Source organism: Prosopis cineraria, unplaced genomic scaffold, assembly GCF_029017545.1.
Source record: "Prosopis cineraria cultivar Desert tree isolate PC_DT_omini unplaced genomic scaffold, ASM2901754v1 PC5, whole genome shotgun sequence".
In the NCBI taxonomy this organism is placed as follows: Eukaryota; Viridiplantae; Streptophyta; class Magnoliopsida; order Fabales; family Fabaceae; genus Prosopis; species Prosopis cineraria.
In genome coordinates this window covers 5,114,068-5,186,156 of record NW_026555336.1, presented here as the reverse complement: position 1 = coordinate 5,186,156, position 72,089 = coordinate 5,114,068, and the positions used below count along the sequence as shown (strand labels likewise).

General features: G+C 30.4%; 2 protein-coding genes and 1 long non-coding RNA gene across 3 annotated transcripts; 2 read left to right on the top strand and 1 right to left on the bottom strand.

Moving 5' to 3' along the window:
- Positions 1–29,092: 29,092 nt before the first annotated feature.
- On the top strand, positions 29,093–35,090 carry LOC129311951 (AT-hook motif nuclear-localized protein 13-like). The gene is made up of 5 exons (XM_054954466.1): positions 29,093–29,825; positions 29,914–29,966; positions 31,534–31,665; positions 34,142–34,300; positions 34,480–35,090. Exons 1-5 carry the CDS (start codon positions 29,321–29,323, stop codon positions 34,750–34,752), a joined length of 1,122 nt encoding a protein of 373 aa, XP_054810441.1. The 5' UTR covers positions 29,093–29,320; the 3' UTR covers positions 34,753–35,090.
- A 10,447-nt stretch (positions 35,091–45,537) lies between these two features.
- LOC129310969 (AT-hook motif nuclear-localized protein 23-like) lies at positions 45,538–47,063 on the bottom strand. The gene has a single exon (XM_054952875.1). It carries the CDS (start codon positions 46,654–46,656, stop codon positions 45,781–45,783), a length of 876 nt encoding a protein of 291 aa, XP_054808850.1. The 5' UTR covers positions 46,657–47,063; the 3' UTR covers positions 45,538–45,780.
- An 18,932-nt stretch (positions 47,064–65,995) lies between these two features.
- On the top strand, positions 65,996–66,738 carry LOC129310615 (uncharacterized). The gene is made up of 2 exons (XR_008593149.1): positions 65,996–66,342; positions 66,507–66,738. It is a non-coding gene; the product is annotated as an uncharacterized LOC129310615 (long non-coding RNA).
- The last annotated feature ends 5,351 nt before the right edge of the window (positions 66,739–72,089 follow it).

Sequence of the window (72,089 nt, the reverse complement as noted above, 5' to 3'; positions counted from 1 at the left end):
AATATTGAAAAGAAAGGGGTGAGATAACCACAGTCTCAGTAACAGAGAAATCTACACTGATTATTACAAAGCAAGCCATAATCAAATAAGCGAATAATAAATTCAACATAGTATATAATTTAGCCATTTAAAATGCATGAATGCATGACCTAGGCCGGTATGGCCTTTTATGACCAACAGAATGCCCTCTGGCACTCTTTAACTCACAGGTAAACCTTATACCTACTTGTACCTCCACAGGCATAAAACATAATCTAAGGCATGATCTAATCCACCGAACCGCCTATGCCCTTTCGACATGAATCCTGAGTAGTCAAAGCTAACTTCCTCCCAGAGCCAGCCCGACTTACTCTCCATGTGAGGGCTACCTTAGCCTAGGCACTCAACCTCACACTTCATATGTTAAATTCCCTCCCCCACTGAGAGGTGTCGAACACTCAATACACTAACCACTTTAGTGCACTGAGCCCATAATACATAAGGCAACACTGAGTACTGGCAGTGTGTCATAAAATATTAAAAGTACACACCTTCTCATTGGTGAACTCCTACCGAGATCATGCCTTTTATTCGTGTCTACCTTTCCCGAGTATTGACCACTTCAACACTCTAAGGTAGTATAACATTTATAAATCTCCCTTAAACGGTTCCTTAGCTTATCTAAGGTACCTTACTTAGTTACACTTCCTTAAGTGCAACTTCTATTCCTTATAATTAAAATACATGTAAACAAATCTCGTTTCATAAAAATATTGTTGTTAAACAATTAGAAAACATATTTGCACTATAATCAAATTAGTACCCCATAACCCCTTATAAAGCACATTTAATCTTTTAAAACATGTAATGCATGATAGCTAGTAATATTTATTCAAAAATAGCTAAAACAGAGTAATAAGAAATATAAATTTCCCCTGTTACCTCAACCCTTTGGTACCAAAAGGATTCCTTTTGTATAAAATAGAACTTGGCTTGTTCCTTAACTTCCGAACAAATTCCACCAACAATCCCTACAACATATAAGTGATTCACATCACTTATCATGTCAAATAGCATTAATGAAGACTATAACTCATACCACACAACTTGGGTCTATGAGCCATAATCTATCCCAATGGTCTATATATTAAACCAACCATTCACATAGTATCACTTAACTACCAAAACCATTTATTAGTCATCACTAGGCTAATTTCCAATTTATATAATTTTTAATCAATTAAAAACCTTCACTTAGTGTCACCAACTTTCACCATTAGCCCTTATAATGAAAACCAAACCTTAATTTAAATCTTATTGGGCTCAAATAGTAAAATTATAACTAAATCAATAAGCTTAAACCATTGAAGAGCAAAAACCCAATTTCTCAGGGTTTAATTTATTCCCAAAACACCTCTTTTCATCCAATTATCCACTCAAAATATTAGATCACTATATAGAAACTCAAAACATGCTCCCTAGGATGCAAAGAAACAAAAGCTTATAAGAATAAAGTCTTTGGGATCAAAATCCAAAAATTTCCTCTTCCAAAAATTGAAGAAAATCAAGAGAAAGGGAAAAGGATTGAAGTAGAGAGTTTACCTATCGTGTAGCTGAGCTCGCAACAGTCGCAAAGACTCCTAGATCCAAGCTTAACTCCCTCTCTTTCTCCTCTCTTCTTCCTCTCTCTCTCTCTCTCTCTTCTGTTTGTGTGTTTCTTTCCTTGTTCATTTTCTGCATTTTCTGCAATCATTTTGGTCTTTAAATTGCTGATCTAAAAGTTTGGGAAAAATTACAAGAAATGGCCCAACATTTTTTATTATTGCACAAAAGCTCAGGTCAACTTTGGTAATTTTTTCCATAGTTTAAAATCAAATAAAACTAAACTTTTGCTTAGTAAAATTTAAACTCTGGGCCTCTATCAAATTATTCTAAATTTTAATTTAATTATAGATATTTTATTTTATTTTTAAAATAAATTCGAGTCTTAAAATTTTTAGAATGTTACACATGTGACAACAAAGGGCAACATGCTGCAGTGCATGTGACATGAGCCGTGGCACGTAACACTATTTTGACTTAATTTGATTAAATTGCACATGTTCTTTGATGTACCTTTAAATATTGCTTTTGCTATGTAGGGTTTTATAATTTGAGTAATTTATGAAATGTTTGAAAACGTCTTATATGGGATCCCAAACTTTTAAAATAAATGGTTTGAAGTGATTGGTAGTTAGAATAGGATTGTATGGTAATATTAGTGAAGGCATTACACAAGGTGATTTAGGTTACTATGAAAAGCTCATTTAATGAACTATTCAATGGCACTGGTTTTAATTCCAAATTCTTTCGTACCAAGAAGTTGGACATCAAAACATAAATTAAGGGTGCCGCCAAAATCTCACAATATCACCTAGACTGAACTCAATAGACCTAGGACAACCTGTACAACATGCTACAACATAACAAATACATTTCCAATCTCATTTTCACTTCTCAACCCCATATTCATAAAAAAAAACAAAGGGAAGATAAATCATCATTTAGTCACTAAAATAATCATTTACAATCATTCTAATAACCAAAAAATACCTGCACTGATATTTTGGCCTTAATCAAACATAACAACTTATACAACTTGACTTAGGGCACAAAATACCAACAACTATCCATAAATGCATGAAATGATACAAGTACTCAAAACAATTATTCTAGTTGGTATTATCATATTCATTACACATAAAGTAAAAGATCTTCAAGGCTATACAGTAGGGAATCCATATTCATATGTGTTAGGTGCTTTTCCCTTGCTCTAACTAAAGCTAGCACCTATAAAATGTTAAATAAGGGATAAGTATAACTACTTAATAACCAAGGTAATCTAAAATAAGCTCATGCAAACTCAATTAATCATAGTCATACAAAGTGGAAAAATACAAATCTATTCAACATTATCATCAATCATTACAATGCAATGTATAATAATCCATATCTCTAAACCTCTATCACTGCTGACTAAATCAATGGGCTACACAATAATTAAGAGTTAAACATATATGATTGGGATAGTTTAAGCTCTCCAATTATGAGGGGTGACTCGGTCAAGGCTCTGTACTCATTCTCGAATCTTAAATTCCCTCATCTCAAACACAAGGGCGTTACAAGACCTTATTACTAATTTCTCTAGTTCAAGTTTAAGGGTAAATCCTATTAACACCTTTACCAGGTAGGGTATAAGGATAAAGTAATAATCTAAACATTGAGACCTCGCGGTGTTGGTGTGATCTACATGGACACAATTGACTACTATAATACATGAACTCTCACCATCATTATGATCATGCCAATATAATAAACTAATTCACACATAGGATATTCAACATCATTATCATGCTCATACTCACCAATTGTTGCAAAAGTCTAACAAGTTTCATTTATTACAAAATAACCAACTATCTTACTAAATCTCACTTATATATAAAGCCACACTTGCATAATTCAAACTCTTTAGTGTTTCACAAGATTAACCTATAATAAACATTAATCACCATCACCATTAATCATCAAAATCAACATTCTAACTTCTAACTTTTAATTTTATACTTTAACAACCATACTCCCTAACCGCAACCTCAATCTCACAACTTATAAGTTTATTAACTCCCATTAATTTCATTTAGCTCCCTTTAACTCTATTAATCAGTAATATAACTCCTAACAATTCCAAAATCATCCTTTAAAAGCCTAAAGTTCATTCAAAATGGATGACCCAATTCACAACTTTATAAAAACTTCTAAACTAATTGTAGAATACTTAAGCAACTCCTATTAATTCCATTTGGACTAATAGGTTTGAACCCATAACCTAGGTTTGAAAATCATTATCACACAACCCTAAATCCTACTTCCAAGATGTGTAGAGAGAAGGGAGAAGAGTATTGAAGGCATACCTAAATGAAATCAAGCTCTGATCACCTCCCAAGTGTTCCAGAGTTAATGCCCAAAGTTCTTCCTTTATGCCATCACTCTCATTTTGCATCTCTAATCATTTACTTTCTCTACTCATTTTGCAACTTGTACACATGAGTTTCTAATTTAAAATTTTGTCTATCTACCATGGCGAATGGCATGAAATGGCTAGGTTCGAATTTGTCTCCACATTTTAGGCCTAGGTGGGCTAAGTCTTATAGACTTGATCTAAAGACTATAAATGAAACCAACAGGCTGCTTTGCCATCCCTAACCATCCTTACATAAATTAGTAATCAAATTTTATTTAATTAACCTTGATTAGTTCACTTAATCTAAGGATTAAAAATCCAAGATGTTATAGTATGAGCATTATTGTTTTCCAAAATTAGATTTGATATCATATATGACTTATATATTGATGTGATGGAGGTTAGGGAAAGAGATGATAGATGGAGGTATTTTTTTAAATTGTGAAAGATATATATTTTTATCTTTTCAACTTTTTTATATATTTTAAATATAATTTTTATTCATGTACTTTTAAAGTCATATCAAATGTACTGATGATAATTGATATTGCTTGCATAAGGGATGTATAATTAAACCAAACATGCTAATAGATTCTCCTCTTTTTTACCCTTTAATTTTCTCCCTAGCCAAGTATAGGGTTTGCAACATCTTGATTTTTAAATTTGAGGATTTAAATTAGAATTATTGTTAATTGAGGTTTTAGTTGAGGAATAAATGTTTATTGAGGTTTATTAAGGTTGATCAATCATTCTAGGCATTTACTTATGATTAAATTAAGCCTAAGATCATATATGAAGTTATTTAAGGTCTTAAATAGGTATTAGACCAAATTAGGCCTAACAGAATTGGGCTTAAGTGATGTGTCTATTTTTATGCAAAACCAGAATTAATGAATTTAGTTCGAGACTCAAACATAGAAGTGGGAAGAGGGAGTGTTGGTGCAAAAAAACCAATGCTGTGCTAGGGTTTCAACATCTCCATCATTAAAGCTTGATTTTGGGGCTCTAAAAAGTCAAAGTAACCCTCCTAACTTCTTTTCTACTCTCATTTCTTCAATTTAAGCTAGATATTATCATGGCTTTGGCTAGGGTTTTCATTTTTGGGGGTGGCTAGCCATTAGGTTCAAATTTAAAGGCTTGTTTGAGGTTAAATAAGTATTTTTTTAAGTAGTTTTAATTATGTTTTTGGCCATAAGATGTGTAGATCTGAAACCTTAATTTTGTTGGGTGATTTTTTAGTATGATTTAAGGTGTAGATGCCAAGTAAGTGATAAATTAGTGTAATCATAATGATTATAGGTATGTTTAAGAGTTTATATGGGTGTAAGAGTTTTGAGTTAATGAGATTAATTAACTTAACCCTAGGATTAGGTGTGATTAGTTTTTAAGCACTTATATGAACAATAATTAGCATTGTATTGTATGTAGATTATGGTGTTAAAACCATTGGAAGTGACAGATCACTTATTCAGGGAAACTTACTTGTAATGAGTAAAGGTAACATTTACTAATATGTTGTGTTATATGCTTTACGATTGATTATTTGTGTTTTGTTTAAAAGTAATGTTATTTAGAAAATATTATGTTTGGAATTGCATATTGGTTTTTTTTTGGAAATTTGTTATTGCAAAGTAGGATTATATTGTATACAATTATGTTAATACATAAATTATTGTTCATAAACATGATTTAATTTGTTTGAATTTATTCTTGTTTGGAAATATTGTTCACATGGCTTGTCGAGTTTGAAAATGTTGTTTGAGATTTCTTGTTTTGACTATTTTTGGGTGCCATGTAGTATGAGCAGGTTGTAGTTTGGACTAGTTTACCTTAACCAGATGAGCTAGATGCCAAGCATGGACTTGGGTGTTAGAATAAGGAAGAGATAAGGTGATAGTCATGCATTTTTGTTCGAGTTGTTCGGATATAAATTGTTTGCAAATATGTTTTGTTTGCCTACTTAGTAATGTCATGATTAGTTGCATTGCATGCATCATGGTATATTAGTTTTGGTTACTGGGACCTTTGTATCTCATTACCCATGGCTAACATTTTTACAAGGAAGAGTTTAGATGGAGAAGCACCTGAGGCATAGTGTGGTGTGTGGGATTTACTATTTTAGTGTAACATCCTCAATTTTAAATCAAGATTAATTAAGTTTAAATAGACCAAATAAATGTATTAGTGAAGTGTGTGGCTAGAGGGGCTTAACTTGGTGTAATTGTTGTGAATTTAGCCCTAGAAGTGGGTCCAGATTGATGGCGGGCTACTCGGGCAAGGAAAGAGGAATAAAAAGCAAAGAACTGCTCTTTGTGCCATATGCTGCGATACGTGTTTGGTCCGCTGCAAGGCATAAAGGCAGATTTGAATCCAACAGGCTCCTTTGTGCCATGTGTTGCGGCAGAGGGCAACGTGCGCCACGGCACACGGTCAAAATTCTGATATATCAGCTTCATATTTGTACGAGAGAAAGAGAGAAGAGGAAGAGAGAGACAAAGTAAATGAAAGAGCAGAGAGAGAGAGCAGTGCTAGGGTTTAGAAGAATTGAGTATTGAGAGTATTTTGAAGCTCCTAAACATCAAAAGTAAGCCTTCCTACTTAGATTTTCCTCTCTTCTTCCATTTTCTTGATGGTAGAGGTTAAGGTTTGATTGTTAATAGTAATTTTCAGTCTATTAAAGCTATAGGTCTGAATTTATTAACTTAAATAGAGTTAATGGGAGTAGATTAAACTAAGTAAACTTGGTATTAATGGTTTTATGATGATTGGTGGTTGGAGAACATTAAATGTCTGAAATTCTCATAAATTTAGTAGTTCGGAACAATAATTTCATTAACGACCATTTAAAAGTTCAATGTTATTAATGAGAGTTAAAGGAAGCTAAGAAGCCTTATGGGTACCTTTATATAAGTCAAAAATAAATTTTGGGCATTAAAAAATGATGAAGTGTTAGTGAAAAATAGCTCAAAAATAGATATTGATATTTTGCATGGTAAATACTTGTAGAGTAATTACCATTGACACCATTCAAACTTCTTGAAAGCCTTAGGAGCAAGTAATTGAGGGGTGAAACATTTGACCTCTCAAAGGTTTGAGATAATCGAGGGAATTCTATTTTATGTTTTTATGTGTTTATTAGTTTATGGATTTATGATTTATCATTGAAATGTGTAAATTAAAAAGAAATGCAAGTGTGGCTTGGTTTGCTAGAAAATCTACTAGATCAAATTTGTGAATTTTATATCTTGTGATGTAAAATTTCTTGTAGAATAATATCGGTGGATTTTCATATTATCTTTATTAGAAGTTCAATAATTTTGCAAATTGGGAAGTAACATGAATCTTTATTTATGAGAAGTTCAATGATGTTTAAAATAGTGGAGTTTAATGATTTTGAAAGTGTGAAGTCCAATGATTGTGAAGTTGGAGTTTGATAACTCATTTAGTTTGAAGTTCCATAAAAGTGTGTTTAAGAAGTCCAATGAATTGTGTAATGATGGAGTTCAACCAAAATTGATAATGTAAAGCGCTATAAATTGTATATGTGTGAATTATGGCATGAATGTGCACTGCATGATCTTGAGAGGTGGGAGTTCACCTAGGAAGAGGAGTAGATGATAAAATTCATGTGGTAAAGCCCCATCAGTGTGATAGTTTATCTGGATTGATCATATTCATATTGTCCTACTTATTCAATGAGGGACTGTCCCACTGGTTCAATGAGGGACTCGAACCTAGTTAGCTATCCACCAATTCAATGAGGAGGCTAGTTTAGGGTGTATGACACCCCATAGTATGAGAAATGGGAGAAACTGTGTTCTATAAGTGAGTAGGTACACCTTAGCCAGATAATCCCCTCATAAGTGTTTGAACTAGAAAAGACACGAAATATAGACTATCCCATTAAGTTATAGCCCATGGTTTTATGTTAGAGAAATAAGGAGAATATAAGGGAGGTGTGATCATGCATATAGTGAGTAAAGGCACCTGTTGTCTATATTGTGTCCCTAATAATGATATCATAAGTCAAGTCTTAATTTCTTCCAATGTAATTATGAATGAATTATATGACCAACTCTCTTTATATGAAAAGTGCTAAAAAGCATTGTTTCTCAAGTAAATGCTATTATATGAGTGGAATTATGAATCCCTATTTTCAAATGTTTTACATGGGTTAAAGCATTGACATTAACTACTACTTGCATTTAAACTAATTGATATACATTAGTATGGGTTAGTCGGGCCTTGGTTACTGAGTAGTTGTACTCACCCCATTATCTTCAATATTATAGGGACTAGTTCAAGAGGTGTGGACAAAGGAAAACACCCAGAGACTTAGGATCGCAATCCTTTTGTAATAGGCCTCCTTATTTTGAGTAAATTTATATGTATGACAATTTCAATTGTCAATTAGGAATTATCATTTGTTCTTTACTTGCATTATGCAAATTGTAAATTGTAAGTATATTTTAGGCCCTAGAGAGTGAGTTGATAAATATACATTATTGTGATAGGGCCAAAATACGAATGCAAGTAAGAGTAGACCATATTATGAGATGACTTGGGAGAACTTAATGAAAATTGTGGTAAATTCTCCCTTTTTATGTTTTTGAATTCAAGGGGTTGAGTAGTAAAAATCTGAGCTGGAAGTATTTTTTATGATATGGTGCATTGCATGAGTCAGTCTTAATGATTTATATGTGGCCAAAATAGTATCATTGGCTATTGATCCTTAGTATTTGATTAGGCACTTGATTTTGTAAAAATTATTGTAAAAGTGAAAGTTTTGAAAAGGGGGTCCAATTTTTGTTAAAAATAATTCAAGTCCAAGACCAATGCCATTAATTAGAACTCGAAAAGAACTTTCTATAGATACCTAGTTCACGTCATTTAAACGTCAAACGGAGATTTGGTGCGCGTCAGAAGTTGACCTAAAAGCTGTCAAATTAACAGCAGAATTCACTGTCAAAATTCATGCGATTGCACCGTAGCACATGGTGCCACAAACCGCAACGCATGTGATAGAGGCGAACACATAGCGGTACATGTTCAACGAGCCACGGCGCACGCCTCAAAATTTTTCAATAATTATCTTATTTCAAATTTTTAAATAAATGCACTAACTTATGTAATGGTCCTATGCTTCCGCATATTTATGAGCTTTGATTTGTCTAATTGCAAGGCTAAAAAATGAATTTAGTTTTCCCAAACTTGGGATTTGGTTTTAGTTATGGGATTAGGAGGAGGAGGATATTACATTTAGCTCATAGGCCTTTTTATGATTTTTCAGTGTATATCTTGCCAATCGTAGGGCTTATTTTGTGTAATCAAGCTTTGTGACTTCGTAATTTTGATTAAACTTTTTCAAGTTAGATATGAGAATGGTTGACTCTCATGGTCTTATTTTTATGATGATTTAAGTATGACTAAAGTATGAGATTGTTTTATGGTCAAGTCGTGTTACCTATCAGCTTATAAATGTGTTGGGTGATTGTAACACAATTGGTGATTTTAAGTGTATGTGATTAAAGTGATAATTGGTTTAAGTCATGTTGTACATATGTAATATGATTAAGTGGTCCACACAATGCTTTTGGCTTTGGTGTTGGTTTGTGAAGTTAAAGTGTTTAAAAAGTTGATTTATGACCTTAATTGCATTTTTGTAGATAAAATTCTTATGTGAAGGTATTTATATATCAAACCAAAACCATTAGCTAGATAGTATGATAAGTTTTGTATGGACATTTGAATCTCTCAAGTTAGCTTTGTATAGAGGAAGTTTTGAATGTTTGAAGTTAGAAAATTTTATTAAATTTTGCATATGCTAAAACTGTGTTTTGCACCACAGTGCATGCCCCTTCAAAGGAGCATTTACCTTGTGTTACTTGTAACATCCTAATTTTTAAATTAGGGAATTAATCAAGGAAAATATGTATAATTGAGGATTTATTTGTAGAATTATATTTTATTGAGATTTATTAAGGTTAATGAATTATTTAGGTACTTAATTATGGTGTAAAATTAAGCCTAAGAACATATAAGATGGTTATTAGGGAGTCTAAAATATGTCTTAGGCTAAGTTGGGCCTAACTAAAGTTGGAAAATGGGCAAGCCAGCCCTTAAGAGCTCAGGCCTTAAAGCTTGTTTTTCAAAATTCCTCTAAATCCTAAAGCCTAGTAGCCCTTATATAAAGAGCTTAAGGCCGAGCTCATAAGCATGATTGCAAAAAAATATTATAATTTAATTAGAATATTTCAAAATTAATCAAAAAATAAATCATGGTAATTACTATAGTTCGCAAAAAAAAATACTTTAGTTAAACTTGGTAAGAATTAAAGCATCCATCTAAAATAATTAAATATTAAAGTATCGGCCATCTAGCACCCACGACAAGATAATAGCTGTGAGTAGATAATAGATCGTGAAAAGAGTGAGGGAGAGCAGATGTGATAGACATGAGGGGCAACAGGGCAAGCAGATGCAGGAGGAAGAGCTAAGTGATTTTGAGTGAGGCAAGGATCAAAGATGAGGTAGGGATGACTGACGGCTAACGAGAGAGTAGAGATGTCAATAAAGCAGAGATAAGTGACGACCGATAAGAGAGCATATGAGTGACTATGAAATCTTCAATCTTCAAGTTGAGAGAGTGAGAGTTTCAATCAAATAAAAAAGGCAGAGAGAGTAATAGTCAATAAATTAGAAATTAGAGAAGTGTAAGCCTTAGGTTTTTCCTCTACGCATCATCTTTGCAAAGATTAAAAAACAAAAGATAATAGGGCTTGGAGGGTCATTCGGGCCTGAGCCCATTTTTCAAGACTTATTAGGGCTGGGCCCAAAAGCCTAATTACCTTAAAAACTTCTCATTTTTTAAGCCCGAACCCATATTTAAACAGAGCCCATAGGCCCAGCCCTTATTTCCAACTCTAAGCCCAATAAAATTGGGCAAAATGAGAATTGCCCATTATGTTATTGACCATGTGCGGAAGAGAACAAAACAAGGGTTCTTTGCTCATGGACATTAATAGAGATGTGAATATGTTTTAAGTGAGTTTGACCGCACACTAACATGTTTTACATTATCATGATCATGCACAAATAAACACTTTTAAATCAAATCAAGATCTAAAAATTAGATCAGAAAACGTGAGAGGAAAAGAGGGAGGCAAAGAACAGTAAGCTTGCTCTATTAGGGCACGATTTTTTAACAGTTTGGATTCATTTTTAGCTTTAGAAGTCTCTAAAGGTATGTTCCTAGTTCCCTCCTCTTCCTTCCTACCTTGTTTTCTTGTTGGATTTTGGGAGTTTCTCACTTAAGGTTTCCTATAGGAGTGGAAATCCAAATTTCTTAGGAAGAAATTTGGTTGTTAAGGTTAATAGAAGTATAAAAAATGCTCTAAAACATTACATTAGGGTTGAAATTCCAATTTGATGATTATAGGAAAAATCCTAAATTGTTATGTTTAAGATTTTTTTCAATCCAAATTTTAAAGATGATTTTTTAATGATTAGAAGTTTATTTGGGTTTAAAAAATTTTAGGAAGTTATTTGGATGATGATTTGGGACTTAGGTCAAGCCCTTGATTTTTAGGATTTATTAGATGCAAAACTAAGTTTCTAAGAATTTAATTATGATAATTAGAGAATTAATGGGTGTATTAGAAGTGGATTAACAATAGGAATGACTTAGATTAAGGGTTTTAGTATATGAAAAGATATTAGGTTAATGAGATTAATTAACCTAACCCAAGATTAGATTAGTGTCTAATCACAAATATTAAGTATGTTTAGTACATGTATTGGTCATAGGAAATTACTTGTCTGGGAAAATTTGATTGCTTAGAGCAAAGGTAATCTTTACTAATTTGTCATGGTGTATGCCGTATGATTGACTATCCATGTTTTGTTGAAATAAATTATTGTTTGAAAAATATTGTATTGGAAAACTATGTATTTGTTGTTTGGAAAATTCAATTGCCATTTAAGATATTAATTTGTGTGTGTGTGAGAGAGAGAGAGAGAAGAATATATGTGAAAGCATGATTTATTGTTTGAAATTATCTTTATTTAGAAAAATCTTGTTTACATGACTTGTTCGTGCATGTAAGGATGTGTGGGAGTCCTAGAGTTCGAACTTGATCCATTTACCATGTAGTATACCCTTATTTAGATGCAAAAAGTGCCTTACTAGGGTTTGGATTGGTTTACCATTAATCAAGTAAATAATACCAAGTATGGACTACGATCCAAGTGAAAGGAGGAGATAAGGTGGACGATCATGCATCACTTATTTTTATTGATCTTGATCTTGTTTAGTTAAATGTTGTTTGAAAATATATTTTGTTTATCGACTTAGCAATTGCATGATTAGTTGCATTACTTACATTATAGTATTTTAGTATTGGCACTAAGACCTTCCTATCTCATTTCTCGTTGTTAACAATTTTTCAAGGAAGGTTCCAACTAGAGAACCACCAGAGGCATAATTAGTGTAAGGTCACCAACTTTGTGTTAGGCTTCATTTTTTTTGAGTATATTTATATTTTGCCAACCTAAGACATCTAGTTGAGAATTGTGCATGTAAACTCATAACAATTTTGGTAAATTGTCCAGCATAGCCATGAGATAAACTTTTGAACACTTATGGTCTCTTTGGGTTTAATTTGAAGTAGTTAATATTATGCTTTAGAAATGAGATGATGTCATTTTATTACTTCCTTCTTATTAATTGTGTAAGATAACTATAATCCAACTATAGATTTATTTGTGTATAGTAGAAGTGAGAATATTTATGTGTTGTTTGGGATGGATATGAAGTGGTCAAGTATTTCATCCCAAATATTAATGGCTTGTGAATTACGGTATTAGAAAACTTTGTTAAAACCCTAAATGGGATATTGTAGGTGAACTCTTAAACCATTCTATTTGTACAATTGTGAGTAAAGACACAATGTTTTAGATTAAAATGTCCCTAAGAACTTTTATTTTGTATTAGTTGAAACTTGTTATAATGTTTGGATTTTAATGCCTTGTTTTCAATGGAATCTCATTTGGTATACCTTATTTCATTTAGTAAATTCCTAAATTATCATGACGAGCTTATATATATATATATATATATATATAATTCTTTATTACCATGTAGACTCATTTCTATTATGGTAGTTATTTTAGTAATGATTGTAATCATTCCCTCCGTTCAAAACTATAAGGTATTTTTAATCAAATCTTACCTCCAATAAAATAGTTATCTACTTTCAAACTAACTCTATCTTTCCATATTTACTTCTATTAAATATCTTACAATAAATATAAAGTCATTATCAATAAGGATACTTTTGAAAAAAAGGCAATGATTATAACTCAAAAAACTAAAAATGCTTTATATTTTTAAACATCCAACTCCTCAAAAAATACCTTATATTTTTGAATGAAGGGAGTAATTAAGAAAAATATTTTATACTATGATAAACTTTTATAAAGTTGACTAAATTCTTAATTATCATGGCTTTGGGATTGGCTTAAAAATAATTTTTTTATTAAGTTCTACCCCTTCTAATTAATTGAAAAACAAAATTTATCCTACAACAAATATAATTAGATATTTTACTATTTGCTTTGTGTAAATTAAAAATTATAAAGAATTAGCTTCTTTTCACATCCTACAAAATAAAATTACTTATCTTATTCTCTTTCTGAATTTCTTGGCCCATGCATTGAAAAATGGAACATGTAATATAATGAATCATGCACTATAATTTAGTGATAATAGTATTTATAAATGGGTTAATGAGCAAATAGGACTCTGAACTCTTGCTCGAAAATCGTCTTAGACCTTGAACTCTTAAAATATACAAAATAAACCCTAAACTTTTAAATTAATAATAAAATAAACCCTAACTACTAATTTTTTTTAACATTGTTACTATCCACATGGGTACTGTAATAGTCAAGGTTAAATTCATAGGAAAATAAACCTTAAACAATACCTGCGTGGATAGTAATAGTGTTAAAAAGTTAACAGTCAGGATTTATTTTGCTATAAATTTAAAAGTTTAAGGTTTATTTTGTATATTTTAAGAGTTTAGAGTTCAGGGCAATTTTTGGAAAAGAGTTCAAAATCTTATTTGCTCATTAATCCTTTATAAATCACAATTATAGCCAAAATTAAAATTAATTATGAAATAATAATTTAAAATTAAGTAAATAGAAAAATTTATATTATGATGCTATTTATTAATCATAAATGTGCTTATGAAAAAGAAAAAAAATGACTAATTAATAGATGTTTAAAAGGAGTGTAATGAAAAATAAATCCATCAATCACAAACAATTAATGTTGAAGTACATAATTGCAATAATAATTTTTATATGTTGTAATCTACTTTTATATATTAATAATAAATTTGTTATTTCATGCATTTTTTTAAGGGTAAGTATAAGGAGTAAGTCTCGTCAACAACAAAATTTATCTATGTTAAGGTATATAAGGCAAAAAATAAATCTCTCTCAACTAAATTGCTACATACTACTTAAATTAAAATTCAACCAATATAATAAAATGTTCTATTCTATTTTGTTGTTTAACTTTGTATTTTCTTCTCCAATTTATTATCTTATACATACATAGATAAAATTCAATCAACAAATATTATGTAACATACCAATCATTTTACTATAAATCTCATATCTACTATTATTTTTATAAAGGGTCCCACATTTATTTTTCCATTGCGAGCCCTACATGATTTTTCACTACACAATTTTTTTCAAAAAAAATAATTGTCAATGTTCATCCACCTATAGAGTGAACAGTAACAATCATATACTTACATAGGTATAGATTCTTTCTATCATGGTATATTCTTTTCTACCATGATAATTGAAATATGTCCCTTACTTAATTACATTTTGGGTTAAGTGTCAAAAATATCCTTGAAGTACACATAAAGGGTCACAAAATTTTTTTTTGCTCTATCACCCTACCATTAACTCGTTTGACAGTTCTATTTCTAGGGCCCACAATTTACTAAACAGGCATGCTTACATAGAGGGGGAGGGGGGAGGGGGAGAGATGGTTCATCCATTATGCAACGTAAAGGAAGGGAGAGAGAGTAAAGAACACCTTTGACGCTCAATGCCATCACAACATGGTACTCCTCCTTTATCCTCTCTTCTTCAATGGTGTTCAGTCTAACAGCCTTTGCTCTATTATTGATTAGTTAGGTGGTGGTTCACGATGTCACTGCCTCCCTCTCCCTCTCTCCTCTCTTTCTCACCTTTATTCCTTCTCTCTCGGATTCAACTCTGCTCTTTTTCCCTCTTCACCACACCTGACCTATACCCTATTCCTTTCTCCTCCAGTTCGTTCACATTGCTTTGACCATACCCCAACACAAACATGTTCCACACATGAGCAGTTAGTACCTCGAAGGATGTGAATGATGACTTATTGAGGCATTGCTCTTGAGATGATCGAGGCATTGAAGATGATGGAGGTTGGTTTCAGGTTGCTTGAAACCTAAGTCTTGAACACATAGAGATCCTAGACAGGTATATACACTAAGGTATAGGAACATAGTTTGGAGGCAGAGGAAGTAAAGTGAATGGAGTGGAAAGGAAAGCTTAAGTAGAAGAATGTGGGGAGGAGAGAGAAGGGAGACCATAGAGAGAGGAAATGAAGGAGAGAGATCGAAGAGAAGATGAAGAGAGGGAATGGAGGAAAGAGAGGGAAGAGAAGACAGACAGAAAGGGAATGGATGAGAGATTAGGAATAGGATAAAGAAATGAAAGTGGGACCTAGACATAAAATATTTTATTATAAAAATATTAAAAAGTGAAAGTTGTGCATACATGGCTTGCCAAATGTGCAAAATTGTGGGCCCCACAAAGCCACAAACGATCAACATATATTGACTAAATGGTAAGGTAACAAAGCAAAAAAAAATTGAGGGTGAGGGATATAAATAATCTATAGTTGGGTTTAGGACATTTGTTACCCTTCCTGTGTACTTTAAGGACATCTTTTACCCTTAACCCTTACATTTAACACTTAAAACCAAGGTAGTCTTTGGATTAACTCAAATTAGATTACCAAATGTGTAATTTGTAGAAATAAAATTTCAAGTTTTTTGTAGTTTAAAATAAAATCAAAATCACTTATTAAACTTTTAATCAAAGTAAAATAATGTTTTGAAAGCATGTGATATTTTAGAGAAGTGAAATGATTTGAAAATAGTTAAAACATTTTAAAGAAGGAAAAACAAAGCAGTGCACTGTGGCATGTGCATATGTGCTGCGGTGACTCCTTCCGGCGCCATGCATCGTGGCTTGTTGCAGGTTTTTGATAGCAACTTTGCTATCATTTGATAGCAACCCGAGGCAACTTCTAACATGCCCTATTTCTCCATCCGACGTCCAATTGAAGTGATCTAGGTTTTATGAAAAGCTCTTTTCATAAACTTCTTAATGGAATAATTTTTACTTCTAAATTACATCACACAAGAAATTTGGACACTCAAACATATTTTTAATCATTTTCATAATTTTCACAACTCTAGGGTGCCCAAAACCCCACACAAGTGCCAAATGTCATCCTTAATACCTGGACCATACGGATTAAAACTACCTGTACAACATACCACATGCATATTTACATCACAACATCAACTTTTCACTCCTCAACCCCTTAATACAAAAAAAACAGAAGGAGGAGGCATTAGCATTGCATTTCACAATAAATCTTTAATATCAGGATTCAACCTTACTACACTTGCACTGGAATTTTAGCCTTATCAACATTTACAATTTATTATAAATAACATCCCAAGGTCCAAAATACATTTTAGGCCTCATAAACAATAATATAATGAAAATGTAAACAAAATGCATCCTAATTGGCATTATACTTAACCATTACACAAAATAATTAAAGATGAAAGACTTTACAATATGAACCTTAGATTCCTAAGCCTTTGGAAGCTTTTCCCTTTCCATATCAAAGCTAGAGCCTGTAAAATATTGAAATAGAGGGGTGAGTTAAGTCATTCAGTAACCAAGGTATATCTATCCTATGTAATTATATATCAGTTAATTTAAACACATAAAGTGAGTTGATTACTCAAAAATATTCAATTACATGTGATATAAGTAATAATTCCACAATTCATTTCATTTTCACATATCTCATCTCAAATCATAGAGTACATTGCCACAAGACACATAGACATGTGATAATAACCTAAATCATTAACACTTATGCACGTTGTCACAACACAAATAACTCCTTGACAATGGCACACTCACTACCACGACTTGCTATAAACTTAACAACCATGTGACACATTGGATAGACACATATGCATGATCAATTCCACTTTATACCCTCCTTATATCTTCCGAATAAAATCATGGGCTATAATATCAAATAAGGCTTCTCCCGTGTGACTGGACTACCTAAACCCACCAATTGTATGGTGTGATCCGGCCAAAAATAATAGAACTCACTCTCACACCATGGCTTCCCCTACTCTTGAATCTCTAGAGTATCATATACCCTAAGCTAGCCTTCTCAATAAATAGGCAGAGATAGCTAGGTACAAGTCTCTCAACAAATTATGAGACAATCCCTCGACAAACAGTGGGATAAGGCTTAGCCTTCGTGCACTAGAAGACAGCGATAAATATCATATGAATTTTATACTTTGCTCCCTAGGCAAACTCCTGCCATTGATTATGCAATGTACGATACTCACACATTCACAATTTTATATGTTCTATGACAACATAATGGGCTCATGCTATGATGCTACTTAAGTAAGCATCCATATGATTTTCACAAAACTTCTCAACTTAAACTTTCAATCTTATAACAAATTTCAAATCCTCTTTTAACCACACATATAGTATTTACATGACAATATAACCTGCAATCATCGCATCACACATTACACACTTCTCAATCCAATTACATGTCATAATTTAAAAATCAACTATGTCCAACTAGACATTTTAGTTGCATCAAAGTTAATATAATATCATAGGGTTTATAACATGCTTTTACATTTACAAACTCAACTACATAAGTAAATAAACCCATTTTTATAGTATAATACAATTAATAAACAACTATCCAGGATAAGTTTTCCTCGTTTAACTTAAATCTTTGAAAAGTTAAAGATTTACCCCCCAATAACTTGCTTATAAGCTTGGTTTCCAAGCCAAACACAGTGCCGAGATGATTGATGTACAATTAATCAAGTCCAACTTATCAATATTGTCAAGTATATACTTCCAAGCTTTTACTTTCCACTTCTAAAATACCTAATACCTTCATTTCTCACATTTAAGCTTAACCATTACGTATACTAACTCTCTTTAGCTCCCAATAGCTTCACTAAACCTTCATATTGTCATTAATGGCTCAACAGCTTTCATAATTTCATATTTAATGCCTATTTTCAAATACTAATGGCTCCCAACTACCATTAATATTAAAACCTATAATTTCTAGGTTTAAATTCTCAAAACAACTCCCATTAATTTCATTTGACTTTTTTTGGCCAAAAAAATTTCATTTGACTTAATGGGTTCAGACCCATAACCTATATAAATTAAAAATCATCATTTCAACTCAAACATTAACTTTAATCCTCATTAAAATGGAAGAGAAAGGGAAGGAAGGAGTATACAACACTTACTTTAGTGATTGAGAGCTTCAAACCTTTTCAAATCCTCCCCAAAATCATACCCTAACAAAGCTCTCTTCATTCTCCTCATTTCTATTTTCTAACTTTTCTTATTTCTCAACAGTTCGCATCTCCTTTTTCTATAGAATTCGCATTGTGCGCCGTGGCACCTGTACCCACACACCACAACATGTGATACAAAGGAGATTGTTTCATGTGCCCTAGCTTTGTGCATTGCGATGCATCAAAAACACAATGCGGCATGTAGAACAAAGGCTTTTCTACTTGTTTTTCTCCACTTTTTAATGCCCAAGTTACCCAATTTTACTTTGGACCTAAATTTATGACTAGAATCACACCAAAAACACTCATTAGTATCCTTTGACCATATACCACATAATTATCACTTATTTATGCTTAATTACTTAATTTTTAGGAGTTTAATTTTTCAAGATGTTACAATAATTTACTTTGAAAATTGATTTATTATATGAAAAATATTTTTTATCCTAATAAGCCTTTTAAAAGTTAATTTGATTTTTAATTACCTTTGTAGACTTTTTTCTATCATAGTAGAGTTTTGAAATATTATTTTTTGTTCTTTCTACCATGGTAAATCTAATGTGTCTAAATTTAGAATCGACAATTGCATGGGTCTAAAAGTAATATAGTGAGTCAAGGTTATCCTACAAGTTATCACAAATTAATGCCAAGCATTCAATAAATTGATTTCATTCACCTTAAGTGAGAAAACTAGAGAGCGGTTTTAGAACAATTAAAATGAAATTTCAAAGTTCATGATTAAAATAAATTTCAATCCATAAACAAGCTTAAGACAACCAGATGAAAAGTGTTACAGAATCCAAATCCACTAACTGCTTCCTAACCCTTTCATTATCATTTTAATTATCTTGAAATTCAATTTGATAATCTAAGAGTCTAAAATGATCCAAGGTACCTTCCAATTACTAATGACTCTAATTAATTCAATTGAAGTAAATTATCGCTTTAATTAATTAATTAATTGTATTAGACACCAACATTCATGAGGATTGTCTAAGTCTATTAGATACATTCTTGTTCTAATGAAAAAATAAGTTCTCAAGGTTAAATTTGAGTTTTCTCTTCCAAGGTTTAACCTAAATACTCAAATCTCACCTAATGGTAGTTAAACACTAAACAAGAACAAGATAGCTCAAAAACAAGTAATTAAAACTTTATTTCTTGATTACAAAACAGTAAATCAAGAATTATTTACACAAATAGGTTCATAATCCTATAGAACAAAGAAAATTAGCTACACATAGCGAAATAAAGTACTATATTAGCAAACAAAGCTCAAAAATTCATAAGCATAAGGATGATGAAGAAGAAAAATTGATGAATCATCTTGTAGATGTATTTTCTTGACTTTCTCTTCATTCCCAAGCTTCAAAACTCCAAGGCTTGCGCTTCTAGGGTTCCCCATATCTCTAGTAATCAAAAGATATATTCTAGCTGAAAAAATTAGGTCTTATAGATTTTTTTCACACAAATAGTAAAACTATGAGTTATCAAATTTTTAATAGGTGCTGCGGCACTCCCTTTGTGGTGCCATGACGCTCGAGAGATATTTACAATATAAGTTTAGTAGTGGTGTTATGGCATCTCAGCTGCTGTGCCATGGCATTAGAGACACAATCCACTTGACTTTGCTATTTCAACATTAGTGATTTGGCACCTAAACTCTCGTGCAATGGTATCAATAAGCCTTCCTATCCTTGATTTCTTCTTCCTTGATTTCTTATCTTCCTTGCTTGATGTAACATTTTAATTTAAATTTTATTCGTTAATTTTGAGTAAATAGAAATTTTGAAAAATATTTAGAAGTAAGTAAATTATTTAGGAGATAATTATTGGAATAATTTAAGAAAAAAATTCTATGTTAAGCAGCACCACCACAACCACCACCACTAAAAGGAGGAAAAAAATCAAACAAAGAATAGTGGTAGGAATGGATAGAAACATACATGTAGAACCACGTTTTTATTTATTTATTTAAATCAGCCCCTCCTCTTTCGTGACAGAACACGTTTGCCGGTGCAAGGGAGATGATTTTTAAAGATTGTGTTGTTGGTGAATATTGTGGTGAAAGAAAAATTGTAAGGAATAATTTATTGAAAAAGTCACCAGGTAACTATGCATTAATTTGTTATTAGTGTTGCTTCATGTTATTTGTGTGATTATTGAGAAAATTTGTGAATTGTTGTTGGAAAATTAATTTTTTATGTTTATGGAAAAATTATGGAACGATAAATATGTATTTTTAAATTTTTTTGCCAAGTGGGATGTTATGTTGTAATATTATTAAAAATGAGAAAATTGTAATGTTGTATAATTATACAATATTAATATGTCATTGTTTGATTTTTGTTGTAGGTGTAAGGAGACTTGTTGTTGTATTTCTATGCCACTTGGTATGGCTTAATTAGAGGCCCAACAGGTGACTTGTAAGGGCTCGAGTTAATCCACCTTTGGCTAAGTAATTTAGCACCGAGTAAGAGTTATGACTCGAGGTTAATGGAGGGAAATAAGAATGGTTGTTTGTCATATATTACAATATCACTTGTATTTATGTTTGAATTATAATGTTGTCATTCCCCATTTAACAAGCACACATATAACTATTTGCATACATTTTCATAAATTGGCATTGGTTGCTAAGATTTTTAAGTCTCGTTATATGATTAACAATTTTCAGGAGAAGAGCTAACTGTGTAGCATTTGGAGAAGTCCTTGAGGCTTAGTGGTGTGGAACCACTTCCTCTCTCTTTAGGTTTGGATTTATGATTTTTATAATACAATATTGTCAATGTCAAGGTTTTTGTTATTTATTAAACATATGAATTCATGGTTGTGATCATGCCTCTTTAAATAGTTTTTCATGTTATATGTTTTGGGATAATTGCAAATAAAAATATTTTTGTATTTATTGAGACATTAATGATACTTGATAATGTTGAATATTAAAAAAAGGGGCATAATGATTGGGACATGTGTTTTGGCTTGTTTTGTTGAGTTTGACCAATCAGCCTATCTATAGATGTTGGCTTTGGTTTGAAATTATAGAGAGCATAAGGATGGAAAAATGATGTTTTGGCCTAAATGGCATGTAGAAGGATAATTTTATAATGATATTGTGTTTCATAAATCAAAGCCAAATGTTAGATAAATTTGTATTGATTTTTTCTATATAAAATATATTGAGTGGCTGTAATCCAACTATGATAGTAGATGTGCATTAATAGTATTAAAAATTATTTTGTGTTATTTGGCAAAATTGAGAGATGGTTTTAATATCTTAAAATGCATAACTATTTTTATTTTTTCTAACCTATTGGGTTTAGTATATTATCAATTTTAAAGGAAACTTTTGGGCCTTTCACACTTATATTATTTTTAATTGCTCGGGATGCCAAATCTTAGAAATGACAATTTAAGGAGTTTAAATTTTACTTACCATAATAGTGCTTATTTATCTAACTTAATCTTTTCTACCATGGCAATTCTTTTAAAAGGTAAAATATTTTATAAAGTTATGTTTTAGCATTTTATACCATGGTAGTGTTTTAAATTATAAAAATTATTTCAAAAAAAAATATAGGATTAGTTGACTTCTATTTACTATGGTAGATACTTTTTTATCATGGTTGAGTTAATTATTTTTAGAAAAAAATTTAGGGTGTTACACTTGAGCTTTTGATATTTACATATTAAAACCATTTTTGCAAGTGAATTACTTACTTAAATTTCAACAAACTTAAATCATTTTCTTCAAAATATTACATTAAACACATGTGATGAACATAGTTAACATCTCTTCTATTAAGCATGAAAATAATTCTCTTTTTTAATTGATGTCCCATAATGTAACAAAAAACATAACAATTATAAGTAAAAATAAGGAGTCATCAAAAACTTTTATTACAAAGATAGGGTTTGACAAAAAAAAACTTTTATTCTTTATTATCATGGTAGATATTTTTTTTTATCATGACAAATGTTTGTAAAGTTGAGTTTTGACTAATTAGCCATTTATTTAAGAAAATTTGATTTAAAAATTTATAGTGTTACAGGGTTAGTGGCACTGGTTAGTGAAAACATGGAGCTTTCATTGACTATTGAGACTACATTGCAAATTTACAATCAACCTATCAAACCCTTTTTTAGGTGAAAAATTATGGGGACATGACATTGAAGGAATAAAAGATTAAATTAAATTTAAATTAAGACCAAAAGATTTAAAAATCTAATAGAAAGATCAAAGATCTATTAATGAATTGGCCTAAAAGTTTGTTACTCTCATTTTATGATTTGCAACCCTAAAAAAATTTACAAGTGAGATCCGCTAATTCGTAAAAAAAAACTTGTCAGACATGTCATTACTTGAAATCATTTTCCTTCATAGATTAACAAATATTACTTGTAAATTCATATTTTAAGGTTGCAAATAAGGGTACGAGGGTAGCAAATAACTGAAAATGATACGCTTGCAAATTTTTCTTTTACAAGTTAGGGGATTTCACTTACAAAATCTTGTTTTAATAATTGCAAATCATGAAATGAAAGAAATAAATTTTTAGACCAATTTACTAAAAGACCTTTGGTCTTTATTTTGAGTTTCCAATTTTTTATCCTTATAAGTTTAATTCAATTTCTTGGTCCTCAGATGTAATTCCAAAAACTATATCATAAAAGTATGAAAAAACATAAAAATAATTTCATTTAAATACTGATAATTCATACTTCCTCTGTTAAAAAAATGTAAAGCATTTTTTGAGAGGTTGGATGTTCAAAAATTTAAAACATTTTTAGTATTTTAAAATGTAACCATTGCCCTTTTTTTTTCCTAAAAGTATCTCTATTAAATGAATTATTTTATATTTATTTTAGGGTGAAACACCCAATTAAATAGTGATAAATATAGAAAGATATGATTAGGTTGAAGACAAATAATTACTTTATCGGTATGAGATTTAGTTAAAATATCTTATACTTTTTAATAGATGGAGTATTGTATTACAAAATTCAATTTCTCATATAATTTTTTTTGTATTTTTACCATAATTTTTTAAATAAATTTTTACTTTTTGAAAAGAAAGGGACCAACACAAGTTTTACTAGTTCACAAGGTACATCTCATGCAATTGTGTTCGGCTATGATCTAAAGTCTTTGGAGATGAAAAATGCTTTCCAAATGTACTTCTAAATATCTGTTTTCGGATAACCAAACATGCGAAAGTTGATTTTTTTTTTCCTCGAAAAGAAAAACATGTTTTAAGAACAGAAGATTAAAATTTTTTGATTAAAATATATAAAACTCTTCTAAAATTTAAAATAGTTATATAAAACTCCTTTCATTTTTAAAAATTTAAAATTAATCTCTATCTCCATGACCTTTTATTTTTTAACCACAAACTCTCGTACTATTATTTATTATTTATTTTAGTAACAGAAGTTACAATGTTGTATTAAAAAATATACATGGCAACTTAAGTAGTGTTAACCTTTTTATCACATTTTTCTTAGATTTTAATCCATTTTGGCTCAATTGTATATGTTTTTATTGCCCAAATTAGGAAAATGTGGATTTTGTTTTGGGTTTGTATTCTTGATTTTGATTTGATATTTTTGACCTAATTTCATGTTATTTTGGTTGAAGTTTTGATTAGAAGCATTTCTAGAACTTTATGGATGTTTTTGGAAGGCTTTTGAATGAAGTAATCAAACATAAAATGAATAATTTTCATTAGCTGCAAAAACAGTGCCAAAGTCGTCCCAAAGTTGTGACTTTCGTTTGCGACTTTCGCCGCTGTTAGAAAAACGCTGCGTTTCATTTATCAAAAATTGGATGGCTAGGACATATATATGCTGAGAGCTCGACCTAGAACACATTCTTCAGACTTTTAAACACATTTAGAGCTTGGTTGTGCTAGGGTTTGGACATTGAAAGAGTTGGGATCAAGAGATTAAGCTTTGAAGATATTTGGAGCTCATTTCCTTCGATTTTTCTATTCCTCTTCCCTTTTCTCTCTTATAATCTGAAATGGGTCTACTTATTTTATATATTTATAGCTTGTGGATGATTATGAGTAGCTAAACCCTTTGTTTTAGGATTATTTGAAACTCTTGTATGAATTAATACTATATTTTTCCTCTCTTTTTGTGATTAATGATGTGTGTGTGTGTGTGTGTTTATTTTACTCTTTCCTTAATGCTTTTAAGTGATTGACTAACATTTAGATGCTGTATTCACTTAATTAATGCTTGAGAGGGTTAGATTGAGTGTAAAACTCGAGTAATACTATGCAAGAACTTGATATTTTCATGTTGAATAGATAGTTTTACTAGTAAGATAGGGATATACTTGCTAGCCTTGCATAGTCATGTTAGGATTATTATTTAAAATTGAGTTTTATTAATTGTAACAAGAGATTAAGCAATTAATTTAACTAAACACTTGTTCATGACTTAAGAGAGCTTATCCAAGTATTTTTAGAACCCTAAGTTAACACTTATTTTCATTAAAAGCATTTATGAGATGAGGCAATTTTGATGTTATGAAATGCAAGGGGGATAAAAAATTTTAGGTTCTAATTTGTGTTTGAAGTTTGTAAATCAATCACTTTTCTTTATTTTTTAGTGTTAATTTCATTTGTAAAATCATTTTCACCTAACTATGTGTAGCTCAACTTGATTGAATTTGTTTAGTCTTTTATTTGATTATTGTTTCTGAACAAATTCTCAAGGAAACGATACTTTACTTTTATTATATTATTTACTACGACCCGTACATTTGTGGTGAGCAACCAATAGCGTCTAATAAAAGCTAATAATACCAACAAATTATGTATAAAATTTTTATAAAGTTATTATTAGATTATATATTTGATGTCATATAAGTTATTACATGTTTTTTCTTAATATGATATATAACAACTTTTGTTAGTAAGATAATTAAAAAATGACACTTGGGGAGTCAATGATTGAAAAAAAAAAAGATTAGAAAAGTTAACTTTAAATTGATAAAAGTAATGAAGTTAAACGTAATTGTTTTAAAATTTAGGAAAGTTTTGTATATTTAAACTGTTTATGAGTAGCTGAAAAAGGCTAAATATTATTTGAGTTTGTTTTATTTACCGGGATGCTATCAATGAAAGCCATGGTATTGAAACCCGGACCGGACCGGCCGGGTCAACCCGAAAACCGATGACCCGATCCCTTGTCCGGTTTGGGTTTACTCCTAAACCGGTGACAAAATAAACCGGTGTAACCCGATTAACCCGGGTTTAATCCGGTATAACCCGGTGGGTTGACTAGGTTAACTGGGTTATTTTTTTTGAGAATTTTTTTTTAATTTTTTATTTTTCAGAGTGCTAAATTTAGAAATGAAATAACAAAAAAAAAGTAAAACTAAAGTCAAAAATAAAAAATTAGAGATAGAGCACGCTAAGTTCAATTCAAATTTTCAGACAGCATTTAGTTCGGCCTTTCATCTGTGTCTCTCCTCTCTCACCCTAACCTAATCAGCGTCTCTTCTCTAACTTAGTCTCCGTCTCTTCTTCAGGCTCCAGCTCTATCTCCATCTCTTCTTCATCTCTATCTCTGTCTTTACTATCTTCATCTCTTCTCCAACTTAGTCTATAACTCTTCGTCTTTTTTCTAACTCAATCTCCGTCTCTTCTCCAACTCTATTTTCATCTCTTCTCTAGACTTTGGAGATTGAAAAGTTGTAAGTATAATGATAGATATTTAAAATGTTGTATTTTATTACTGTTAGACTTTTGAGTGGTTGAATTTAGTTGAATATTTTTATAATTAATGTCTTTTTATTTAAATTATATTATTTTAATCATGACCGGTTTGCCACCGGTTCAACCCCCGGTTCAACCCTAATTGAACCACTAACCCGTGACCCAGTGCCATAACCGGTTCAATGACCGGTCCGGTTTTACATACCTTGATGAAAGCAGATGCTTCCCCCCTCCCGGCTGTCTTTAAGAACAATATATACAAAACACCTAAAGTTTTCTTTTTACTCCATAGAACAAAACTGTATTTTTTGTTTCTTTGAATCTTTTACCAAAAATGCCTTATCAAACATGTTTTTTATTTTTTAGTTTTAAATAAAAATTGTTCTCAAAACAGCCAATATTTTCAAATTTTTATGCTGAATAACCAAGCACGCCCTACATCACTTTGGCCAATGCCGAATAAATATATTACATAAATCAAAATAATTTATCAATATTCTATTATGATTTATTAATAGATAAAAGAGCACATTGACTCCTAAATTATAAGTTTAGGAGCACATAAGACTCTAAACTTTTTTTTTTTGCAATGCTTCCATTATGATTTATTAATAGATAAAAGAGCAAATTGATTTTTAAATTATAAGTTCAAGAGCACATAGGACTCTAAATTTGTTTTTTTTTTGTAATGTTCTTTTTTAACTATTGAAAATTATGTAATTTGACCATATCGTTAACAAAAATTAAATTTGAATATTAATTGACAAAAAAATGGAAAATGACCTCAAAAATAAAAAAAATTTCATCAGTTTAAAAATATAAGACATTTTAAACAAATCTCACTCTCAATAAAGTAGTTACTTGTTTTTAAATTAATCATATTTTTTATATTTACCCTTATTTAATAAGATGTTTCACCTTAAGATAAATATAAAGCGATATATTCAATAGAAGCATTTCAAAAATAATAATGATTACACCTTAAAAAATTAAAAATATCTTATATTTTTAAACATTCAACTCTTTAAAAAATGTTACACATATTTGAACAGAGAAGTATAATAAAGGATCCAAAAAATTGCAAAAAAAGCACCAGGAAAATTTTACTGGCCATTTTCTATAATTTTTAAGTTATTTTTTGTCATTTTTTAATCAACTAACGGTTAAAATTAACTTTTATTAGAAATAGAAATTGGATTACATTGTTTTTAAAATTTGAAAGGGAATATTGCAAAAAAAAAAATGAATTTAGAATTTTAGATGTTTTTACACCTATAATTTAGGATATAATTTACTCTTTCATCCTTCATTAATTTAGAGGCTAGAGACGTGGAGCATATTTGTATTTTTCAGGGCAAGTATGTTTAACAGAATTGAATATTTTATGCAATTTATATTTGTTTTTGTTCTATCTCTACATGGAAAAGTTCCTAATTGAACTTAATTTTAGCTATTTGAAACTAACCATAGTACATAACAATAAAATTAAGTAAAACTTTAACAAATTGCCTATATAAAAAAGCTGATTTAGCCTTTTTTTTTTAACTCAATATTTTGTAAATTATTATGAAAAATACTCACGATTAAATTATACAATTATATATATATATATATATGATTTTTTATTATACAAAAGAATTTATAAAATCAACATAAATTTTGATTCCAAAATTTAAATAAAATTCAAAATTTATTCTTACAATTCAAAAAGAAAAAAAAATAACTTAACTTCTGTTCTTAGTTTTTTATAATGTAGCGGTTTAGTTTTTACTGATTGTACAATTATCCGTGTTTCAACGTCTTAAATATATAATTTAAACATAATTATCAAATTAATCGGAAATTCATGCTATATTACGTGTTATAAAAATAAAAAAATATTTATACTTTTATTGATATAAATTGTAGATATTTCAAAATGCAAAATAACTTTTAATTGATAATATTAGAAAAATATATCGATACATGAACAAAAAGATAGTAATTGCGCTAAACCAGACATTTATAAATTTATAAAATTTTATTTATAAGCTTTTAAATTATAAAAACTAAAAACATTAAAAAAATATAAAAATATAGTTTAATTACGAAACATTTAGATAATTAAAGCAAGTGAATCTACGTGCATAAATACAAACATGCATAGTTCTTTTTTTTTAAAAAAAATCTGAGCTTAAGTATTAAATTTTCTCTTTTAATTCTTGGAAGCTAAATAACCAACTTACTTCCACTACCTCCATTAAAAAATATAATATAAATTTTAAAAATTTAAATATTAAAAAAAATAAACCATTTTTAATATTTTAAAATAAAAACATGCATTTTTTTAAAAGCACCCATAGTAAATATATATTATTTTATATTTATCTTAAAATAAAATATCATATAAAAATAAATATAAAAGGATGACATTAATTTAAAATAAATAATTATTTTATTATGAAATAAGATTTTATTAAATTAAAAATGTTTTATATTTTTTAGATGGGGAGAGTATTTATTTTGTTTTTAAAATTATAATTTAGTTTAAAAGATAACAAATTCCACAGAGCGAACGAAAAGAATTTCTAAAACCCTAAAATATAAACCCTGCTGGCCTGCTTTATAAGCTCAAATCAATGAATTTGGGCTCCGTTTTTCATTCCTCAGTCTTTTTAATTTTCGATCGTACTCATTCATAGTCCTTCTCTCTCTGAGTGTCGTGGGAGACTCTTATTTCTTTCTCTCGTTCTCATCAAAGTGGGTTCCTAGAAGATAACATACTGAATCCCAGTAACCTGCATTTTGCTTCGCCTTTCTCAGGCTTCGAGCATTTCGCTTTGCGAAGCTCCGAAAACTCGCTCTTGTCGTTTTGATCTGCTGCAATGGATTCACGGGAACCGCCTCAGCCCCCGCAACCGCCGCAGCTACAGTCGATGGGACACCCTCAACCACTGCAAAACATGATGATGGGGCCCACTTCGTATGGTTCTGCCATGCCGAACCCGAACACATCTTCCATGATCAACCCCAATTCGACGGCCGCCATGATGGCCCCTGCCACCGCACGATTACCCTTCAACGCCGTGGTTCCGCAACCCCCTGCTCCGTCTAAACCTATGGAACATCCGAACAACAATGTTAGTCCTTACGATGGGTCATCGTCCGCGATGAGGCCGTGTGGGCTTAGTATGGATTCTACGAAGAAGAAGAGAGGCCGGCCGAGGAAGTATTCACCGGATGGTAACATTGCTTTGGGTTTGACTCCCACGCCCATGTCCTCTTCTGCTGGCCCGGGAGATTCAAGTGGTACACCTTCTACGGAGCCTGGAACGAAGAAGCACAGGGGAAGGCCACCGGGTTCTGGAAAGAGGCAGCTGGATGCTCTTGGTATTTGTTATTTGAACTAGTTTTCTGTGTGATTTTTTGTTCTATTCATGGAATTTTTTCGATTGTTAATTATTCTGCTGATATGCAGGAGCTGGCGGTATCGGCTTTACTCCGCACGTAATATTGGTAAAAGCTGGTGAGGTATGATAAACGCAGTAAATACTATTTAATGTTTAATTTTGTGATAATTTTATGGTCCTCAGTATTTTGCAACAATAAATTCCTAGTTCCCAGTTCATGAGTCTGTGATTTGTGAAGTTAAGCCCAAAATAAGATAACTGAAGCAAATGAGCCTTCTTTTCGCAAGATATGGATATGAGGGGGAAACATGCTATATCTGCAAATAGAGCATTAAAAATTTCGACTTTGTAAATTAAATCTTTGTGTAGATTCACTGTTAACATATATGATTGGAATAATTTAAAACTGTGGCATGTTATGATTGGAATGATTGTGGCATGTTGTTATTGCTTGTAACTGTAACTCGTCCAATTTCTAAGACAGTCTTTTGACGCTTATTGTCTTCTTTAGCTAAAATGTATAGTTTGTCTAACTAATCTACGTTATTTTTAAGGCTATTTCAATGCCTTGTTTTATTTTTCTTCAAAAGAAGGTTTTCAATTACTTTCCAATTAGGCGCACGGATAAATGAATTGAGTATCCAGCTTTAGCTGTACAGGAAATGTTGGCTTCCCCTCTCCTTTCGAAAGTGCAAAGGAACTTTGTTAGCAACTTTGTTTCCTTCACTGTTTGTGTCTCTGTAATTCCAACAGCACAATCCTTTTATAAAGTAGTTTTATTGAGATTAATTGATTGGCTCTCAGGGTGCGCAGAAGAGCATCCTTTAACAATATCCATATCTATCATGGAGTCCATCTCCGCGCAGAGCTTGCTGATGCCTAGATGCCATGCCATCTCAATACTAAAAAGCATACCCTAGAGCTCCGAACACAGAACCCCACTATAGCCTATATTTGGAATAAACCCTTGAGCTCACATGTTATATGTTTTAGAAGTGGCCTTTGTTTCATGTATCAATGCTAATCTGGTGCTTTTGTCTTCTCTCCCACATCCTTAATAATATGCATGTTTTGTAGTGCATCATTGTATGATTATTGCTATGAATGGGGTAAACTCCTTCATTTAACTGATTGGATAATTTATGGGGTGTATTTGTTTGTGCTATCTTATGGTCTGATCATTTTGTGGTGGAGACGGATCTTCTAAATAAAATAATGCAGGATAGAGAGAAATGGATCAATTTTTCTCTTTTTCCTCCTCTTTAAATTTCCCTAAATGCACAAGGCACTTGGTGGAATCCTATATCATTGAACTTCTTTTTACTCCTGGTTTGTGGCATAGAAGTGAATATATACCCTAATTTGTTGTACAGCTTCTGCCTCCATCACAGTGAGAAAGGCAGGAATTGATTTTAACATTAAATTAATAAAGTATTGATGTCATCGGTCAAGCTTCTCTTGAACAAAGCTAAATATTGGGTTTATTCTCAGATTTATAGTTTTGATGTGGAATTATCATGTCATGTAGTGTGGGAATAATTTTATATAGTGGTAATAATTTTATATACTTAGTTTAAGGGGTGGAGTTTTGGAATTAATTTAAGCTATTTATTTAGTTTCCATTAGCAGGCTTTGATGAGGCTTACTATTGTAACAAATCTCCTCACTAGTGCTTCTGTTGTTTGCAGGACATTGCTGGAAAGATCGTGGCCTTTTCACAGCAAGGACCTAGGACAGTTTGTATTCTTTCTGCAATTGGTGCAATCAGCAATGTTACCCTTAGACAGGCAGCAATATCTGGTGGTACTGTGCAATATGAGGTACATTTTATATCCTTCTAGAATGAATTCTATATTTGTTTAGCCATTTTATCAGGTTTTGCTGTTTATATGATTAGGACATTATGCAATGCATTTTATGTTTCTAAAATTAAGGTACTGCAGTTATCAATTTGACAATCTCTCCCGTATATATATAAATACACACACATAGTTATCTTTATCAGACCCCATTTTGCTGTTGAAGCAGGAAAACTTAGTTACTATTTGAGATGTCGACTAGAAATATAATGCTCTGCAATGTTACCTGATTTGTGGTTTGCCAGTTGCCATGATATTAGGACGGGTACTGGTATGTGGTACACCAATTTTTATGATTGCTGGTACAGTTGCTATGTTATTTCGGTACATGTTTTTCTACAAGTCGAGGAAGAGGCAGTATATACAATATATTAAGCAGAATAAAACACTTTAATCAGATAAAGCAAGGATTTATTATATAATAGAATATAGAGAGCAACTTTTTATTCAACGTACTGTTGTAATATAATTATTCTAATAATTAAATATATTAAAAAAATTATCCTAACAAATTCCTCACTTCATAATTATTCGAAGAAATTTTCCACTCATCTATTGTTTTCCTTTCATCTCTTTTATCAAACTTCAATTAAATATCTCCTATTTCCTATATTCACTCTCATGGTATATGTACTCTCTGCTAGTCTTTTTCTTCAATTTTTTCTGCCAACGTACTCTTCTGCACTTCTTCATTCTCTTACATAAATCAGCCAATATGTACTTTGCAGTTCTCTTCTTCAACTCTCTCCCACTTCATCTTATCCAACAGACCAACACTCATTCTCTCACTCTGTTCAGTTCTGTTTCATCTCTTGCAGTGTTTCAGTTTTACATTCCAATACGGATGAACAGAAAAAGGGGATTTGTTGTAAAGTTAGGCAAATATGGAAACTGTAATTCATTGTTATCCTGTGCTAATGTATTGTTTTCTTGTTCGTACTTCCTTGAAGCTCTTTGTTATGTCTCAAAATTTGCCAACGCTACTTTCTGTGTCATTGGAGAGGTATTGGAGTTTACAAATTCAGATTGCTGGAGCCATTTGAGAACATTTAGTATCCAAATTGTTATTTACAGAGTTCAACTGAATGTTTCATTCATATTTATGTCTATTGAACAAATCCTTCTTGATTTGGAAGTCATTGGGTGGATATTTGCTTCCCTAGTTTTTAGTATACTATGAAATGGCTTCCTTTTTAATTTTAACATTTCCAAGATAAATTTAAGTTGGAAAACTGTGTTATAAAAATTATGTTTGAATTGTAGCAGATCATCATTTACCTGGATCCTATATAGCATGCCACATCCTGATATGAAATACTGTCTCTTGAGTTTATTCAGCCTGGTGGTGCATAGTTGTTGCTGAATTAGAATCGAATGTGAAACAATATTTATTTGATGCTATCTACATTTGGATCTTTTGGGGCATAGCTTTTGCATCGCCTTTCCTGTAGGTAGATCAGTATCAAGTCAATACCACGACTAACAATTTCTTGTAATAATTTACATTTTTTGTGGTATTGTTAAACGCCTTATCCTAGGAAATTTTCATGGTTGCTTATGAACCTTGCACTGTCGTGCTGACCATGGAGGAGCGACAAGCTGCTGACTGCTGGAACTTAGGGTCATGGAATTAGCCAGTTTACAATCTTAACTTGTAATACTTATTACTTACCAGAAAAAAAAGAAAACTTTTTGGGGATTTACTAAAATGAGGTATAGCTTCAGTTAAATTTGCAACTCATGAAATCCTATATTTTTTATGCAAAATAGAGGAAGTATAAATAGTTACATGAGATATGCCATTTTGATGAGTTATGGATTTGAAATTACTTTATAAATGATGAAGGTTATTAGCTCCCTTGAATTGGTAATTATAGAAATGAGAATCTGGGAACAAGAGTTTTGTGCTGTTGAATGTGAGGTTTTATTTAAGTATCTGGAATTCTGGACCATGGAAACTGGTGAAGCGAGGGAGAAACTCATGCTGACTTAATGTGCTAGGAATACTTGGACTTTGAATCAATCAGGGATGGTGGGATCGGTGGGATTTTGCAGTAGAGTTCCCTTTGGACAAGTTTGTGACTGACACTGGGTGAAACTTTGATTCATAGACACAAATTCGTATGTGGTTCTTTTCCCCCAATGAATGTTCATATTTTGTAATGTGCTACTGTGTCATCCTGTTTGTCTTCTACACTTTTGTTTCTTTACCCCAATAATGGATATCTACGAAGTCAACAACCATATTAATAGTTTTTATTGACGATGAACTACATTTAGCTGCATTTATTTTCCTCTTTATGTTTTGTAATAAATATGGATATGGCAAAATACGGAATGTTCATTATTCACTACTGGTGGTTAAATTAATTTAAACTATGTAACTTAACATGTTTTGATATCACTTCTTTTCACAAGGTATCATTTCCCTTTACAGGGCAGATTCGAGATTATATCTCTATCAGGTTCTTTCCTGCCATGTGAAGATAATGGTCGCAGCAGAGCAGGTGGTTTTAGCATCTCTCTTGCAGGTTCAGATGGTAAAGTTTTAGGTGGTGGAGTTGCTGGGATGCTAATTGCCGCATCACCGGTGCAGGTATTTCTTCTCTCTCTATGGTAGAGAATTTGTTAATTATGAAAGAAAGCTCATTGAGTAATATCATTCTTTCTTTTCCTGACCAGGAAGTAATATCATGTTGCTTGTTACTGGGACATTTTTATGCATGATGGATGGCCTGAAGTATTATTTTTTGTGACTGTTCTGACTATTAACAGGTCATCGTGGGTAGCTTTATTGCTGATGGCAAAAAGTCAAACTCAAATATTCAGAAATCAGGGGCTTCTTCAGCACAAGCCCCTCAAATGTTAAATTTTGGTGCACCTGCGACTCCTACCAGCCCTACCTCTCATGGCCCTTCATCTGAGTCCTCTGATGAGAATGACAATAATAGTGATTTTAATAGGGGACCTGGACTCTACAATAATACTAACCAGCCCATTCACAATATGCAGATGTATCAACTATGGGCTGGTCAGACCCAGCAGTGAAGAAGCTCTGACTTTTTTTTGGCCTGAAAGATGCTCTTATGACTTAACGATGCAGAAGAGGGGTATTTTCAAGGAAAATGTATGGATTAGTGGATAGAGGGTCAATATTCTTGATGCTGACTGCCATTATTGGGGACCAATCTTAGAAGAGCCTATCCTGAAGGCTACATAACTATATGAATTCTGTTATCGATCCTTTTTTCTCTTCGTGTCAGTTGATTTAGGAATATTTTCTTAATTGAAAGCTTGTCAGCGTTTATAGCAGAGAATATGCTTTCTAGTATCCAGATTCTGTCATGCTGAATTGCTTCTACAAGTATTTTGGCTTCTATGTTCTATTTCCTGTAGTAGGCTGATCTTGGCAATATTTAGGTAGTTTAATTTGGATATGAGGTTTAGAAGATTTTTCCCTCTATTTGGAGCGACCAAGCATTGGATATCCAATAGATGACTGTATTTTTGGCAAAAAATTTCCATAGTTTTCTTATTTGGATATCCAGTGGTTGATGATAGTTGAAAATTGTCAATTCGATCTGTACGGATAAAAATTCCTTGTCAAGATCATTAAGTTTTGAAAATTTTTAATTAGTTTTCCTTTGCATAAGCTATTACAGTGTTGTTAAATTTGTAGGCACACTCGATCATGTATTGTCTGGATGTTTTAAATATACATAAACAAAACAGGTTGCTTTATCTGATATATTCATTACCTGCTTAACGGTTTGCCAAAAAAACGTGCAATTAGGCAATTCAATAGAATATTGATGGAAGTTTAAAATCAACGAATAAATTGATTTTTTAATTTTTATCCTCAATTTTGATTTCTTTTCTTGGGATATAAGTAATTTTCAGGAATTATGCTGGATATCATTAATTCAAATTATATCAAACATGTATATAGGAACAAGGGAGAATAACATTCAGGACATGGAAGAGTGTTGTTGACACTTCAAGTTCTCCAAGGCCCCCTGGTAACATTAAATTCAAAAAGCATATTACCAAAGAAGTCTCCATTTATTTCTAGCGATGGACATGATTGTCAAAAATTCATAATTGAGACCTCTATTGGGCTGGCAAAATCATAAATTAAACTTGATGAAGTACTTGCCAACCCAATGTAAACAGCATGTTAGGCTAACCTCATGCTCCTGAGTTGAAATCTTTGACTTGCGAGTTTGACACCCACACTTTTGATATATCATTTGGGTCAACTATTCTATGTACTAGGCTTATGCCTTTTGGGTTATAATGGGTTATAAAAGAAGGGACCAAAGCCCAGATGAAGTACAAATAAAGGCAACTGAACATCCGATACATGCAAGACCAAGAAAACACACTACAGTAACATGAGCAAGTCAGACAACAACACTGATTAATTAAATGTTTAGAATGCAAACACAAACGTAGCCGACACGCATTATAGTAAAGTTTAATCACGAACATAAGTTGCTTGGTTCTCAATTATCATGCATACATCTTAAATAGGATTGCGCGCGCCCACACACACACACACACACACACGTAGTATTACTTTCCATTATGTTTTTGTCCAACATTATTGTCTTGCAAGCAAAAGCTAAACATGAATAACTTGTGCGCATGCGGGCCAATGTTCCTAAGAATCAACGGAGGCCAGTCAGAGCCGGCAAAGAAATTAAACCTCACTTTATCAGGGGGGAAAAAAATAGAGAAACGCGTGAACTTCGAAGCCTATGCTATACACTCCATTCCAAGGCGAAGATACAAGCTTTCGAACTTTCTATGGAAATGGATTGCAGATGCTTGATGTTAGCAGTTTCATGGAAGAGAAAGCGATGTCGTCTGATGTATTACGAGGTGTTGAGAAAAGATTATGGGTTTGAGGCATCAGAAGAAGTGTGTGTGATAGTAGGAAAAGAGAAGAGGGTGTTCATGGTGGACCCGTTTGTTCTTGAGGAGAAGCCTTTTAGGGTTTTGATGGAGACCAAGTCCCATTCCAGAAGCCAAGAAAGAGCCATTTTCGTTGATGTGGACGCCATTTTGTTCGAGCACATGCTGTGGCTCTTCCATAATAATCACTTCTTCGTGCAGATTCAGTTGGAAGGATATCATTGACATCTATGTTGATGTGAATCTGAATATGATAGTTAAGACAGTTAGAGTTATCATAATAGATATACCTTTAATTGGATTTGGATCCAGTGTAATATTTAAATTCACTCACTTAATAAGTATTTCATGTAGCTCGATAATATCCATTTAATTTAATCAAATGATTGTCAGAAACTTTGTTATATGATACTAAAAAATGATCAAATCTCAAATGTTTGGAAAGGAATAATGTATATGAAAAGTATTCCGATCATACGAGATTGTTTTAAATTTCAAGAGGAAATATATCTTGATAATATTTAAGCAATCATTTAATTCTTGTTACTATTGTCTTGTTTCAAAGAGTTGAGTCTGAATCAGTGAATTGATATCTACTGTATGTCTACTGTGCATATATAGAAAGGTTAACCAATATTTCCAGTCCTGATCATTTACCTCTATCCTTTAATATTTGTTTCCGTTTAAAATATTTTCCAAGTTTTGGCTACATTTAAGATGTCGGCAAAAAAAAAAAAAAAACCAATTAAGATGGACCCCATACAAGAAGAAACCTACATTTAAGTGTTTAAAGTCTAAACACAAAGGACACTAAAAAGTAAAAAAGACTTTAAACATGTTTCATATGTATACAATTAGACATGTCGGTCAGTGCGTGTGTGTAATTAGACATGCTTCTCATGCGTCCCATGAAAGTTTGGCACATGAAATTACATTTTTGATAGCTTATATGACTTCCTACATATTTCATGTTTTATATTGATATTGATGATCTATCCTAAATGTTTTGAAGAGTCGGATACTTTGCTAAATTTAAAAAATTTGATCAAAAATGAAAAATAAGGAAAATAAAAATAAAAAATTCATTTTTTCAATCTAATACACTTGGGGAGTTTGATTATTTTTCAATTCAGAAGATTTATCTTGATAGTTCCTGACATATTAAGGTCTGTTCTAGTTGGGTCAGAGGCCCAAGACTGTATGTGAAAATATATTCTGACTGGGCTGCCACACCTTTATGTTTTAATAACAATAAAAAGAACAATAATAAGAGCAAGAGTTTTCTGATACCTTGTCAAAAACCTTTTTTTTTTTTGTTTTTTGAAGAATGATATTTAAGGTGGTCACAAGAGAATTTATTGTAATAAGAGCATATTAATTTTGCATCGAATATTATCTTATAAGAGTACACATATGTTATGGTTAAAAGCTAAACTTAAATTTGATATATATTTTCACAAGATAATATTCAATGCAAAATTAATAGGCTCTTATTGAGATAAGTTCTCATAAGAAGGCCTTAAATATTATTCTTCCTTCTTTTTTTGGTTGAATTGTAATACCTTGTCATTATATTAGCTCGATCGAGGTTATTTTTAAGCTTTAGGTTTGTTCTCTACTTTTCTTTGTGGAAAATCCATCTGTGTAAGCTGACCTTTGGTATTATTTTTACCAAAACAAAAGGGAAACCATCTGAATCTAAGCCGGCATTATATTAGTGTGTTTTGAATGTTGAGCTATACTTTGGTGGGTCAAAGTTTACAAGCACAGAATATTTGACTTCGTTTTTTGAACGGTTCATCTCTTCGAAGTTTCAACTCATTTATTTTCAAAAGGTACCCCCATGTCACATTCAAAGGTTATCTTCTTCTAAGAACAAAGGTCACCTAATGGCCTAAGCTTAGTTAACCCTAACAAGCTACATAAAGCACTTAAATCTAGTTTTTTGAATTGAATCATGTTGAGCTGGACAGGGAATATGGTTTGAATCGATACTCTCCAAAATTCTTGTTTCTGTGTATTATATATGTAACATTAGATTTTAATTTTAAGTAGTAAATAAATTAAAGAATCAAACTTAAAAATATGCGTTGTTTAAAATTAATAGGGATCGTTCGAAGTTTATGTCTCTTATTTCTTTTAATATTGTATAGTTCAAAAGTTATTTTCAATGTTTGTTATATTTTTAAAACAAAAATTATTATTAAAATATCAAAATGAAAATAATAATGAGGAAAAAAAGAATCCACAATTTTTTCTTAGGATTCTACATTGTCGTAGGTTATTTTATATAGGTTTTTGTAAAGTGCTCTGTCTCGCATCTTTTAAGGACCTCATATCGTTTAAACAATAATTCCATGATGGTGAGTGTACAGCAATATATAATTTACATAGATTAGCATAATAATTCTACTCATTATGACTTGGATTAATTATTATTCCGCTCTCCCTGTTAAATGAAGCTTAATGAATAATAAATGGGTTTAACCAGTTAATCCGTAGTACTTAATATGACATTATTATCGTTTTGGCCCCATCATGGTGGCCGCGCAACATCATCACAGTCAGCTAAATCGTGATTATATATGTGTAATCACTCTTTGTTGGAAAGTCTATATTACTAATTAATTCAAAACAATTTAATGACTGGTTTCTTATCAAAATTCAAGTGATCGATACATGTTGAAGTTGACAGCTTATTAGAATCAAATGAATGGGTGGAAGCATCAGCATAATTTAACATTATATTTGCCCGCACGACTAAGTTGGTTCGATTCTTTTTTATTCAAACCTATAAATTCTTATCCTCCTATTTCCTAACACTTAATTATTCAAGCCTACTTGAGCTATTGTATTGGTAGATGTACGTCACAATAATTAATCATGGTTTAACAATATATATAATATAATTAAATTAAATTAAATGCGTTTTCTGTGCCATATAACGAATATGGACTTTTATTCATGACTGATGAAAAATGCATTTTGTTATAGATTTTAATTATATGATATATTATATATCACTTCGATTAAAAAGAGATCTAAATATATATAAAGTATTGTAAGCATAAAAAAAAATAAACTTTTATAAGCAATCTCACCTCTTATAGGAAAGATCAATTTTTTTAAATTTTTTTAGGATCAAGGTGCATTTTTGCCTTTGAAATATTTTCCAAGGAGTATCTAACATTTTAAACTATTGATTTGAGTAATTTTATTTTCAAAGTAATTAAAAAAGAGATATTTGTCCTTTTCATTAAATTCTCTAATGGTCAACATTGGAGTATTGATTAATATTTCTAACTATTAACATTGGGAGTTTAATGGCAAGAGCAAAAATGCTCCATTTTAATTATTTTAAAGATAAAATTACTCTAACAAATAATTTATGGTGCTAGGCACTCATTGAAAAATACTTTAGCAATAAAAATACACATTTATTCATTTTTTTTATGTATAATAGGCGCCACAATCCATGTCTTCCAACATATATCTCTAATATATTATAAAATCTTACATAATCATTTTATCTTGACTACCACCAACCTAAAGCCAATAATTCTGGCAAAGCCTAATAGATCAGCTTAAATAAACCTGAAAAAAACATAAAGGGGAGCCAATTACCATGAATTGCGACCATACTCATTTACAATCAACAATGTCATCAATATCATACTTGTACTAGTATTTTAACCCTATCAAAATATTAAAATTAATTATACATACAACCCATAGCCCAAAATACATAATTTAACTCAAATCAACCTATAATACAAGTAATCACAAAACAATACAGCCCTAATGTGCAACATCATAAAATTCATACACATAATTGTTAAAAAGAAATGAGGCCTACAAGTTAGGACAATAGGTCCTATATATGCCTTAGGTAATTTTCCTCTATATTGTCCCAATGAGCTAACACTTATATTATTGAAAAAAGAGGAGTGAGTGTAACTACTCAATAACTAGGGTTAATTTAGCATATACAAATGTATGCCAATCAATTATAGTGATGTAAGTGGAATTTATACATCTTTCAAAAGTTTATGACTTTCTTTCAAGTATTTGTCATGACCACAATATTAACAACTATGTGGCTGAGCACAATCACACAACAAAACTCACATCAATAATAAAAATATATGCACATAAGGGGACACAATACTAATAATCTTATGCCCCCATCAAATTATGCAAGACCACAATAATAACAATTATGTTATCATATAATGATATGCACAATGGCTTAACTTATAGCATGCATTTAATCATCATGAATAGCATGCAATATATCATCATTAATTATCAAATCACAAGTTATTTCACATCCATATATACCTTCTCACACAACATCCAATAACCACCATATTAGAATCAACATTCATAGCTTATTCATTATCACACAATCAAACCCAACAATGCATTCGTTCATGTTCTCAACCAATCAAGGTCATTTTGCCAAATATCATTCAAAACATTAATTTTAAGCCATACTTGCATTATTTACATACACTTGAAAACATACTCATAATTTCAATACATAGTGTAACATACTTGCATCGCACACATTTCAAGCATCTTAATTTGGTTCATAAAACTATATCACAAATTAATACACGAATATAAGAATACGATTTCTCTCGATTACCCTTGCCTCTCAATACAATTTCTTCTAAAGCTTCTTCAAAATTTGAATGGTGTTAATTTGTGATTAATCTACAATTAATTATAGTAACAATCATTAATATCCTCATTAGGATAATCCATAAATTTTAACTCTACACTTCCAAAACTCCCAACATCTTAATCTCTCACTTTTAAACATACCCATTAGGTTTATCAACTTCCCTTAGTTCACATTAACTTGAATGTATCATCCATTATCATTAATGGCCTTTCTACACTCCCAACAACCTTCATAAATGCCATTTTCGGACATTTATGGCTTCTACTGATTAAATGTTTGTAAAATTTTTAATGTTAGGCTTAAATAACCTAAACAACTCTCATTAGTTCTATCTAAATTTATGAGTTCAAACTCATAACCTTTATGGATCAAAGACTACTTTCTCAATTCAAGCCCTAACTCAAATTTTAAAGGTAGGTAAAAGAGGAATGGAAGAGGAAGCTTGGAAAATTTACCTTGGGTATTATCAACCTCTAAATTGCCCATAATCCTTCCAAATAGTAAGTCCTAATAGAGCACTTCACGTGCTCCTTGTTTTCTCTTTTGTTTTTTTTTTTAATTTTCAATTTGATTCTCACTCTTATTGCTATAAAATCACAACCATGCACCATGACATATGGTATAGAGACATGTACTTCATAATTTGGTGACTCGTGCACCATAGTATATGTCATAGAGGCACTTTTTCTTGTTTTTCTCCCTTCTTGAGGTTTGGGCATTCTAACTCTACTCTGGACCCAATACTAAAGCTGAAATCACAATTCAAAACGTTTGTTAGAATCCTCTAATCACACACCACATTAATTTACTTAATTAACCTCAGTTAACTTAATTAATAAGTAGGGTTTAATTTTTCATGATGTTACAATAATACACAGACATAGACAATTAAAGAAGTTATATTCCACTGTGCATAATAAATAAAACAAGTTCTAACGTTTCTCTTGATCAATTTTTAAATCTAAGACCTTAAAATCAGTTCAGACTATGTATACAAAGTTGGCATCCTATTTTTTAAAAGGATGTTGAAGTTAGACTCTATATATAGTCCTCAAGGTTAATTAATTAGGGCGTGGTAAGATAATAAATATCAGGTTTGTTTAAGTCGACAACTCAAAGTCTAAGATATATTATTTTCAAAAAATGGAATATGTTCCCCAGATATAATTTTTGTTAGTTAATTTTTTGGCCAAAATTTTTTGTTTGCTAGACATTTAATATTGGGTTTAGATACTTTGTATGGTTAGATTACTAAAATAACCCTTGTAAAGATAAAATACTTGGGACTAGACTAAATACCTGTGGAGACGAACATTAGATTAAAACGTCATGTTGATATAGACTCACCAAATTTTATACATTACTTTACAAAAAATAATAGTTTTAGAATTGGTTTGTGCTTCTTATTACCTTCCGTGAGTTAGTGTTTCGTATTCCATCACCCAACATTTTGGAAAATTTGGGAGTATTACCGCTACCGAACCAAACTAATCTAAACTTTTACCACGCGAGATCGTTATTACTGGCAGTGATCTCAGGGGTGCCAAGGGATGTGTTTTGACATATATGTTCTAAGACTACTTGAATTTGAAACTTCATGGTAAGTTAATTTAACTCATTCAATTCGTTGAACCAAATGTCCCTCTATACATTAGTGTTTTTTTTTTCCACTATGATTTAGTAACGTATCAAATTTTTTTTGTGAGGGGGGTCTGGGTACGCCACTTATTACAAATATTCTAAATGATTAAAAATTAAATAAAGTATTTAAGTGATACATATTAAAACATAAAAAAAAATTTCACATCAAACATGATATTATCAGCCATTCATTTGGAGACCAAAAACAACAAGAAAAGAAAAAAAAAAGAAAAGAATGAAAGAATGAAAGATGGAAAAAAAGAGAGCAAGAGAGATCAAAAAGAGAGAGGGAAAAGGAGAAGAAGAAGAAATTAAATAAACTTGAGACCTTTGATAGTACAAATAGTTATAAGCCTAGGCAAAAAGAAGATGAAAAAAAGAGGAGAAAAAAACTGGAAGAGAAAATATTAGAATATAAAAGAAGTCCTACATCTAAATATTACAAGATAGATTGAAAATACATAAGCTCATGAAGTATCTAACCATATGACTTAAACTATTTTGGTGAAATATACTATTCTTAAACATACTTACAATACAGCCAAAAAAATAATAAGCGGTCCGATCCAGTGACTATTTCCTCCTTGTTAAACTCCTATTCTGTTTTCTTAATCTGAAATTCTGAACAGGGTGGGGGGAAAACACACGCGCACGAGTTTAATTAGTATTTGTACCTCCATTATAGGTGTTTGATTAAATATATGATAATGGTCTAATTTGCATAAAAATAGAGAACAAATGGTCAAAGCAGCTCACTTCTACAATTATATGCTAATATTCTGCACTTTCACTGTCTGATGAAGAATTTAACAATGCCCATGAAATTCATTATCAAAAAAGCATAGCCAAGAACTGTTTAATGAACAGACATCGAAGACAAACTTTATGAATTATAAACCACAGCAGGTAAAATTAATATAAATTCAATTCTTGAGTCATTGTGATCCAATTCAAAGGCGAAGTTCCATTAATGAAATATAAAAGGGGGATATATATCAGCTTATCCATCTTATGCTGAACTATAAACCATATGTGACTTGAAGTTCATGTATATATTGTCATCTTGCTAGCCAGGTATATATTGGGTTAATTAATTAGGCAAATTAAACTAAGTATATTTAAAACATATCCAAATTGAAGCAAATAAAGGCCACTCATATAAAATGAAAAAAAAAACCAACAAGGATTATTAAGCGCCATTATAGTCGTCAAAGGTGTGGTACGGCTTCACTAAGTAATCACTACTGGGGTGCAAGCAAAGCAAGCACTTTCTTCTTCGCCAGGCTCTTTTATATATAAACACATTAAGTGCAGAATAATTAAAGAGAAGTATACATCTCTGCAATATTTAAGTACTTGGCCACCATGAAATCAACCTACCCCATCAAATCCACACTCACTTAGAAACTTGATCTATATATTCATCATCAGAATATCACTGATCTTCTTAATTACGTTACATTACTACAGCCTTCCCGTATGGTCCGGTCCAGTCAAAACCTTAATCAGATTAAAGATATACAAGTGTGGTTTGAAAGTCTGAGCATGTCATTTGAGCATCGTAAGATCAAAGTTCTAGCTAGGGTAAGTAGTTGCAGACAGAGAATCATCTCATTTGTTTGTTTAGATTAGAAGATTCAGAACAGATAGTTGAAGTTGAACCAAAGTATATGTCAGTAATTAAGAAAAACCTAACCTTCCATTTCATCAGATGATCTAAACTGGAAGCGCTTTTAATTTGACACTTGTGTGTGTGGGGTTTGTGTGCGCGCATCTCTACCTGTCTGTCAATATCTCTATGTGTGCACGTATCCAGAAGAGAGAGAAAATGAAAGATGATCATGATGCATGAAAATTGAAATATAATATGCAGAGGCATCGACAGTCAGAAAAAGCATCCTAACTACTGGTGAAGCACCTATATAGAGATTAGAGAAGATTAACAGACAGTAGACATTTTTTTCCCAATTTTTTGAGATTGTCTCCTTTTTCTCCTGGTACATGAAGCGCAAATAAATATGAAGAGGTGGGATTAGAAACACTAATTCATAAGAAGCGAAACTGTGATATAGAAGATTGTATACAATCAATAGTAAGTTCTTCATGATGAGGAACACGTTATATATATATGACTATTCACTACTGTTATATGTTAATAAATTAAATTTAATGGTCCAGAAATAAAAACACTACTATTACATTCTCTTAAAACAATGCCAAAAAGAGCCACCTTTTTTTCTCTGATAAAACCAATTTGTATACCTAACACGAGTATCTTTAATAATGTTCATATTGAAATGACCTAGTCAAACTCAAACCAATGACTTCATAACAAAGAAGCTTCCTAGCTAGTTGAAATGTGAAGATTAGGGGAGGGTAAGTGAGGGCCGCAAAAAAAAAAAAAAAAAAAAAAAAAACAAAAAACAAAACAAAAAAGAAAAAGAAAAAGAAAAAGAAAACGAGTGGTTAGAAATTGTGCTTCATGTTTGACGACAAACCAGTCCTTCATTGAAACAAGAAGTAAATGCATGTGCAAAGCGATTGTTCAAAGCAGAACAATCCTTAAAACATTCCAGAAAAGGAAATAACTGCTCAAAGAGATCTATAGATCCATGGAAATGGATAAAGAGAGGAAAACAAGTGAGATGCTGGTTAAGAAGTACAGTAATTAATTATAACTCCTCAAAACGCAAAAAACTACATCATCATCAAGAGAAGAAAATAAAGAGGGAGAAGCATATAAACTCATAGTGGCAATCTCAGTAGTAGTAGTCCTTGAATTTGCTGACCTTAATGCGTATCCACAAAAAAAAAAAGACTTTTTCTAGTTAAAAGGACGGACGCGGACCGGAGCTTCCGGTCCAACCGTCGACCGGCAACTGAACATTGTGCTGCTGCTGCTGCTGATGCGGCGGCGGCGGCATATTAAGCGGCAAATTGAAGAAAGGTAGACCGGAAGACGGGTCAGGATACGAGTTATTCCCTCCGCCGCCGCCAGAACCCCCCTGAGTGGATCCAGGGGTATGCATCTGAAGCTGCTCCTGCTCCTCATCGTCCAACGGGAGTCTCTCGTACGCCACGTTCGTGAACGAAGAAGCGATCACGATCACCGGACCTGCCGCCCTCAGCTCCCCCACCACGCTTCCTCCGACCACTTGCCCTTGCCCTCCGCCCAAGTATATCGTCAGGCTGGTCGCACCGGGCGGCGCCGGAGGCGGTAGGAACGATCCCGATAACGACAATATCTCAAACCTGCCGTGGAGACTCACAACAGCTCCAGCACCTCCAGGCTGCCTTAGGGTGACATTTGTCACCGTGCCACTCCCGCTTAGAATACAGATCCCTCGCTGCCTCCGGCGAGCGTAGGTGGCGACACAGTCGAACACGTCGCACCCGTTGCCGACTTCAAGAATATGAGCTCGGAGGGTGTTGGCACTCTCTCTGGTTATTATGACGGGCGGTTTGGGCTTGTTCTTGGAGCCCGGTGGCCGTCCACGTGGTCGACGGCCCACGATGTCGCCGGGTCCTGTGGAGACAAGCTCGAGGCCTTGGTGGGGACCGTCGTCGCCAGAAAAGGGATCGGCCCGATGCACATCTTCCTCGGATTCGCGTTGCTGATGTTGATGCTGCTGCTGAAGGTGCAAGTTAGGTCTGTGGAGATTTGGAACAAAACGAGAAGCAGTGCCTAAATCCAGACCAGCCATAGACACATCAAAGAGAGAGAGAGAATAAAATTATTAAAAGAAAACAGGAAACAAAAGGAAAAATAATTTTATGATGGAGGGATATTAAATACTATCTAAGTCGAAGGAAATTTTTTAAGAAACAGTAGTTTTGGTTCGTGGTTTGTGCCTGCTTTTGTATATTTTAAGGGCTCTGGAAAATATATAGAAAATGGAAAAAAGAAGAGGGAAAGGAATTAAAACCAAGAGAGGTTCAGTGAGAGAAAAGGTCTGAAATCGAGAATCTGATAAGCGATATGTGAAAGGAAGAAGAAACAGGAGGTGCAGGTGGTGTGATAGAGTTCAGAGAAACAGAAGGAAGACGATGATGAAGAGAGAGCAGAGAGAGAGGGGGGGTGCGACGGACGACGAAGGAGACAAGGGACTAAAAACGCAGTCGTGTGTTTGGGCAACCAAAAGTTTAAATATTAAAAAGAGAAGAGAATAATAAAAAATTAAATAATCAGTTGGGAAAATGGTTAATACGCTTTCTTATTCGAAAGGACGGCGACGAAAGAAGGGTTAATTAGCAGTGGTAAATGGTAATCACTCCTACCAGGATGCGCGTGCCTCCACGCGATGTTTAATTCATCGTTCCAATAAACCCTACAAATTATTCCGAAACCATCCTCCTTGAATATATTATTATTGGAGGAAATTAATAGTGCTTTAATACATATTTTATCGCTGGGTTGGACTTGGGATGTGAGGAGAATTTGAATTCTCACATCTTTTTAAATAATTTTAAAAAATAGTTTTACTTCATTTTTATCATTTATATTTTTTTTGATATTTTTATCTCTTTTATTAATATAAATTATTTATAAATTAAAAGAGCTTAGTTATAAATAGTTAAACCATACCAAATAAATTGAACGTGGAATAAGTTTATAGAAAATAAAATCATAATTTTCTTTAAAAATAATATAATTGTGAGAATTTCATTAAAAAATTACTGAAACAAACATATCACCAAACTATGACATAATACTTTGATAAACTTTTGTTTGCTTTGGTACTCAACAAATTTGTTTATATGCCCTTTACTCTCAAATCTCAAATATTAACTATACCATAAAAAGTGGCATTTCTTTCCCTTTTTCCATAAAATTAATTTAATTAAAAAATATTCATCATACATGTCACTTATTGATATTGTCTTTCATAATCACCCAACAATTTTATGTCATGGCTTGTGTGTTTTAGAGGCGACAATTTTAATTGGACACAAATTGAATGAGATTTGAATACTACTATAGCACTTATTTTAAAAAGTATATCAATTTTAAATATATTAAATATATATATAATAGAAACATTTTTTTGAATCTTTTTGCTAATCAAATTAACTCTTGAGCCTGGAAAATGTATATATACTGTCTAAGAAATTGATTTTATTGCAAAGAAATAAATTAAGATATACGAATATAATTTTTAAAACAAAAATGGTATAATTTCTCTATTTTAAAAATATAAGCAGATAGATCAACTGGCAGTGTCCTACTAGAAGGGGCTTTGCATGCTCATGTATGAGGTTTCAAGTTCGAGTTTGTTTGAATGCAAATATATAATAAGCACGTGCATAATCACTTTTTTTAACGTATTCCTACATCTGGCAATCATAAGGGGTTATCTTCTTCCAAACGATCTTTTCCATGCACATCTCAAAGAATTAAACTCTAGAATAATATTTAAGAAACTCAAATCACTATCCACTTGGTTACGTAATTGCTTTTTTGCCATAACTAAATACACAATAGAATCAGGCAAAACTGATGTTAATTCATCTCAACAAATTAAGTTGTCATGAATTTCATATAGTGGAGAGCTATTCTTGAGTGAGGTTCTATGTATTAATGAGCAGAACTAGCTTTTAATGCACCAGATTTTATGTTCCACCGGGAAGATAACAATTTTTCTTAAAGATTTATGGAAACTGACTCTGAATAATGAGATTTGAGATTTGAGCATAAAGTATGCGCGTTTAAAAATATATAGCACCTAACCAAAAAGAGATGCGTATATATGTGACAGAATTCCAAGCTTTGATCTAATAACAAAACTATTTCAGATTATGTTTTGCAAATCTATTAACTGAATTATGATGAATTAATCAATTTATGTTACATTGAAGATTCAGAAAAATGGAGAAGACATATCAGTTTTGGGGCTTAGAATCTTTTTGGCCGAAAAAAACTTGAAATGATTTTAAACTAAACCTCTCCCAATTGGTTTTTTAAATGTTTTGGTAGGTTATAAAGACAATAGTACATTTCTGCTATTTATCACAGTCAAGTGATTCATTCCAAAATAGAAAACACGGTATCAATGCTAAAATTACTAATGGATTATATTCCTATCTAATAGAAATCAACTGATTGAATTTTAAATCTGTATTGTCTCTAAAATGAAATCACGACTAGTGTGTCCTAGTGCAATTCAACTGATATATAGCTCTATAAATTTCACTTGTTGCTCTCAAGTTAGTGAGAAATTAACTTGTCTACCTTATAGAATCGACTGGCCACCTCAATGTTTGAATTTTTTCAAACAGGGTAATAAGCCTTGCCAATAATATCCCTTCCACTTTTGTCTCAATTTTTTTGTTTGATCGAGCACTTTTGTCTTAATTTTGATTACTATATTTCATCACCTTTTATGGGTTAATTTGGCATTCACATTCACCGATTTATGCTAAGTATTTGAAAATTTTCATTTCATAGTTTTACACAAAGATTGCTTCTTAATTAGCACAAATCTAAAGGAAAAGTCTATATAAAAGAATTAGTTTGTTAAGAGGGAAAGTAGTCCCTTGAGCTATTGATCATGCAAGATTAATTTTTAAAGAAGCTCCTCAATATTAAACTCATAACAATATACATTTTCATTTAAAAGTTGATGATGTTTTGGCTAAAAGTTTCATTTCATAACACGTCACTTGATTTCTTGCCCATCAGAATATCCTCCCCGTGGGTAGTCTTCCCCACAAAATCAACCTTCTAAGGAGATCTAGCATCAACGTTATATGCATAGTTTTGAGTCCAACATCAAAAAAAAAAATCTCATAAAAGAAATGTGGTTTATAAGTTTAATTAAGGGATCTTCAATTATCTTTATAGACTAGTGTTTTGATATTAGTTCTCATATAATTTGAGCTTGCACTCATAACATTAATATCTTTATTTTGAGAGGCCAATAGCATATGAAAAGGCTATATCCACAAAAGGTTTTGATCAATGAGAGGCCAAAACAGGTTGGATTAATAAGTTCCTCCTAGTTACTAGTCATGGATTTTCCCTTTTAACATGTGCTCATAACAATCAGTAAATTACCGCTTATGTACGTGCATTATATTAGCTAGAATCATATATAGTAATTAAAGTACCCCGATATTAATTGGTTAAGAACCCGAGATATGATTTTCAACTATAATACGAAAAAGTTAGTGCTTGAATTTTTGTAGATGGTATTTAATTGCACTGTAGTTAAGTATATTCATGAATTGAATTTGAAAATATTTGTGGTTAATGAATGACAATTTATAGAGCAATTTTACTGTTTTAACGATCAAGGCCATAATATCATGCATGTATATTCTCTGATTAAAAAAATATATTCGAGGGTACGTTTATACAAGCGATATATATATATATATATATATATTAATCAAAATGTGTCATCAGAACCGTTGGGCTAATTTTTTAAAGCGAAAGAGACAACGTCAAATTTAGGTTTAACTAAATCTCAATAAAGTTAGCCTAATTTATTATATATGAAACTAATATTAAAAATTAACATGTTAAAAAAGTTAACATGATTTTGAGTCAATGATTTGATCCCCTATTTATTTGAAAAAGAATATAAACAATTCTTATCATTACTGTATTGGATCATGTTCTTCTCCTATTATTAATTAAAATATATATGTCATTAAAATCTGGATGACATGGTTAGTTTATGCAGCAACGGGAAAAAATTATATAATAAATCTAAAAGGTGTGCTCGTTTATTGAATATTATACATCTAGATAAATTAAATTTATTATTACGCGTATGTGTAACCAGGACATGTTTGAACAAGTGTTGGATTTTATATATATATATATATATAACTAACACTCTCTCTTTCAAAAATATAAAACATTTTTAACCAAATCTCACCACCAATAAAATAATTACTTACTTTTAAATTAATCATATCTATTCACATTTATCTCTATTAAATAATCTACAATAAATATAAAGTTAATATCAATAAGAGTATTTTTGAAAATAAGACAACAATTATATCTTGAAAGGCTAAAAATACCTTACATTTTTAAATATTCTTCTCAAAAAATACCTTACATTTTTAAACGAAGGGAGTATGTATTTATTACATATAAAGAAAACTATATAATTTGATTAAATTAAAATATTTAATTGCAATTGGCACGTTGATAGGCAGCTGCATGGACGGTAGGTATAATTAAACATCTTAAGTCTATAAGGTTGTATATAAAAATAAATGAACGCATACACTAAAGTAGAAAAAAATTGTTGTCGGACGAAAAAACAAATAATGATATGGTTGTTTATATTTTTATGGATATCTTATTGATATGTGTGAGTTTGTAACTGAAGAGAGTAACATGTTTTTTAGATCAAAGTAGAGTACTTTATTTTATAATATAATATATAATTAATTACGTAATAATTCCTCCAACATTTCTTAAAGATTAATTTATACTTCTTGTGGCGTTACAATAAAAGTAGAAACTCATGATTCAAGAACGTACACCTGCACATCACGTATCCTTGTTAAGTATTTCCTCTTTTTAAAAATATAATAAATAATTAAAAGGAGAGAGTGATCGTACTCTCTCTGTTTTTTTCCCCCTTCTCATCTTGAGTTCTGAGACGCATCAATATCATACGAGACTTCCTTACAGCACGCAGCCAGGATCTAAGTCAGTACAAAATAATTTAATTTAAAAATTAATATTAAAAAATAATTATATTATGACTAAAATTATAATTAATAATATAAATAGATTATTTTTTTCTTTTGAAAATAAAATTATATTAAATAAGTTGACATATTCTTTTACATAAATATAGTCTTCACATTTTATTTCGATTATTAAAGTATTATATATTTAATAAAATTTTGGGCCTGAAATAATTTTTATTTAGCCTAGAGGGTGCAAATATTAAGAGTAATATGTGCAAAATTGTAAAATTTATAAGTTATAATTTTTTTTTTCCCAAAGCAAGAGGTGTGCGCATTTGCATATACCATCGCTGTAATTTGGCTCCGCCGTTGCTCCCTTGTAATGATGCATCATCATCTTTATTATTATATATAATCCATATATTTAATCAATTGAAAAATTATTAGACAAGTAAGCTGATATGATAATTGATCAGAGTAGTTTATATTGTTTATGATATATTGTTTATGTTAATTTTTTTTTTTTCGGTAGTAGAAAGGGGCCAACGTCCAAGGATAACCAACGCGCGGGTGTCAAAAAAAATAAAAATCAATCCCTCACATCCTAATGAATTAAGATTTAACTTTTTTTTGGGAGAAGTGCTATTACCTGACCTTATTTTACGTAAAATTATTTGTAATAGAATAATACATAGAAGTAATTAAAAAAATATGGGATAAAGATATTTCATGCACCATCTTTTAATTCATCCATTACCATGCAAGTGGCTGGGTGAGTAATATTTTAACTTTATTTATTAGTATTTTGAAACTGAAAAAAAAAAAAATAATCATCGATCTCTATAATTTCATCATATTTTTCTTTTAATTTTTATAATTTTTTCAGTATTTTCAATCTTATAATTTAAAAAAAAATGGATAATGTTTGTTTTTTATGTTCCTATAATTTTAGTTTTTTTAGTGTTTTGAGTTTTTATAAGGAATAAAATTATAAGAATAAAAAATTATATTTTTTTAAATAAAAATAAAAAACTTGAACAAATTGTAGATGAAATAGATGATTGTGGGTCATTTAATATTTGCAAGAACTAAAATATCTTCTGTTTTGTTATTGGGTGAAATATCTTGTCTTCTTATCTAGTGTGTGTAATTTTCCAGACAAGAAAAAATGCCGAGGGCGCGTGCAAACGCGTGGCTAAAAATGGCTGTGCTTCTGTGAGTGTGTAAAATAGAGGAATTAAGTTGAAGGAGAGAGATTGTGGGGGCGGGGTTAGATGATGTGATATTAGTGATTTATTAATGTTGAACTTTGGGGATGATGTGAGCTGACCCTATTTAACCATGGTTTACGAGATCGGGTTAACAAGTGAACTCCACAAATTATAATTATAAATATAATGAATAATTAAGTTAAATGAGAGAAAACTGGTCAATTTTTTTAAAAAAAATAAAAAGTAATAAACAATATATATATATATACACACATTTATTATTCTAAATTTGTTTCATAAACTCTGATATTTCAGATTTTTAATCCAAAATAATCTGATCAAGACCTTAATCATTGCTTTTGAGAGACATGCCTTTCATTAAAAATTTAATTATTGCTACATATTCAAAATTTGAGCTTGAACTTTATAGTTAAGCTGAATCAATTTTAATGTTTTGAAACTTAGACGTGATATTGAAAATAAAAAAAAAACAATGAATCATGATTTTTATGGTTCAAGTAGTTACACTAATAGTCGAATTGATGATATAAAAATTTAATAAAAATAATATTTATATATACAAATATATAAATAAAACATTACTTTGTCGATGGCGCTTAAAATCTCAATGTCAAAGGCTAAACACTTGGATTGCTAGCACTGAAGGTAAAGGTATGTTAGCACGAGCTTGCAATCTCAAAACAAAATGTTAGAGCTGAAGGCGCGTCATCATGTCATGACTCATGAGCTTCTGATTTCAATGTTAACAGTTGTATCGCTAGAATTAGAGAAGAGGTTAAAGATTGAGCCTAGGGTATGGAGAAGATATTAGAAATGAGATGAGAAAAGACAAAAGAGAATTAGAAATTGAAAAGAAAAAGCATGAATCTAAGTGACTTATCATCAATTTCTTTTTTTTTTTTGGGCTTTAGATTGGGCTAACTCGCTTTAGTTTTCGTGTCAAATTCGATTCTCTTAAAATTGATCAAGTCAATCTGATTTAAAATCAAAATTAATTCAATTGACTAGACTACATTGTTTTGATTAATGAGTGATGGTTGGATTGATCAAACCATCCAGTTTGGTTGGAGTTTTAGAACACTAATCAATTCCTTACCAATTGATCAAAGTGTTGGATAATATCATAATATTCTAAATATTTAACTACAGAAAAAGCTGGGAGACGGATTTCAGGTTTGAGTAAATGGGGAAGAAATGGGCAAGTGGGACATGAGGCAGCGGCGGCGTGGGTCCCACTCTTGCCTTTTTCTTTCCCTTACCCTCCACGGCTCTCCTCCACCGTGGTCCCCACTAGCACTAGTCTCCCACCAAAATTTCGATTTTGTTTTTGTCACTAGAAAGCCTTTTTTTTTTTGGGGGGGGGGGAGCACTAGAAGTTTTTTTTTTTTTTTTTTTTTAAATGAGCACTAGAAACTAGAACGGTTTGAAACCTTGTGCTTTACGTTTCACATATATATTCTCTGCAGTGCGCCATTCTTAGCATTTGAGTTAGCTAGTCTAAAGTAATTTAACTTCAATCTTTCTTTGTTTAATTATGTAATCTTATTTAAATTTTCAATGATGTTTTTTATAATATTCTAGGATTTAGATTTATGTAAATTTTTATAACTTTTAAGTTGTATAAAAAATTTTTTTATTATTAATTATTTTTTATTTCACCAACAGTGACACGTTAATGAAGATAAATTCTCATACTTTTTATATATTTTGCATGGATAACTCTTAAATTTCGCATAAGGTATAGATAATTATATATATCATGTCAAGTTTTGAAACATAACATAATTGGTGGAGCTTGCTATAAAGTTTTGTTCAATCATGTTATGCTGAATTATGCTACTAATGGTAATTTATAAGTATTTTTGTAAGCTTTTTTATATTAAACTGCGACTTGCCTTGACTTTGGTAAATCATAAAATTCAGATCACCTAAATTTATTTTTATGCATAAAAATAAGCAAAAATGTTCAAGGAATTAAAAAAATAACATAAAGCCTCATCATCTGACCTCGTAGCATCCTATAAATTTTATATTTTATATTAATTTCTAATAAAAATTATCTACAGAAATTTAAACATTTATTGTCAAATATTAAAATTAAAACTAAAAATATAGCATAAAATCTAAAATTTAGAAGAATTATGCAAAATTTGATTTAACATGTTGTAAAAAAATTACCTTTTTAATAATACTTTATAATACCACTGCTAAGTGCTCGAACTAAGTCATGAGGTTAGAACGATGTGAAACGGCAGGTCACTCCTCTAAATTGTTTTCTTAATCCAATTAATAATATAATATTAGGATTGAGCCATCAAGGGGTTTGAAATACTAAAGATATATTCTGCATGGCGAAAATATACAAAATCTCTCTTTTTTTTGGTTGTTTATACAAAATCTTTTTAACTTTAATATAGTTACATATAATTTTTCTCATATTGAAAGATTTGAAATTACTCTCCTTAACTATTTATTTATTTTTTTAAAGCCCCTAACATTAATAACTCTGTTATCATATTAATAGAATTTGTGTATGAATTTGTTATATCAAATTAATGAGATACACATGGCATTTGATATAAAAAATTAATTATTTTAAACACAACTTAACGGGAAATTGTGTAAATAAACCTTTATCATTTAAAGCAAGAAAAATATACACAACTAATAACAAAAATATGGATAAAATTTTTATAAATATGATATGACAATTTATGTTAGAAAGATAATTAAGAAATAATGGAAGTCAAGTTTACAATTGAAAAAAAAAATTAGAGTGTAAATTTAAACTTCTAAAAATAAAAAAATTCTATGCAATTATCTCAAAATTCAAGAAAGTTTTATATATTTTAACATTGAGACTACCAATTACTTTACCTTATTTTATCATTACTTACTCGTGAGGAATGGTTGAATTCAAACTTGAATTTTTTGACAATTAATTAACAATTCATATATAAGACAAATACTTTTCACCACATGGAAAAACATTCATTGAACAACTTCTTGAGGGGGGTGTTTAATGATTTAATTATAAGGGATGAATAATGATTTTTTTTTCCTTACAACGTTCCACCAATTGGCAAGTGAAAATTACAAAAATATAAGTTAATATGTATTATAATTTACATATATATAATATTTTGGTTCTCTAATAGTTGTTATAATATTTTGAAAAATCTCATAATAATCCTTAAAAAAAACTATTTTCAAATGGCCCTCTTTGATAAATTCATAGATGATAAATAATTATTAGAAAAATAGATTACGTGTCTCGACCAAATTCCCAATTTAAATTGTTAACAAAGTCTTGGGCAAAAAAGGGGAAAACATGTTGAGATAAAGTTGTAAGAAACACTTCTAAATCATAAGAATTAAAGACTGCAAGATTAAGGAAACGTTTTGATGACTACAGAAAGTATTTAACATTCACATTACTTATTTCTTTAATTAATATCAACATTTATATCAATTATTATAATGAGCATCTCATGAAAATCATTATTCTTATAAAATAAAAACAGTATTTTGGAAGAATTTTCGGTCAATTCACTCTAACATTATTTTAGATGTTCTTTCAAGTTGTTAGGTGATGATTCTATTTTTTGAACTCTCTTGTTCCGGTAATTGTGGAGGATTAAAATTAATTGCCGATATGAAAAATGTAAATTTGTTTATTGTAAAGGATAAATACACACGGAGAGATATAGGGGTGAAATGATACTTTTAAAATGAAGTCTAGATATATTGATTTAAAAGTAGTTATCATATTGTAATTTTATTTTCAAAAAAGGTTAAAATGCATCAAAGTTTTTGAATTTTAAAATAGTTACATATGACATCATCATCTTTTAATACTTAAAATTAACTCTGCTAACTTTTAATTTTATTTTTTAAAACCACTTACTATTAATTAATTATTATTTTACTAATATAGTTATTGTCATGTCATATTAATGTAATAGACATGATACATGAGATGGAAAAATATTTTTATTATTTTTTTAACACAATTTAAGGAGGATTAAAATTGTAATTTTTACTTTTTACACACATGGTGATGCCCTAATTTTTTTAATTATGAAACATTGTTCTCATTGTTCATAGGTAATATATTTTTATTATTTTTATTCAATTAAAATAAATTTTTGTATTAAACAAATGAAAAAAATATTTAAAAGTTATCATTGATAAGAGTTATATAAATTTTTTCATCTGTTTTGCTTATTTTCTTCATACTCTTATTTGTTTGTAACATTTTTTCTTTTAAATTAATTTTTTAGCGCTTATTTAAACAAAAAAAATACTATTGATATGTCATAAATAGAATGTGTGCAGCTTTAGAACTAGGTAATTTTTTGCTATTGGTATTTTGTATCAATTTTATTAAAAACAACTTGTAAAAAATCATATTTTTCTCCTTTTTTGTATTAAAGGTTAAATTTTTATTTACATGATTCTTATTAATGGCAATTCTTAGACATTTTTATTTTCATTTGTTTACTATGAAAGATTATTTTAATTGATAAAGAATAATAAAATTATAATTTTCTTCTTAAATTGTGTTATTTGTGAACAATGAGAATAATGTTGCTCAACTTAAAAAAATGAAATTAGCATCATATGGGTTAAAAGTAAAAATTATAATTTTACCCCCTTAAATTGTATTAAAAAATAATAAATATATTTTTTCATGCCATATATCATGTGTATTGTATTAATCTAATATGATAATAACTATATTAATAAAATAATAGTTAATTAATGGTAGGGAGTCTGGAAAAAATAAAATTAAAAGTTATGAAATTAATTTTGAATGTTTAAAAATGAGTGAGCCCACATGTAAAAAGCTCAGAGGTTTTTTGCATTTTACCTTAAAAAAAAAAACTAATTTTATCAATCACGTAGAGTTTTCACTGATGTTTAAACTAAACTCATTTGGGAAATCAACTCAGACTAGTTAATTAATCTCAAGTTCGTGGTTTACCAGCTAAACTGATTGATCAGTCAGGTTGAATTCTAAGAACATTAAAATATTAAGAAATTCGTATAATTATATATACCTTCATCATCAATCAATCAATCCGGCATCTTACGAGGTTGATAAAGCTATTACAACAGCGACCAATTCAAGGCTTCCACACAAGGGAAGGCATAACATTGCTTTCTGATCCGAACAAGGTCCTATGTTTACAATGAATCGTGTGGCTTACCTAAGTAATTGTAAGATAAAGTCCATTAATTTAATCATATAATGGTTCAGGAAGTCACATACCACCGGTAAAAGCTTCTCTGGGCATCAATTAGCCACTTTCCACCCTCCTATTGTAACCAAAAGTAGAATCTGATTATTACTTTCATATATAATTCTACAAAACGACAAAGCACAAATCAAAGTATAACCCACCAATACACATCCGTTAGAAGCGTTAGAATCTGGATTTTGATCCTCTACATTTTCCCACAATACTTTTCTTTGTATATATATTCAATCTCATCCATCTATTTAATTTTTCATTTGATTTAATCGTGTAAGATTACTAATTACAATCAAGATTATCAAACTCGTGAGTATAAATAAACTCATGATGGTAAACTTAGATAATAAATTTGTAAGAGTTCACTTCTATTAATAAATAATTATTAAAAGTATGTGATTAAATAATAAAAATATAAAATATGACCATAATTTGATTTCAAATATATTTCAAATTTAAAAAATTAAAATTAAATCCATCTATATTGATAGGTTGTTATACTCAATACATAAATTTCAAGCCGTTAAATTTCATATTCACAACATAACGATCAACGCCATTGACTTTTAACGGTTTGGTCAAAGATGCATTGAAAAATAACTTCAGGGGCACATTTTTTTACTTTAGACGACTGGATGCTTATTAGTTTTGACTGATGACTTCTTGGATATATTTACCCATTTGCCCTTTTACTAATACTAATTTTTGCTTGTTGAGTTTTATTTTTTATTTTTGAACTAGGTCTTATTACTTCTATAAACTAAATTTTATATGGTATATACTTAACTTGCTCAATTCAATAAAAAATTGATGTGTTTAACCAAATCACTTATGAGTTTAATTAAGTTTATATTTAATCTAAATCCACGAGCAAGTTAACACAATTTTGTAAGTTAAAAATATAAATACAGTAAATTTACTCAACTCATGAGTATTAACAACAATGATTGTAACAATAAACTAAATTTATTATTCATTTAATTTAATTACTGCCATAAAAAAAGCATGAAATTCTTTCATAAACCTAGTGTACCATGTCATCCATATTTTATCCAATAAAATCATGGTATCTCACATAATTGTAATATGAATTGATTTTTCTATTGATGATGATAGAGAAAGAAAATATAAAAAATTAATTAACGAGGCACTTGAGCCAAAAGTAGAGTTATTAAAACTAATGATACAAAATATTTTATTTAATTGAATTGATATATTTTTATTGGACAAAGCATAAATGATGTAATGTACTAGGCTTATGGAAAAAAACTTTTAAAAAATCATCATGGTCTTGTATTAAAAAACATTATATTTACTTGATGATAATAAATATATGGTCATAAAATACTGGTAAGCGGTTGTATTAGTTTAACCAATGATCTCAAGTTTGAGTTTTGGATATGTAGCTTTGTTAAATACTCATTAGAAAAGCTTTGCTGCCAATATAATTTTACTTGACTCAACCCATGAATAATGGATAATTGGATAAAAAAATAAAATAAACATATGGTTATTAAATTAAATTGAAAATTAAATGGACGGATGAGATGAAGTATGAAGAGGTATATAGAGAGGATCTAAATCTATTTAAATTCAACTTTACTTAAAAACTTAGACATTTTTCCTAATTATATAATACATTTTTTATTTTGAATTAATTGATAAATATATATGTGATAAGGTGACAAATTGCCATGTTTATCAGTGGGATCTTTTTGATGGACATATGGTAATTAACTAAAGTAAACAATTGCTTTTGAAAAAGCTTTGTTTGATTAGTGGAGCACTGACCTATTTGATATGGAAATTTAGTACATTAAATATAATTAAATATTCTTAAAGTGATATCAAACCTTTATACGGTTGGATCTGACATATACTTTTGTGCTATTATATTTGTTTTCTTAAGTGGGCAATCCAATTAAGTAAATAAAGTATGATACCAATTCATCATTAGTGATAGTCTTGTCTAATGCAATCATGAGCTATTGGACTCTGGGAACATGCATGCATGTTTGGAACTTTAATTTTATGACCAGAGGCTCTTGCTTACAAAGTTGTTGGGTGAAAAATAAAACATATATGAAACATTTGTATGAGGATTCTTTTTTTTTATCTACATTTAAAATATTATATAAAATTAATATGTTTTAATTAAAACGATGTAATGTCTCTCTCCCGTCTCTATTCTTGTCATAAATAAAGATATCAGCAACGTGCATAATAAATTAATAGTGAAAGTATGACTTATATAAAGGTCTGAAAATATTTTTCAACGGGGTCTAATACTGTGCGCGGGTGCGTTTTTTTAAAAATTTTGAATTCAACATTTTCCCCTGATTATTAGTTTTGTCAGAACAGACATGAACAAGACCAGAAATAATCTTGTAATTTATTTATATTCTTCAAACTTCAATAAATATTCACTTAACGACATACAACATCCGGATAAAGCATCAAATCTCAGGCATAGATCTGGCAAAAAATATATATATATATATATATATCAAGCCACACGAACACATAAAAATTTCATTACATCTCTGGATTGTACTACTGTAGATTACGGATAAAATTTAATACTTAAATCACCAATTCAATAAGCAAGATGAATAGTAAAATGCTTGATTTTTGTAATCTGGAAATACCGGAGGACTGTAAATCGATCCTATAAACAAGGGTCATTATGGATAATTATGTTAATGAATATCAACATATTAAATATAACATTTATTAGCAAATTGCACTGCTTACTAATATTGTGTAAATGGTCCGAATCATTTTCTAAACTTTATTCAATATGCATAGAACCACCTATATATATATATATATATATATATGTTAGTATTATATGAAGAAAAAATGACAATTTTTTTTGTTAAAATTCAACATTGATTTAGTTGGTTTTACTTTTATATATCAAAGAAAATTCATTCTCATATTGATTAAAAGGTAATTTTTTCAGAATATAAATTGAAAATAATTTTTTCAGAGTATTCTTCCGAGTGTTTTTAGAAACAAAATATGCATTTGAATAATTTCATTTTCTTTTTAAAAAATATTAAAATAATATTTCGTATTACTTATATTGGAAAAATGAATTTTCAGTATGAAGAAACTGACTCTAGAGCTGTCCTTAAATGCAAGCATTTGCACTAAATATGAAAACCAAACAGAGTGTTTAAGCCATCATGGATTATGATTTTAATTGGCTGCAGATCTATAGACGGAGGTTATTAATTATCCTCACATCAATTTTTCAATATATAGGCTCTTGCTTCCTCTTGTAATTAAAAAAGAAAATACGAAGACCAAATTAAACCAGGTACAAACTAATCATGAATCATACGTAGTTGAGATGGAGACTCATCATACAGCCATATAATGAAATCATTGAAATGATTCTATTTAAAATTCAACCATACAATCCTCTACATACAATTAATATTTAATTTGTAATTTGCAGCTGGTCGTAATTGAAGCATGAATGGTTTAATATAATTAAATTGATGTGTCACGTAATAAAATTAAGCCTGTCCTTGAACCTTGCGCAAGTACAAAGTGGTTCATAATTTGTGGTGGTAATATTTCTAAAATAATTTATCCAAGCTCAGGTTAAGTAGTGGAGTGGGAAGAACATGGGCACTGGATTTGACCATATTTTTTTATTATATATTTTCACTACATATAATATGCATAAGCTTATGTGGGTGGCATAGTATGATTGAAGGCATTGAGTGGTTGGGGTTAAGCATTAACTGTCTCTGAAATCATCAGTACAGATATTATTAATTTATTATTATTCCGCCAATCACCATCACTGAGATTTTTTTTAAAAGTAGAAGAAGCCAAATAAAAATGAAAATGTCCTTAGGGAGAATTTCATTATAATTTCAAGAATGACACAGAATTTCAAATCAATTTGAAAAAATCTTAAAATTACACGACAGAATTAAATGATTAAATTAAAATTATGTTTTATATTAAAAAAAAGATAAAAATGTTCTCAAAATATTCTTTTTTTAAAAAATAATCTATTGTCACTAGACTGCCACAGCTATGGCTCTGTTCACCGAACCTCTGCCACTGTTATTGAAGCTCCGGTGACTAGTAACCGGTTGCTAGAGAATTAATTTTTCAAGTTGGTGAAGGGAAGATCGATCCTCCAGCAACCGCTGGCTTGGCAAAGTAGAATTGACCACCAAGCTACCCAAGCCTTCTGATAATATGATACAAAAAATAATATACATAATAAACTAAATCCCAAACCATCACTCCTTTCTTATTATATGAATAATTTGATAAAATTCTAACTTTACTTATTAAAATACTAACTTAACTTATTATTTTAAATTAAACTAAGTTTTTAAACAGAAGTTCAAGTGAACAAGTAAAGTTCAGTAATTAACAAGTCATATTAAAAAATTAATAAGTAATCAACAAGATTTATTAATTACTTAAATTTATTTGTTAAATTTGTGACTTTCCCAACCAAATTATATTATTTATTAATCACATAATTTTATTTGTTAATTCATCAATATTGACTTGTTAATTACGTATTGAACTTGTTTGCTTGGACTTTTGTTTGAAAACTTTGTTTACTTTAAAATATCAAGTTGAGTTAGTATGAAGATGACAAGTTGAATTGTTAATAGTTGCTTTTATTTTTATATCAATTTTTCAATAAATAGGCTCTTGCTTCCTCTTGTAATAATTAAAAAAGAAAATACGAAGACCAAATTAAACCAGGTACAAACTAATCATGAATCATTGAATCATACGTTGAGATGGAAACTCATAGCGATATAATGAAATGATTCTATTTTAAAATTAAACCAAAAGTTTACTATACTCAAATTGACGCGAGTAAATGAAGCCTGTCCTTACACAAGTACGAGGTGGTTCATAATTTGTGGTGGTAATATTTCTAAAATTTATCAAAGCTTAGTTTAAGTAGCGGAGTGGGAAGTAACATGTGTCCTACATATGGATTGGACCATATATATATTTTCACTGTATATAAATATATAAAAAAGCATCTATGGGTGGCATAGTGTGCTTGTGGGGATTGAGTGGTTGGGGTTAAGCAGTAAGCCAGTAACCACTACCTCTGAATTCTGAAATCAGTATTTATATATATTATTAATTATTCCGCCAATCTCCATCACTGACTTAAAGGAGGAAGAAGAAGCCGAATCGAAATGAAAATGTCCTCATCCACGTTATAAAAGGGATTCCAAAACAAAGTCATTCATGTAACCATACATAACGACAAGGTCTTGTTCCTGCATCTCCATTTACGGTTTCATATCAGAATTTCTGTGTGCTACACTCCCACATATCGTTTTCAGATTAGAAACGTGACCAATGAGGTTAAAGAGATCACGTGGGGGTATATTGAATCGAACTGAAGTCAAAAATGCAAAGTCCATATACAGGAGAGAGAGAGAGAGAGAGAGAGAGAGAGACAGCTGTCGACCACGAGGCAAGCTCTCTGTTTTTTTTTTTTTGCCCATCGGGAATTGTTTTTCTTCCCTTGGTTACATTCACAGTCCACACTGACTCTATCGTGTTTTATTTATTTGACGATTAATTAACTTGATTATTTCAAAACCCAACAATATTATCACACTTTTTGAAACTTTTAAAGTTTTCCAAAGAAGTGATTATAGCATGGTTAATTGGTAAACTGTACTATGAAACATGTTAAAAGAAATCAGTACTCTTGGGTCAGAATTGTTTGGGACGTACTAGTACACGTATCATTAATGAAATATGTGTGTGATCTCTCTGCGATTGCCAGATCCAGAGGCGTGATCTGCCTCTCCTGATTGCTGACGATGATTTGGGTTATAGTAGTGAGGGACAGACACAGAGGAGAGACCCTTAAATCCCGGAGGGTAAAAGTTCTTTAACCACACATGCAAATGGTCAGATATACCTCCACCTAATTTGCCGCCACTGCGGCTCTTCAAGCTCCCAACAGGTGGCGCGTGCTCTTCAGACTCCGACAACTTCACTGGAGGGTTTTTGGGACGGTAAAAGAGAGTTAGTGAGGAGCAGGAGGGGGAGGGGCTCTCACTCTTAGGTCTGACCAGTTCAGAGAGGGGATCAGGCAATCCAGTAGAAGAAGGAGCATCGTAATAAAAAACGACAAGGCACGAGGACGAGGAGCTAAGGTAACCCTTGACCTTGAGATTTGAGAGCGATGACAACAACAAATTTAAGTCCCACACCGCGTAACGTAGTAATATACTCCATTCTATCTCTTTTAGCCCTTTGTTGGTCAAAAAAATAAAAATAAAAAAACTTCTTATACTCCTTTAAAAATTAAAATATAAACACTGTTTAACAATACTTTGCTAATAAAATTCTCATTCCTATTATTTTTAAACTTTTAGTTTTAATTTATAATAAGAGAGAGACGTCATAAATCACATGCACAAAAATTTAGGTTAATATAAAAGATAAAATGGAAAATTTTTTTATAAATACTACATGAAAAAATGCTTATATTTTAAACAAGAGATAACACTTTATTAGGTAAAGTTAATTAACTTCACACTTATTAAGAAATACTGATAATATTCTTAAAATTAATAAAAAAATAAAATATATTTTTGATCCTCTAACTTCATATAAGGTTTTGATTTAGTCTTTTAATTTTATGAAGTACATATTGTTAGTTTTAAATAATTGTTGTTATTTTTTTAAAATTAAACTTAAAAGTCAACATTTGAGAATATTTTATCAATATTTAAAAATTTAAGATAAAAAGCATTTATGATAAAACTAACAGTAATATAATAAGAGCCAAAATAAAATTTTATGTAAAGTTAAAGAATAAAAAGTATACTTTAACTTAAAAAAACATGTAATATTTTAAATTTACTTTTTTTTTGTAATTAATAGCTTAATAAATTGTTGTATAGGAATTCAAATCTGAATGAATAAACAAGGGTAAAATTGAAAAATACAATTAATCACTCCAACTTTCTTTGTATTAAAGGGAAAAAAAGCTCCCAAACTCTACCTTATATTCAGGATTGAAAAATTATATTTAACAAAATCAAGTAGCGATACCAACCGATGGTCTGTTGATACTAGTAAATTAAGATGGATTATTATAACTGTTTAAATATGAGGTCTCCACACCTCACATGAATGGAATTGCATTCGGTGCTGTGATGAGTACCGCGTGCACATCCTGGCCATCTATTTTAGTCTAAATTAATCTTTATTGTTTATTTAAATTAATTTTTAAATATTTTTAAAATTATATTTATTAATATAAAAATATAAAAATTTTAAAATTTTAATATATTTATTCATTATCAATCTGGCTAGTACAGATTTAATCTAACAATACAGTTTAATATTAGAATTTTTTATAATTTTTTAATTTGATTATAAAGATAGATTATGTACAGTTCAGATATAATTTAAATAACTTAATTTAACATTAAAAAATTTATAAATTTTATAAATTGACTATTTAAACGTATTTTAAATAGTCCAAATTTAATATTAACTTTTTATTTTAATAAATATAATAGAAATATTTAAAAATTAATTTAAATGAGCGGTAATGATCACATAAAGTTGAAATGGAGGGCTAAGATTGCTTCTGGCCTGATGAGCAAGTATTGAATGCAGACACCACATGAATACAGAAAACATATTCAAAAAATATATTCCCTCCTTTTAAAAATATAAGATATTTTTTAAGAAGTTAAATGTTTAAAATTGTAAGGCATTTTTAATCTTTTGAGGTGTAATCATTGTCTTTTTTTTAAAAGTACTTTATTAATAATGACTTTTTATTTATTATATAATATTTAATAGGGACAAATATTAAAAGATAAAATTAATTAAAAAATAAATAATTATTTTATTGAGGGATAAAATTTAATTAAAAATGTATAGTATTTTTGAATGGAGGGATTACTTCTTTAATTAAATCTAACAATCCTTGAGTCTAGCGGATTACTATCAAAATAATGCAAGTAGTGGGAAGGTGGAATTAAAACAAGTAGAAGCACAATCTTTGAGTTGGTGATTGGACCGTCCTTGGAAGATCCACCACCATACCACCAACTCCATTCCCAACCCGTTCCTGTCAACGTCTCTGTCTCTCTCCCTCACTCACAGTTCGTCAAAGCCTCTCGTGTTGGCGTTTGGCGATCAACAGAGACAAGGGAAACAGTGTGTCGGTAATTAAGTCACTGCTACGCCATACCATGTAAGTTTGTATTTGTGTGTAGCTGAATAATCTTCTTGTCATCCCTCCCTCCCTCCCTCTCTCTGTAGCTTAATAATGTTCTTGTCCTCTCTCTCTCTCTCTCTCTCTCTCTCTCTCTCTCTCTGCGCTCGGTCTCACCTTTCTGATATCTGATATAACCACAGGTCAAGCTCAACTTTGGCTCTCACTCTTCCTCACATGCATTGGATTCCTTTCTCTTCAGATGTTCTAATACAAACTTCAAAATCAAAACAGGGTTCCCAAAGGAAAATCCAACATCCTTTCGTTCAACTTGCCCATTTTTTAATATTTTAACATGTCTAGTTTATAATTCATGTTGCAAGAGAGTCTTCAATTCATAATTAAATAATATTATGAAATATTTCGTTGGGTTTATTTATAAGTCAGAGAAAGAAAAGTAATTTTAATTTCATCTATAAGGCACACTTTACTACTTTTAAATCCGTCTTAACCTCTCTACTTTTATTAAATATTAGAAAAAATTATAAAAATAATTATTTTTGTCTTTATTAGGTATAGAGATAGAAACATATTAAATTTTAAAACAAATTAAGTTAATGACACCGCTTTTAAAAAAAATTCTATATAACGATTTTATTTGCTTATATATAATGATTATTAATCGCTATGTATTCACGCACTATATAATCTCGAAGCAACTATATAACATTTTTTAACCGCTATGAGCCCGTTTGAATTTTAATTGGGTATAATTAATTATAAAAATAATTGATTAATATGATTATTTTAATTACAATTGATTATATTATAAAATAATCTATTTGGATATTAAAATTAATTTTAACTGTATAAATTATCATAAAAGACATTATTTTTAAAAATTAAATTATTGATAAAGTTGTATTTAATATTAGTAAATTTGTTAACTTTATTTAAGAAGTAAAATATATTATTTAACAGTAAAATTAAATTTATAAGCAACCTCTTAGAGCTTATTTTAAAACATGATTCTGACTCAATAATCAATTATCAAATGAGTTTGCTGTTTGGATAATTTTTGTTAAAATCAATTATTTTGGCACAAATAATTAATTATTACGCTATCCAAACAGGCTTTATATATATTTTTTAGGTTTATATAATGGCTATTTTTAAATAATCGTTATATATTTTATTCTAGTTACGAGTCCCACCAACATTTCAATCAACTATATAATAGTTTTTTTAAAATAACCATTAAATAGTTACCCTATATTCAACAGTTCTTTCATAAAAATTAGGTTCATTTTTTTTTCATTTTTAACTAATAACCACTATGTAGCAGTTATTTTGAAATAATAGCTGTGTAATTTAATTTTGATAAATAAAAATGATTGCATTTATTGCACCCTCCTGCAATAACAGTACAAATTTTAAGTAGCAACAATATCTAGCAACAAAATTCTTAACGGAACCAAATTTTTCATGCATTGATCAATATTTCAATAATCCAACTTTATTTTCCTAAAATTCTATTTGCAATTACTTCAATATTGTAAAAAAATGCCTATACATTGAACTAATTACAAGGAAAAATTTTCCAGAAAGTGAAATTGAAAGTTAAGTTGGCAAAGTTAACCAAAAGCCAAAACTTATGGCCAAAGTAACTACGTTTTGCCTAATCATGATAAAAAAAAAAAAACCTATACTATAATCCTATCTATTGAGCCATAAGCTGATGAGCACAGTGATCATCTTCTTTGTACCCATTGCTTAAATAAATCTTGGGCTGATTCTTCAAGGATTTCTACAATCTGAATTGAACTATATTTCTCTAATATGCATCCTTGAAGTACTATTAAGCTAAGCATAACATAAATCATGTTTAAGTATATGACATGTGTAATATAATGTAAATTATTAAAATTAATAAAGTAGAGAAAGGAGACACACTTGGTCAAGCATAATCCCATCAATTGGTGCATGTTCTACCATGTCAATCATGTATAGCCACAATCCCTAATCTTCTCACATTGTTTTAGGCTCTTTTGATCAAACCAAAAAAATAATAATAAAGTTAGCTATAATATAATGAACTTAATTTGGTGAAATAAATTTAGGGTAAATATATACTTTAATCATTGTCATTGAAATGTGTCATCAACAGTAGAAAATACTCCAATGAAAGGAAACTCTTTACCGGTTCAAAATGTGTGGACAATCATTCATGACAATATGAAACTTTATATGAAATATCATATGAAAATAATAATTTATACTCATGAAGAAAAATTATTTAACTTACTTATTAAACATAATCATGATATGTTTTCGGTTATCTGGATGCCCTCCAAAAGGACTGAGGTACCATATTATGCCTCTATATGGATTGAGCATGAGTAGCATTCAATAACCCCAATCACAATAAGCACATACATATTAGCATGTTTTATACAAAAACAACTTAAATAACAAAATTCAAATATGACTATCACTAAAAATGATTCATCTATCATAAAATGATGCCAAAAAAAATTTGATTCTCCCTAGTTACATGCTGGTTTAAAACAAAATTTGGCCTTTATTGGCCATGTACTATGAGTATTGCTTTAAAGCCCATGTCAGTGGATCCCATTAGTAGACAATGCAAGGCATAAGTTCCTATCTTCTTGCCCAAATTTAGGGTATTTACAATCAAATTTATTCAATTCAAAAGCATCAATAAGATGCCAAAATAAGCCATCTTTACTCCACTCATTTGTATGCCGTGTTAGATTTTTTTTATCTCTTTTGGTATGCTATACAAGTATATGAATCTTGATATGATTGAAAATAATAACACATTGTTTTCCACAGAATCTTCCCATTCTTCTTGTAACATAGTACCATGCGCCTAGAGCAATGAATCAATGATTCATATTCTACCTCAAACAAAATGCAATTATTGAAATAAACATTTATCTTCTCATAGTTTAGGCTAACAGAATGTAACACTTGTTTTGCCTTATACACCTGACTTAGAAGTTTGTTGTTCTTTGGTAGTATTTTTTTAATGATAGAGATTTTTTTTTTGTGAAATTGGAGTCACTCCATCCATATCTTTCTTCAAGTTGTAGAATCTCAATATTGTAGACAATACTGTGTGTTCACAACCTTTATACAAAGGTGTCTCTGCATCACTCTTAACCTCTCTAACATTTTTGAAAAATCCTTGAATACCTCTTTCATGTTATCTTCCAACTCTTTAAGATGGTTGGCTGCATATGCACTTGCATTAAAAATAAGAGAAGAAGAACTTTCACTATGCCACTAGCTACAATTAATCTCATTCAGTGTCTCCTCATATAATATCCAAGACTTATAACTCTGATTAATTTCAAATTTCATCAAGTGATCTTCAAGTTATTATGGAGAAATATGCTTGATAGAATTACATTTTGAACAGAGATAAATAATTCTTTCTAGATCTTTGGCGTGCTTATATGCAAACTTAACAAATTTTTAAACCCCATCCCAATATTCTTGAGATGTATGCTTAGCAGACACATCTATCTCTTATCAATAATTTCAATTTGTTGTTAATCATTTTGAAAGAGAATGTGATTAGTAACTCAATACCAATTAGAACAATTAAAGCAAGATAGAATAAATGCTTGAGTCATGTGCTGCCATATATTATCCCTCTCTAACTATAGGATCAACTAGTATATTAAACGTGATTTAAATCATATCCCATTACACTTGAAAAAATTTTAGCAGCATAATTACTTAAAATCATCACATCCTAGGCCTGATATATGCCCTCTCTTTATAGTATTTAACATAAAAATACTTCAAATAGTTTCACCATAGCACCTATTTGAATGGGAAACAATAATTTAAAGAAGCATAATAGTATAAATATGAATTTTGCCTAGGTCTAATAATATTTACCTTTCAAAACAAATACAGATCGAGACCAATCACAATACTAATTTTAGAAATTAAATATCACAAAGAGCAATCCAATATTAAGAATAATGAAGGAAAAATATAAAAACAATAATATTATTAAAAAAACATTAACCCAGTATCCAAATCACCAATTATATCAAAAACAAAGAAAGAATTTTTTTTAACTCAGAGCAAGAAAAAATCTACATTGTTCAACAAATAAAGCAACAAACTCAAGAAAAAGTCTACATTGAAATTACTCGTTTATTGCCTGAGTTTTTTTATCCCTCATTGTGGATTTTCCCTTATTAAATTTTCTATGTCATCTTTTATCATTTTTTTTAAACTTCTCTATAATTTCTAATTATTTTATCTTGTTTACTTTCGCTTATTTTTTGCGTACTTCCTAACAAGTGATACTAGAGCCCAATTCTCAATTGAAAATTTTCATGATGTCTATTGTTATAAAGTTTAACATTGAGAAGTTTGATGGCAATATTAGTTTTGCTAGTTGGTGAGTTCATATAAAAGTCGTTCTTACTCAACATAGGTTAAAGAAAGCTTTACTTGGAAACGATAATAAGCTGATAACTATGTCTGATGAACAATTTAAAGAGTTAGATGATCTCTTTTGGCTATTCAACTATGCATATCTCAGGAAGCTCTACGAGAAGTATACAACAAAACTAGTGCTACCTCATTGTGGTTAAAGTTGGAATCTCTTTATATGATGAAAAATTTAGCAAATAAGTTTTATCTCAAAGAATGACTATATACCATTCTTATGATTGAAGGTATTCCTATTCAATCTCATTTTGTTGAATTTAATTTCATTATTATGAATTTAGAAAACATTAATGTCAAAATTGAAGATGAGGATACATATGCTTTGTTGGTTGTCTTATCGCTTCCCTCTTATAAACATTCTAAGGAAATTATGCTTTATGAAAATTCATACACCATAGCCTTTAAAGATATAAAATTTAATTTATTGTCAAAAGAAAAGTTTGATCTTGAAGTTTCTTCTGAGGGCAAAGGTAAAGGTTTAAATATAAGGGGGAGAAGTGATGAAAAAGAAAGTACTAGAAAATCTAGATCTAAGTCCAGGAGACATAAATCCAACAATAATGATGAAACCTATAATTATTGCAACAAGTTAGGTCATAAGATATCTCAATATTATAGGCTTAAAAAGAAGTGTGAAAGAGAAGAACAAAATAAGCAACCTCAAAAATTATCTGATGAAGCTAGTATTATTGAGATGGAGTCACATGGTGATGTTTTGTTGTTTGTTTCCTTTATAAAACTAATTAGATTATTGATTCTTCTTGCACTTTTTATATATGTCCTCATAAAGGTTGGTTTACCCCTCTTGAACCTTTTGACCATGGTATTGTTTTGACAGGTGATGATAATGAATGTAAGATTCTAGAAATTGGTACAGTGCATATCAAGACTCATGATGGTGTTATTAAAAATCTTTATGATGTTCGTTATGTTCCTAAGGTAAACAAGAATTTGATCTCTTTAGGTATATACTCTTGAATCTCAAGGGTATAAGTATTTAGCTAAATGTAGAGTTCTTAAAGTTTTTAAAGGTTCTATCCTTTAGATGAAAGGTAATCGTCATTGTTCTCTTTATGTTTTGCTAGGTTCTACCGTTACATGTTTAGTAGCTCTTTCAACATCAATGCTTGATGATTCTCACACTATCCAATTATGGCACATGCGATTAGGCCATATGAGCAAAAAAGGTATGAATATTTTAAGTAAAAAAGTTTCTTGTGTAGTCAAAGTACTAATAAATTGGAGTTTTACTAATATTGTATTTTTGAGAAATAGAAAAGAGTTAG

Excerpts from the sequence above, each read along its gene's own strand:
- LOC129311951 (XM_054954466.1), top strand. The coding sequence starts at position 29,321 with ATGGATTCACGGGAACCGCCTCAGCCCCCGCAACCGCCGCAGCTACAG. Across the intron at positions 29,967-31,533 it reads TATTGGTAAAAGCTGGTGAG|GACATTGCTGGAAAGATCGT; the intron begins GTATGATAAACG and ends TGTTGTTTGCAG. Across the intron at positions 34,301-34,479 it reads TTGCCGCATCACCGGTGCAG|GTCATCGTGGGTAGCTTTAT; the intron begins GTATTTCTTCTC and ends GACTATTAACAG.
- LOC129310969 (XM_054952875.1), bottom strand. The coding sequence starts at position 46,656 with ATGGCTGGTCTGGATTTAGGCACTGCTTCTCGTTTTGTTCCAAATCTC.